The 64,587-nt window shown below is 38.0% G+C and overlaps 1 protein-coding gene across 1 annotated transcript; it reads left to right on the forward strand.

The window, feature by feature from the left end:
• The first annotated feature begins 31,332 nt into the window (after positions 1–31,332).
• Positions 31,333–56,120, forward strand: SYPL1 (synaptophysin like 1). The gene is made up of 5 exons (XM_011372510.2): positions 31,333–31,517; positions 47,371–47,492; positions 48,781–48,988; positions 53,090–53,275; positions 54,729–56,120. Exons 1-5 carry the CDS (start codon positions 31,449–31,451, stop codon positions 54,861–54,863), a joined length of 720 nt encoding a protein of 239 aa, XP_011370812.1. The 5' UTR covers positions 31,333–31,448; the 3' UTR covers positions 54,864–56,120.
• The last annotated feature ends 8,467 nt before the right edge of the window (positions 56,121–64,587 follow it).

Here is a 64,587-nt window from a genome sequence, read left to right on the forward strand (position 1 = left end):
GCCTGGAGATATCACCTCCCTGTGACTGGAGAATTTCCACTTTTACATATGTACATAGAGTTAGAGTGACAGTAACTTCAATTTATTAACTATGAACTTCAAACAATACCAGAATGTAGAATAAAGGGAGGAAAGAAAACTAGATTTCTCCCTGTCAGTCTGCACGTGCTCTAATCTCTAGACACACCTGACCACTCCCTTATTTCAAGGAAAATTCCCGTTCTTCTCCCAGATGGAGACCTCGTTCCTGTTGTTCCCTCATTGGAACACCCAGCACCTCCTTACAGCATAGCTGCATTTGCCGCTTTTCCGAGACCCCACTGATCTTTATCTGAATCTGAGCTCTTCCTTTTCTAAGCCCCATCACCATCTGGTACTCTCTTCATGGGATTTATCTTGATCTGTCTCATTTTACAATTACTTCCACTCCTCCTGGATGATACGATTATAAATTCACCGCAAATAGAAACTGTATAACTCATTCTATGGGTTCCTTTAAAGATGAGCACGATATCTTGGACATTATAGTAATCGATAAGCTTTTCTTTTTTAATTAATTAATTTATTTTTAATTCTTTAATGTCACCACATATTTGACCCCTTTTACCGCATCTACCTCCCAAGCTTTTTTTTTTTTTTAAGTAGAAGAAATTTGTCTTGTCTTTCTTGATTGATAATTAGGTTAACTGTTTGCATCATTGCTTTTTTAACAGTCATATTGCTCATTCTGTGATAACGGAACATTGATTTTACTTCATATTTAGTTATAAGTCATAAAAAGCTGTAATTTGTCAGCTTCTTTGTGATAGACCAAAAAGAAGTATCAAGAATTGGCCAAGTGCCCTAGAAAGCTTTGGCTTTGAGGATAAGCTCTGGTAGTGCTGGCAGCACCGTTCCAGCAGAGGGCAGCAGAGGGCCGAGGGAAGGGCCGCTACCTGCTGCAGGGCTCCAGGAGGCATTTATTTATGAGCTGTGTCAGGGGAGGTGGACCCAGGAAATCTTCCATGTCAATGCAGAAGGTTTCCAGAGTTAGAAAATAAACAGAGCCAGAATACTCCACATGCCTCGTGGATCTCAAAGCGACCATTTCCCTAATGGGATCTGCACTCGTTCAAAGTTCACACTGCGGGGGACAGGGGGTCTTGCGTGAGGGATTAGAGAGCTCCTTTTTTTTTTTTTTTTTTAATGTAATCTCCTGAAGCAACCTTCATTCTGACTTAAAATCAGCCTCCTAAGAAAACCACCTTCCTTCTGAATAGTGTTTCTCCCTAGGAATTCCTCCAGGAGCTTCCCCTCCATTCTCTGAAAGTAGGGCCAGTTTTTGAAGCAGTCTTCTGTTCTCTTCTGTAGACTGCCTTCCGTCTTACCTAATTCCAGTCAGTAGGTTCTTTCTTAGTTAAGGCTGACCCACCAGGTTTAGAAAGAGACCATCCTTATTTCAGATCCAGATAACATGCACAAATTTTATTCCAAACTTTAAGGAGCATGTGTTAAAAAGGAAATTCCATGACACCTTTACTCTAAACATTTGTCTACAAGAAGCCCAACTCTAGTTATTAAGAGTCTCTGGGTCTCACTGCTCCAGGACCTCCCCCCACCCCCACGAAGGGCACAGGGTTCCCTCTAAAAACTGCAATGCCAAACATGCCTGCAACGTTAGTAAACACCACTGTGCCCAACTGAATAGGAATAGAGAAAAACGGGGGATGACACATGAGAACCTTCTGCTCTGATGCTAGCTTTTCATGGGTCATCCGCATCAAGACCACTGGGCACCGGCCCGGCTGCGGGTGCTACACAGAGCCCTTAAGAGAACTGGAGATTATTCCTGCTGACCAACTGCAGCTAAAGAACCATCTTGTTGGAAAGACTCTTCCCATGGAACTATTTACAGCACCTTTGGTTTCCTGATTTTTCGAAAGTCCATCTTGTTCCTAAAATCTCTGGAGCACTTATAAATTATGGACTTTGCTGCAAAAAGCTGATCTTTTAGACTATACAATACTGCTTGCTGCTTGCCCAGGGTCTACTCTCTCTTTTAAAACAGAATTCTGGGCAATGTGCCAGATTTTTTGTTTATAAAAATAAGTATTTAAATATGTTAAAATATACTTAAATTTAAATATTTATTTATTTATAAATAAATTAACTAACTACAGTCCAAGCCTCTTAAAGGTGCAGATTGGGTGTCTCCAAATATTAGGGCAAGCTTTGGGATGAGGCCTCCCAGAAAGCACATCACCCCTCTTCACCCCCACTCCAGTCGCAGCTGAAACAGTGACACAATGGCTGAAGGTCCAGCTGTGGTCTTGCAAGCTCAGTGCCAGAAGCCACCTGCCAAGAATGGCAGGCCAGAGACAGGAGGAGCCTGGGCACTGATGACCCTTTGGAGCCAACATACCAACTCCAGACTCCTCTCTCCTTCTGGTACTTGAAAGAAAAACTCCCTATTTTTATTTTCTTTCTTTTAAAAAAATTTTTAATAATTTTTTATTTGTAAATAACAATTGGCACAATACTATGTTAGTTGCAGGTGTACAACATAGTGATTAGACACATATATAACATTTATATAACTTGAAAAGTGAGCACCATGATAAATCTAGGACCCATCTGACACCATACATAATTGTTACAACATTATTGACTATATTCTCTATGCTTTACACCCCCATGACTGTTTTGTAACTACCAATTTTTACTTCTTAATCCATCCTCTCCAAACCCCCTCCCATCTGGCAACCATCAAAATGCTCTCTGTGTCTATAGTTTGTTTCTGTTTGTTTGTTCATTTATTTCGTTTTTTAAGGTCCCACATGAGTGAAATCATATGGCATTTGTCTTTCTCTGTCTGACTTACTCCATTCAGTATAATACCCTCTAGGTCCATCCACGTTGTTGCAGATGGCAAGATTTCATTCTTTTTTATGACTAAGTAATATTCCATTGTATATATGTACCATTTCTTCTTTATCCATGCACCCATTGATAAACACCTAGGTTGACTCCATATCTTGGTTACTGTAAATAACGCTGCAGTGAACATATTGATACACATGTCCCTTCGAAGAAATGTTTTGGGTTTTTCAGATAAATACTCAGAAGTGGGATTACAGGTTTTTCTTTGCCACTTGTTATAGCCTTGGTTTTAAAGACTATTTTGTCTCCTCTAAGTATTGCTTCCTCAGCTTTTTTGTTCATTTGTTTCCATTTTTATGAAATATCTTTTTCCATCCCTTTACTTTCAGTTTGTGTGTCTTTCAATATGAAATGAGTCCCCTGGAGGTAGCATATGTAAGGGTCTTGTTTCCTTACCCATTCAGCCACGCTGTCTTTTGATTAGAGTATTTAATTAATTTACATTTAAAGAAAAAGTTAATTAATATGTAGTTATTACCATTTTATTATTCATATCTTTGATATTTTGTTTGATATTTTGTTTTCTTCTTCTTCTTAAAGAAATCCCGTTAGCATTTCATGTAATGCTGGTTTGGTGGTGATGAACTCCTTTAGCTTTTTCTTGTCTGGGAAGCTCTTTATCTTTCCTTCGATTCTAAATGAGAACTCTGCTGGGTAAAGTAATCTTAGTTGTAGGTCCTTGCTTTTCATCATTTTGAATATTTCATGCCAATCCCTTCTGGCCTGCATAGTTTCTGTTGAAAAATCAGCTGACAGTGTTATGGGAGCTCTTTTTAGGTAGCTGACAGCTTTTCTCTTGCTGCATTTAAAATTCTCTCTTCATCTTTAACCTTTGGCATTTTAATGATGATGTGTCTTGGTGTGGGCCTCTTTTTGTTCATCTTGTTTGGGACTCTACATGCTTCCTGGTCTTATATGTCTATTTCTATTGCTAGGCTAGCAAGGTTCTCTGTCATTATTTCTTCAAATAGGTTTTCAATCTCTTGCTCTCTTCTACTCCTATGATACTACGTTGGTACACTTGATGTTGTCCTAGAAGCCCCTAAATCCATTTTTTTTTAATTCTTTTTTCTTGTTGCTGTTCCAATGTGGTGTTTTCTGCTACTTAATCTTCCAGATTGCTGACTTGATCCTCTGCTTCATCTAATCTAATGTTGATTCTCGGTAATGTATTCTTCATTTCAGTTATAATATTCATTTCTGACTGACTCTTTTTTATGTTCTCTATCTTCATTTTTATGCTTTCTATCTCTTTGTTAATGTTCTTGCTGAGTTCATCTACTCTTCCCCTAAGTTCATGAGCATCCTTATAACCAGTGTTTTGAACTCTGCATCTGGTAGATTGTTTGTCTCCATTTTGTTTAGTTCTTTTTCTGAAGCTTGGTTCTGTTCTTTCATTTTGGGACATGTTTCTTTGTCTCTCTATTTTGGCTGCCTCCCTGTATTTGTTTCTATATAGCAAGGGTCCCCAACCCCTGGGCTGCAGACTGCTACTGGTCTGTGGCCTGTTAGGAACCAAGCTGCACAGCAGGAGGTAGGTGGTAGGTGAGCTAGTGAAGCTTCATCTGTATTTGCAGCCTCTCCCTAATACTAGCATCACCACCTCAGCTCCACCTCAGATTATCAGGTATTAGATTCTCACAGGAGCACTTGGTGCCAGAAAGGCTGGGGACCACTGCTATATAGTATGTAGGGATGCTATGTCTCCCAGTCTTAATAGAGTGGCCTTATGTAATAGGCATTCCGTGGGGCCCAGTTGCACAGTCTCCCTGGTCATCCCAGCCAGGTGCTCCAGATATGTCTCTTGTATGGGTTGTGTATTTCCTCCTGTTATAGCTGAGCCTTGGTTGACTATTTGCATGTCAGTGGGAAGGGTTGCCCCTCAGGCTGATTAGTTGTAAGGACTGGCCAGTGACTACAGTGGAGGAGCTGTTGTTCAGGGGCTGACCCTATGGAACAGGATTCATTTTAGCATGACTCCAGTGCCTGCCTAGTGTGCTCTTTTGTTGTGTCATCTATGGAGGTAGCCAGGTGATGTTCCAACTCAGTCTGAAGCTGGTCGCTGGGTGTGCTGGTCCTGAGGCCTCCCGGGACAGGCTATGATGCAGGCCTGTGCCCTGCCCAGGGCCACCTGCTGTGAGCCACAAAGCAATTTGCTGATGGCTGCCACCCACCCTGGGTTTGGAGGTGCCTGGAACAGGCCAAACCTCAAAGTGAGTCTGGCTGTCACCAATGCCAGGCTTTAGGCTGCTCAGCAAGAGATAGGGGGCACACCGAGGCTGGATGCTACTTGTTTGGAGTTTGTAAACCTTTGAAAGATTTTAGGAAAGTTTTCAGCATGTGCCAAGACAGGACTTTTGTATGGAAAAGCCACTGGAAATGACTTGGGTGGGCTCATAAGTTGGGTGGGGTGAGGTCTCAGGGAATCACCAGAGCAGGACCAGTGTTAGCCAGGTTAATAGAGACTCAGATATGATGCCTGCCTGCATCTGCACACTGAGCGAGGGGAGGGCTCAACAAGAGAACAATGGCTTCTGGGAGAAAGCTGCTCCTCCAGCCCTTGCCCCGAAGCCTGACAATTCAGTTCCTCCTCATAAGTCCCAGTGCCTTTCACAATGCTGCCCCAGTGCTGGAGCTCAGAGTAAGTGAGACTGCCAGCAAGTAAGTCCATGTGCAGGCCCTTTAAGAGGAATGCCTGGGACTCCAAGAGTCCTCTGTCTCACTCAGCCAGAATCTCTGCTGGTTTTCACAGCCAGAAGTTATGTAGATTTCTCCTCCCAGCACTGGAACCCTGGGCTCTGGAGCCTGTTGTGGGGCTGGGACCCCTTGATCCTCATGGGGGACTTTGCAGCTGAGATATTCTTTCTGATTTTTAACTGCCACATGTGAGTTGGGACCAGCTGTTCCACAACTCTGCCCATCCTACCAGTCTTGAGGTGGCTTCTTCTGCATATTCTTGGTTGTGGGATTCTTGTTCAGCTAGACTTCAGGTGATTCTCAATAACAGTTTTTCTATAGTTTGGTTGTAATTTTGATGTGGTCGTGAGAGGATGCAAGCAGAGCATTTACCTACTCCACCATCTTGATCATAAATCAACCCCTAATGTTCTTACGTCACTGGCCCCCACCATAAACTGCCTAAGGCAACGTAACACTGACTCCCACCATAAACTGCCTAAGACAACCCTGACCAATGCTATATGACCACCACTGCCAGATGCTGAGAAAAATCAGACAGAAGAAAGATGTCCCCTTGCCTTTCCCCAATCCAGATAAACACTTTTGGTTTTAATTTTTCTCATATTGCCATAGAAATAACTTTAGCTAGAACCTTTGAATGGGGGGTCAGGGGACTCTTTTGGCCCTAAGAAGCTTCACAAAATGTGAAGAAGAATGTGTTATAGTTGTATAAGTGTATGATACTTATTATGTGTATGATAGAAGTGGAACTTAATCTTAAATGCTGATTCTAATGGGAATCCACAAATCTACCTTCTTTCTTCCATCCCTGACTAGTTAAGTTAAAGGAAACATCTTAATGTTCCTTCTCTTTTTATTCTAACTACAAGAGTAATACAAAAACTCATTTAACCAGAAAACGCTGCAAATATATAATATAAATACAGAAAACAGAGGGACATAAAAAGCACTAATAATCCCACCCAGAGACAATTATATTAATGCCATGGAAATAACCTCTCAGATCCTTTTAGATATACATATACATATATATGCATTTATTATTAGATGGGATCATACTACAGGTACAATTGTGCAATTGTAATTGTGTAATTGCCACTCCTTTATAGTGCATGCAAACATCTTTCCATTTCAGTGTAACAACTGCTGCCTTCCCCTGCCCAGCTCTACCCAGGTACTGGACCTAGGACTGTTTCTTCCATACCACCACCTCCCCCTCTGTTTCTAGAAGGGCTTTCGAGGTGGTGGTGACCTTCGGAGAATGGCCTTGAGGTTAGGACAGCCAAAGCCGCTTCTCTGCATTGTTATCAACTGGCATGGCTTGGGGCAATAGCGAGCTAGCTGGCTGCCCCTGGGCATACGGATTTTTCTGACTGACACCAACTACCCTATGGGGTTCCCTCACCCCAGCCCCTTAACTTTCCCTGGATCGCATCTCTCCACTCCCCAGGCCTTCAGCCCACCCAGTGCATGCCCACTAGAGAGTGTACCTCTTTCTCTAGTTGCTTTCCAATATGTTAGAGGTATAATCTCATCACTTTACTACACTGGGCTCTTTCATTTTGGTTCCCCAATAAATTGAATATAAACTGTATGTTTCTCCCTGCCATATATAGCAGCCCTAACAACCCCAACCCTCCTTTAAGCCATGCATACATCCCTGACCTGGGAGAGGTCTTCCAGGCAGTAGATACCCACTACACCAGTAAGTAGGGAAGGGCTGATCTGAAACTGTTCTCAAACAGGTCTAGAACTGAGTCCTGGGCTGTGACTCTGCTTCTCTGCACTTGTAATTTTTATGACCAAATAACTGAAGGAGTTGAGTATATTAGGTAATTTCCAGCCAAGGACAGATATCAACTGTTTCCTCTTCATATTGCTGAGGGGCAGATGAAAACATTAGGACCTCCCTGCAGCTTCTACAGATAAAGCCCTTTGCACCTCCGAAATGCAAAAGTAATGTGTTCTTTTGCCATTCTCTTAGATGAGACTCAAAGCCCTTGTGGGGAAGAAGAATTCCTCTCAATAATGGCTAACATTTATCCAGCACTCATTATATTGTGCTTAATCTTCACAAACACCCATGTTGTAGATAGTATTATTATCCCATATTACTGATGAGGAAATTGAGGGTGGGGAGGTTAACTAATTTGCCCAGGGTCACATGACTAGTAGTTGATATAAGTGGGAATTGAACCACAAATATGACTCCAGACCTTATTCTCTCCCCAGGGTACAGCCCCCAGAGGAGGGCTGACCTCTCAGTCAGCCATCCATTTCCAAAGATTAGATGATTTGTCTTTAAAAGGTCACCAAGTAGTTCAGATTCAATTGCTATGCTTCAGCCTATTCCAAAAAGTAGAACTTAATAAATTTGGAGATTCCATCAGACTTGCATGGGCTAAATTCAGATCTTTATTTATGCCATGAATGGGAAAGTCCCTGGAAAGAACCAACTGGGAACTTAGGTAAGTCACTTCTGATAATGTATCCCAGGAAAGAATAATGATCCCACAATACTTATTCCAAAAGGAAGCTCCAGTTTGAGTCATTTCTTGTGTAAAATGTCAAAATCTTAGCCAAGTCATTCTTGTCATACAGAGGGAGAACTTGCACAGTTGGATGTCAAGTTGGATGTTGTTTTTTTTCACTCCACAAAGGCATTGAATGGGTTAGCAGCAGCCACGCCTACATGACACTCCTATTAGGTAGAGAATGTAAAAGGAAAAAAAAAGGAGAGTACAATAGATTCAAACTCTTCTAGGGCAGAGATGTCTTGTGAACATCCTGTACAGTGCAGGAGACTCTCCAGAGGGAGCCAGAGTTTGGATGCTGAATCATTAGCACAAACCTCTCAGAGTAAGGGCCCAGAGCTAATGATCTACCTTTAAACAGTCACCTCTGCTCATGACTGGAGGTGAAGAGACAGAGGGACAGAAGTTATTTCTTTCTCCAACCCAGCTGCTCTACCTTTCACACAGAGAAGAGGAGCTGGCAGAGGCAGTCAAAGCTGTGATGTCAACCCACACAGAAGCAAGTGATGAAGTACAATTCCTTTGAGACAAGAGCCACTTGTTGTCTTGTGGCTTCCCAGTACCCAGTCCCCTTTCTCATGGTAACAGCTCCCTACTTTCCCTGTGGGAAATAAGTTCTGCCTCATTGTGCCAAGTCTCTGGAATTGCCAAACAAAACACCCTGCCTTCTTCTGGCTAAAGAGATGATCACATGACTAAAGTTCAGCCACTCGTGCTCCCCCTCTCTCTCTCTGTGATGGTTAGTTTTATGTGTCAACTTGCCTAGGACACAGGGTATGCAGATTATTTGGTCAAACATTATTCTCAGTGTTTCTGCAAGAGTGCTTTGGATGAGATTAACATTTTAATCAATGGAGTAAAGCAGATTGCTCTCCAAAGTGGGTAGGTCTCCACCTGAATAGGACAGAATAGAACAAAAAGACCTTCCCCAAACTAAGAGAGAATTCTGCAGCAGATTGCCCTTGGGCTTCATCTTCAACATCGGTCTTTCCTGTCTGGCAGCTCTTGAACTAGAACATCAGCTCTCCTTGAGTCTCCAACTCCAACTCTGCAGATTGGGCTCGTCAGCCTCCATATTCATGTGAGCCAATTCCTTATAATAAATCAATATCATCAATATCTCTCTCTCTTTAGAGAGAGGGGGGAGGGAGAAGGAGAGAGCGGGCAGCTCTTACTGATTCTGTTCTTTTCTAGAGAACTCTAGTATACCAACTGGGAGGTAGCTAGGTAAGTCCAAGAATATAGCCCAGGAAAGAATAATAACCCCATGATACTTATTCCAAAAGGGAAGCCCCTCCCCTCGATGTTATGTATGAATATAGACACAAAAATATAAGAATAATTGAGAGCAGAGACATCCTGATGAGACTGTGGCACAGCAGAGGGTGTGGTGTCACCAGCTGGGTGTGAAGGCAGCACAGATTGAGGATTATAAGATCCTCTGGTTGGTTATAAATGTTCATTCCAGCATTGATGTCCTGATGAGACTCTCAGGAACCAAGTTCCTGCTACCTAAACCCCCTCCTCAGATATTCTCACTCTAACCCTTTTCTCAAACTGGTTCTCAGTCTTTCTAACAATTATTTGGTCTATCCTGTATCTTCTTTTAGTCTACAAACATTTACTGAGTGCCCATTATATTCAAGGTATTGTTCTACCTTGAATATAGGTAGGGAAACAGCAGTGAACAAGCTAGCACTGCTCTCATGGAACTTATTTTCTAAAAAGTCCTTTTCTTCTTAAGTAGGTTAACTCTTATGAAAGAGTTGATTTCTCTTGCTTGCCACCAAAGAGTCCTGATTGATATTAACATTCTCCTTTCAGAGACAACTAGCTCTGCCCTCTTCTCTTGGTCATCTCGGATAAGACAGATGCCAGTCCTCCAGAAGAAGTCAGAAGAAAAGATCCTGCACAATTATTGAAAGCTACTTCTCTATGATTACCCAAAAGAAAAAACCTGAGACCTCACTGGTGGACTTGTCTAATGTACTCGCTTTAGGAGAATGAATGGTGCAGCAGAAACACTTACATCAGAGTGGCTTCTCAACCGGATGCCCTCCATCTAAACCATCTTTACTCCTCTCCTGGGTAACCACCTGAGAGGATATATTACAATGAGCATTACATTGCTTTTCCGTCATTACAACTTGTGCAAGTTTAATCTTCATTGTTAGAAGCCTTTTTAAATGCCCTCCCCCAAGGCCTGCAGAATTTATTCTAGGATTACAAAGGAGATAAAATGAGAGAAGCTGATTCAAAGTGGCCAGACAGAGCTTTCTCATCAGGTAGCACCAGACAATTATTTAACACAATTGAAACTATCTTGCAGCAAGCAAGCATTCTGTTTGCTCACTGTGAGGTTTCAATGACTACAGCTGGGAATTGTCACAGTTTACTTTAGCACTCCTGGCAAACTTTGGAGCCAGCTTGCATAATGCAGTGTCTAAAGAACATAATTCCAGTTGAACAGAACATGTTTGCAGTTAAAAATAGAACTCGTCCGTGAGATGGGGGGAGAAACAAAATTAAATTACAGTCACTGGGGGTTCCTGAACACCTGCCCCGGTCACTCAGAGCCTGTGCTCTCCGGGAATTGCCAGCACACTGAAGCCAGCTCTGCCCTGAAATCAAATTATAAAAATAGACAACCAAACTAACCCACTTAAATCAATAAACATGATTTAAGCAGGCAGCAATTCAGGTAGCCTCTCCAGGCCAGGCCTCCTTGGGGATTTAGATCTGTGTTCTGAAAGAATTAACTGTTGTAGATCCAGTGACAGACATGCTGGGTTTAGAGCTAAATTGAAATCTGAGACCGAATTAGGCCTGAATTCCACCCCCACTGATGCCTTTTCACTGCAAGTGCACATGTCATGCTCTGTACAAAATGAATGAAACGTTGTCCCTGCCTCCTTCTAAATGGATGCAGGAGTCTCATTGCCCACCGCTCCAGCTTGCAAAGAGCTAAGAATTACCAAAGAAAGATTTGGGTTTCTATACCAGAAAACATTGAAACAATATTATAGATCAAATTTGAAAGTTTGCCCCAGATAAAGAGTAGAAATCTCATGTCTGAGTACACAAAAAGCTAAGCCATCAGCAGTATTGATCTGTAATATACTGCCAGCAAAAGGGACGTGGAAGAACATAAAGAAAAGAGGCTACCTCCTACCGCAACCCTGCCCTTACATGCCCTCTGGCCTGGCAAATTGCTTCAGTTCTCTGTGTGTCTGTTCTCCTCCTTAAAGTAGGTCTGCAATGCCTGTTTCCCTTCCAAACTCGCCAAAATGGTTGAAAGTCTAATCGAACGCTTGTATCAGTTCTCTGTTTCTGGTTCTGAAATTCTAGAGAAATAACACCCTCTGTGTTTCACAATTGCCTGAAGAGCTTATAAAGATCATGGTACCTGGGCCACACCCCCAGAGATTCTTGGGCAGTGGGTCCCAGGTAGGGGTAGATTTTAAAAGCCCCCAGGTAATTCTAAATGTACAACCAGAGCTGAGAACCATGAGCCATGACTGGGAGAAAAATCCCTCTACTGCCTCCCCAGGGAAGGGTGGCAGATGAAAGACACGTGGATTCTCCTACCCATCTTCAGAGGGTTTCCTTTCACGGGGATGAACAAATTGTCTAGTTCCCAGACCTTCTCCTCCACCCCTCTGCCCCCATCAGTCAGCACAGGAATGAGCTAAATATCTCAGAAAGGTGGCTAGGGACTTTTTAGTGTTTTTAATTGAAGCAAAACCTGAAGTAGCTCTTAAGTGTACTATGGTCTTCACCACAAAGAAGTTTATCTTTTAGGATTTACTCAGTAGTGGAGCATTTGTAACCAACCAGAGGGTCTTATAATCCTCAGTCTGTGCTGCCTTCACACCCAGCTGGTGACACTGCCCCCTCTGCTGTGCCATAGGTCATTATTAGTAAGGGATGCTTTGATGTTAACCACCCCATCCACCTATAAAATGTGAATGATTTAGACTAGAGGATCTGTAGTAAATCCTTTAGTGAAGAACTTACTGCCTCAGGTGGGTTGGTCAATCGCATTTTTTCCCATCTCACCAGTGGGCTCCCTGCTCCTCTGGACTAACGCATTATTTTGATCTGCAAGTCAGTTGTGTTTCCCACTGGAACAAATCCTGGAGGGCCCATCGTTCTTTCTCTGTGCTCCCACAGCCTGTAGTTTGGTTTTTGCCCTTGAAAGCACCCTGTTGCTTCTGCTGTTTTGAATCAGACATTCGAAAGGAGCTGGAAACCTTGAAAGAGAACCCAAAGGACACAGCAGGGTCATGGAGTGGTAAAGAGCTGAGAAACCAAACAGGCCTGAATTTGAATCATGTCTCCATCACTTACCAGCTATGCACCCTGGTAATATACGTAACCCCTCTGAAACTCAGTTTACTCAGCTGTAAAATAAGTTCAGTTATAAAGTCTATATCATGAGATTGGCATAAGGATTAAATGAGATGTGCCTGACATCATATGACTACCTTAAATTTCATCCATGATTACCACTGTTATTAATAAGGTTAAAATAAGGGGAGCATAGTGGACAATTGGCATCTTCTCAGAATCAATGTGAATTGTGGAGCAATAGGACTTAGGCAAGAAAACCTGAGTTTAGAGCCATTCCCTTTCCCTATGATTTTAGACAAGTCACCTCACGTCTTTAAATTTCAGTTTCTCTAGTTGCAGAATTGTGATAACAATAATATAGTAATAATAATGCCTACTTCACATGGTAATTGGAAGGACTAAATGCAATAATGCGTGTAACTGTACTTTGCAAACTATAAAGAGCTATATAATTTAGTAATTACTATTCACACCAAATTCTCGAAATTTCTGGTACTGGTCCTGAAAATTGATAAAAAGAATAAATGAGTTCTCTTTAGAGAATAGATATAGACTTTATAACTAAACTTATTTTACAGTTGAGTGAACAGAGGCTCAGAGAAGTTAGGTATGTTATCCCAGGGTGCCTTATAAATGGAAGGAAATTCAATTAAACTCTCATGCCTTTAATCCAGCAACTCAATAAAGTTCAGGTCAAAGGGTGGGTCCACAGACAGTGAGGAATCTGATCATAAGGGAACACTCATTCAGGGCTAATTGAAATCCTGAATGATCCCTTCCTTTTAGTCAGCAACCGCCTATTGTTTACTTACCATATTATCTCACATTGCCTCAAGAGATCTTCTAACATTAAAGTTATTGATTTTTATAAAAGATTACCTTCATAAAAGTAGGCCTAATATTACAGGGCCAAAAAAAATTAAGCGTAGGAGGCTGGAAAAAAATGGCATAGATGATAGAGGCTTTGTTCATCCCTCTCGTGACCAAATCAAAGTTGTGACAGAAACACAGAGCAAACAGCAAGCAAAGTCATCTGGGATCTAGACGAACAGAGCACTACAACTAGGGAGAGAAATAATTAATCAACCTGCAACAGTAAAAGGTAGAAGGGGGCAAAGACACAAGGCTGCCCAGTCCTTAGCGATGGAGTGGGACAGAGGCTATAGCAGTGGCAGCGGCAGCTGCAGACACCTCTTAAAAGGGCCCTGTCAGGAGCAAACTTTTGCGGTGACAGACCTGCTTGCTCTGAGCACCAGCACTGGATTGGCTCCACGGGGGCACCAGGGACTTACAGGGGGACACTGAGTTTTCAGAGTGAAGGCCGGAGATGAGGTTTTCTCCTATGCAAAGGTGCCAGCGATATTCATTGTTCCTCTGTTGAGCCATCCTCCCTCCCAGTGTGCAGACTCAGTACCGCCATAACTGAGAAGTCATTAACTAGATACAAAGGTCGTCCTGCCCAGAGGATTCCCTGAAACTCCACTTCCCCCAACTCGTGGCCCTACCCAAGCAACATCCACGTGTCCTTGCTTAGTCAGATGCCCCTTGCTGATGGCGCCAAGACACACTGGTGACAGCTGGCCTCGGCTTTTGGCATGGCCTCTTGAGGCAACTATAAGCACAGCATCTGTGGATTGCTTGCTGAGTCTTAACAGGTGGTCCCAACTAAACTTGGCCTGCAGCTGAACCCCTCTCAGGACTATGCTACTGGAGACCTACTACACAAAGCCACGTTAATAAGACCAGGAGACTTAGAAGCTTTGCTTAGTACATAGAAAAAGACACAGAAAGGCAGCCAAAATGGGAAGACAAAGAAGCAGAAGCCACTTGAGAGAACAGAACAGAGATCTAGAAATAATGGAGTCAAGCAATCTAACAGATGCAGAGTTCAAAACACTGGTTATAAAGATGCTCAATATACTTAGGAGAAGTGTAGATGAATTCACTGAGAACTTTAACAAAGAGATAAAAAAAAAACCCATAAAAATGGAAATGGAAATTATAAAAGAGAACCAGTCCGAAATGAAAAACACATTATTTGGGATGAGAAGTATATTAAATGGAATAAATAAAGTGAATAAAGAAGAGGATGAAATGACTTATATAGAGGATGGGGAAGCCAAGGATACTCAATAAAGTTCAGGGCAAGAAAAAAGAAGGCAAGACTATAATATTAATTAAGGAGCCTATGAGACATTATTAAAGGTAAAAATATCCATGTCATAAGGGTACCAGAAGGAAAACAAAACATTGAACAGCTATTTGAAAAAATAATGATGGAAAACCTCCCTCACCTGGTGAAGGAAATAGACATACAACCCCAGGAAGCTCAGAGAGTCCCAAAAACCAAGAACCCAAAGAGGCCTACACCAAGACACATTGTAATTAAAATGCCAAAGGTTAAATACAAAGAAAGAATCTTAAAAGCAGCAAAAGAAAAGCAGCTGGTTGACTACAAGGGAGCACCCATAAGATTGGCAGCTGATTTCTCAAAAGAAATTATGAGGACAGAAGGGTTTGGTACAAAATATTCGAAGTGATGAAAACCCAGGATCTACAACCAAGAATACTTTATCCAGCAAAGCTATCATTTAGAGTTGAAAGACAGGTAAAGAGCTTCCCAGACAGAAATAAGCTAAAGGAATTTATCTCCACCAAGGCAGTATCACAGGAAATGTTGGAGGGACTTCTTTAAGAAGAAAAAAATATGTATCAAAAACATGAATAAAGACTGGTAATAACTACACCCCCATCAACAAGTACCTCAAATGGAAAAGAATTAAGTGCATCAACCAAATGATAAAGTGCCTGAATGGATAAGAAAACAAGACCCCTACATAGAGACTCACTTCAGATTAAAAGACACACACAGACTTAAAGGAAGGGGATGGACAAAGATATTGCCTTGATGGACTTAGAGGGTATGACACTGAATGAAATAAGTCAGATAGAGAAAGACAAATATCGCATGATTTCACATACATGTGGAATCTAAAGAACAAAATAAACAACAACGGAAATAAACTCATAGATACAGAAAATATTTTGAGGGCTACTAGATGGGAGGGGAGTTGAGGGGTCTTTGAAAAAGGGCAAAGGGATTAAGAAGTACAAATGTATAGTTACAGAATAGACATGGAAATATAAGGTGTACCATAAAGAAAATAGTTAATAATGCTGTAATAAACATGTAAGGGGGAAGAGGGATACTACCATTAGTGGGGTGATCACTTTGTGAATTATGTAGATCTTAAATCACTATGCTGTACAACTGAAATGAATATATTATTGTATGCTAACTACGATTGAATTTGTACAATGTAAATATGAGCAACTAATTGTCTATTATATTTCAATAAAGTGGGGGAAAAAAGAGTAAAAAATATAGTGTATGTTTCGTCCCTTGAGGAGCTTTTCTTCTTGGGTCTTGGGTTTTTTTAATGTTTAACTTTTTTTAAACATTGAGTTTTGGGTGACATTTTTCTGCTATTTTATTTTTTATGGGTTCTCCAACTTCTGCTGACTTTGTTAACCTACACTATTTTCCATTACTACCATAAATAAACATTTCTAATTTGAAAGTTAAAGGCAGGAAGCAGCTATGCCAGCGAATGAGGGGGAGTTCAAGGTCAAAATGTTACTTGCCACCTATAAGCAGGCCCAGGTGGTTCCTAGCAAAGCAGAAGCTTTCTCTGGGTCCTGAGCTACCTAATTATCACAGCCTCTTCTCCTCCCAAATCCCACAGCTGTCCTCAGAGCCTCCACTGACCCAACCAGCTCACTGTTCACATTCAAGATATGGGTGACTTGGGACACCTTAAATGCTGGTCCTCCAGTACATTGATCTTTTAGGAACAATCAAAATTTAGCCAAAGGAAAGAAGTTCCAATAGCAGAATTCCAGGCTTTGCTCTTGGGGGCCCAAGAGGTATTATAGGGACAGGCAAAAAATCATTTCTCCATTAATACTCAAAGTCAGTGGTATGAAGTCTAAGTGACTTCCTGCTCCCATGCCCATTGCCTACTAGAAAGAAATTGGGGCCAACTGGATCCATGGACATAGGAAGTGAGCCAGAGGGAGAGGCCAAAGGAAATTTGCCAAGAGTGTGCGGGAGTGCCCCTCTTTCAGAATTTTTTACATGTTTGTGGAGGCCATGTGTTTAGCTCAAAGAGAGGCAACCTAGAGATTAGGAATGTTTTCTGTCCTCAAAAAGGCTCTGAGGAGGAGTGTCTTGGAGTTGGGCATGAGCAAAATATCCATCAATGATAAGGAGAGCAGTTTTTGAGTTTCTTCCAGCCCCCACGTAACTTCATTTTATGCCCCAATTAGAAAACAAATTAAGAACAAGAAAAGAATATTTTAAGTCACTCATCTAAATCTAAAAATTAAACCTGCACTTATACAATACTACATTTCACCAGCAAGATAGCAGCATGCATTTATTTTAGTCCCTGGCATGTATGCAAACACAAGAAACTATGAAGGTGTTATGAAAGGCACTGGCACTTAATTGTATAAGGCAGGCAAATCAGGAAATGGATACTTTTCTTTTTAAATTTTTATTTTATTATGAGATGCATCATACAGACAGCAGAAGGCATAAAAGAGTACAGTTTTCAAGAAAATTTTGAAAATAAAGACCTGTAAAATGCCGGTCTTTGAAAATAAAGACCTGTAAGTTAAAAGTAACATTGCCAGTCCCCCAAAAGCCCTCCAGTTGTCCCTTCTCAGTTACAAAGGAAATCGATATTCTTAAATGACCAAATAAAAGGGGGATCCTGAATTACAGTGATGTCTATCAGCTACCAAGAGGTCTGGCTGACCTAGTTGTCCTTTGAAGAGCTCTAGAAATATAAAAGAATGATCAAGTGGACAGGTGGCCAGAATAGCAAGTCATAAAGAGGCTAACATATCCTTGAAATGAATTGAAAATCTGCCATTGGTGATCTGATATCCCCATGCTCAACTCCCAACACATTGGTAAAAGGTGCCTTTGTCCTGCTGGAGCCAGCTGTGCCCCCAACCAAAGCAAATATTAGACAAATATTTGAAGAATATCGTTTGGAGGGGTTGGCAAATTATTTGCCTGCTTGAAACACCCATCTATGTTTGGGATGCTTTTAAGCCTAATAGCTTTTCAAACCAAGAGCACAGAGGAAAGCTACAGTCCAAAGGATATTCATGTTGGAAAGTGGGTAAAATTTATCTTTTCTCTTTCATCCGATAACACAGGTGCCAGTGCCCTTGGGCTGCCCATGGTCAGGAAGAGGGTGGGGTGAAATGAGTAGAAGAGAAGGGGAATGAAGCCAGGCCTGCTCCCCAATCTCAGTATTATCTCAATTATGCTTCATGGCATGGAGTAAGAGAAAAGAGAATACCATTTTCTGAGAACTGGTTAGATTCCAAAGACTGCATGTTGCATTAAATACATTATCACTTTTAAATTCTCATAACAACCTTTGGAGGTAGTTATCATTATTCCTATATTCCATATGAGGCTCAAGGGAAGTTAAGGAATTTATTCAAATTCACACAGGGATTCAAACCCAGGTCAGGCTACCAAGCCCCTGCTCATATGGGATACATCTTATGCACCTCTTAGGTTCTCTCAGTGCCATTCTGGCCTGGACCCTCGGCCACCAGCTCTGGCTCAGTTGCCTCACAGCCCAGAAACTTGCTCCACCTGGGGCCTACCAGAGTCTTGCCTGGGAGGGTGAGGACCTTCCCCTTGCTGACGTTGGGCAGCTGGCAGATGCCCTGAGACTGCGGCTTCTCCCACCATTCTGGACTTAGCTAAAACACTGGCTGTGAGATTTGGTTATGTCACCTAAAGGGGCCAGAGAAGAAACCAAGAAGTTGTGCCCAATGGGAAGTTACTTTCCATTGGAGAGACTCACTTCAAAATTTCCCTCTCCCTCCTCCCTCCCAAGAATTGTTCCAAGGCACAGCTTTCTGAACATCCTCCTTGAAAACTTCTCATGTAGCTGAACAGACAAAACTGCTGAATGACAACTGCTGTGTCTTCACAGCTCTTCATGAAGCAGTGTTAAGGTGTCCCTGGCATTGCTTCTCATCCTTCCATGCCTCCCTTATTTTCCTCACCATGATTGCTCTGAGATTGCACTTTCCAAATGAAGCACCAGCCTCCGGTTGTTTTCTAAGAAACATAGGCTTTTTGAGTTTGTTTTTATTTATTTTATTATTCTTAATAACGTGATGAGTTAAGTGTAAATGTATCATCCAAAACAAAAGCTAGAACCTCAACATAACCTTCATTTTACTGTCTGATTCTCCTACCCCATTTCCTACCTCTCCCCACACAATATAACCATCATCCAGAATTCCTTTGCTTTTTAAAATAGTGCATCTACATTTATTTCTAGAAAGTGTATTTTTATATTAGTTGTCTTCAACTCTATAAATATTATATCATATTGTATACATTATGGGCATTTACTTTGTTCACTGAATGTTTTGTTTCATTACTGGGATTTATCCACATTGCTGTGAATTGGTATAGTTCATTTGTTTTTATTGCCATAATATTCAGTCAAGTGAACATAATTCATCAATTTACTCTCCTGTTGATGGGCATTAGAGTTGTTTTCAGGTTTTTGCATTTGATCACTGCAACTATGAACATTGTTACACACCTCCTGTTGTATATCTGTAATATATCTGTACACATTTCCCTTGGGTCTATCTCTCAGAGTGAGTTGTTGGGTCATATATGGATGAATGTTCAATTAGGAGATAATGCCCAACTGTTTTTCAAATTAGTTACACAAATTTGTGCCCTTTGTATCACACTAAAAATGTTCTCTAAAATCCAATTTTTATAGTTCCCCTTTGTTTCGATAGCTGCGAAAAACAAGAATTGTTGGTTAACAAAAATACCTTATGTCTTCTCTGGGTATTTGCATTTTTTGAGGATGCTTGGAGAAGCAGTGCTTTAATCCAAAGTAATGAATTTCTCAGGCTGAATATTTCAGGGCCTCTATCTCTATATGCCATATCAGATTCACTCATTCAATGCTTCATTTAAATGCTTACTGAATTCTGGGGCTGTGTTAGGCACGAAAATCCAGTAGTTAGTAGAAGATACAGGACCTGCCTTCAGACATCTCAAAAGTCTGATGCATGAAAAAGAGAAGACTATACTGGACTTGGATGCTATCTTTGTCTTCCTATTTCTTCTTTACTCTCTTCCCCAAGCGAATTGGGCAATTCAGGTTGATATAAGGCAGCAGGGGACACAGGAAGGCTTCCAGGAGAGTGGGTTGGTATACACTAAGCTTGAAGTTACCCAAAGTCAAATAACTTCCACAAGTCCCGGCAGGGCTATTTGCTATCATTAGTTCCCTTCCACTGTGAATTTCCTGGGAGAGCTTGGCCCCTCCTAACAATGGCAACTGTTCTATGGTCACAGCCCTGAATATCCCATTCTCAGAGACTGGTAGAAATCTGTCCTTCTACTCAGCTTCAGCTACACAAGAATCTCTTAGAATGGATACAGTATCAGTTAGAACCTCTCTTCTCCCACTCCTTATCCATTGTTTGCCTCTGCTTGGCTTAATCTTCAAGTTGACTCCATGTGACAGCAAGATGGACTTTGGCTGCCTCAGACCTTTAGAATTCTTAGAGCCTATGATCCTAGAGAAAGGATATTTTTCTGGATAGGTGGTAAAATACCCAGAGAGACTTCTGACTGTTTAAACTTATATCATATGTTCTTTCATGAACGAATCACTCTGACTAGAAAGATAAGATACTCTGGTTGGCTGATCCTGGATTACATGCCCATCCTCGAGCCAAACCACCTGAATAGAAATACTTTGAAATGAGTATGGGGATGTGTTCTCCCAAAACAATGCTAGGCAGACACAAAGCCTCAAGGAGATAGTTTTACTTGATTGCTCTAGTTCATTTTTCTCATTATTACCTCTTTAACTAGTAGGTATGTGGAACAAGGCATAAATATATTTTACATTGTCTCTCAGTATTTTATCAAATATAGCACAATTATCTTGGTAATATAAAAATAACATAAGTCATCTACCTAACTTCCTACTTGTGATGGCTTTAAAATCACATGTATAAAAGAATGTTTAGGACTGTGCAAGTAGCCTATCACAGTGTATATTTATAGTCCCCCTCTAACAGCTGAGCAAGTAGGGACCTCAAGTGGCTCCCCACACTCTACCCTTAAGTTTAGGAGAAATTCTGTTTCCCACTCTCTCTCTTCTCTATACCTGGATTACTGATCTGGAACTGTTATGAATCCGCTCTCCTATGTGGAATTGTTTCAGTCAGTTTTCTTGTTAGTTTTTCTGAGGTTCCTTATTCGTCTCTCTCCTTGTCAACAGCAGTTCCACGATTGATCACCTTTTTCTGTTTTCTTCTCCGTAGGACATTATATTAGAATTATCAACCCTGGAATTTCTGGAAATGTAACAAAAGGATGGGCATGGTGTTGGATGAGGATAGCAAAAAGAAAGCAGGTCTTAAAATCAAACTTCGTAGGCAGTGGTCAACCTTACCTACTTATGAGAATTGGGTCTGAGGAGCCCCTCAGTGTTTAGGATGTTGAGTCTACAGAATTTCAAAGGGTTCTGAAAATGTTGATAGATTGTCCCTAGACACCCTACCTAGGATTTCTTACATAGAACCTAACTTACATAGGACCTAAGTCAACAGTATTTGGTTATGCAGGTTATGAAGACTGCAGTCATTACCAACTTGCCTCTGTTTTACCACAAGTTTTGCAGTGTAGAGAAGAAAACAAAAATACACAGAGCGTATGTGTAGTGTTCTTCATTGCACGTACCATAACTTGAAAATATATTTTCATTTCCTTTTTCTGGGCTATCTTCCCTTTTAGAATGTAAATTCTTTGAAGACAAGAATATCTTGTTCTACTTTGTATAATTAGCACTTAGCAAAGTACCTGGTCCATATGGGTGATCAACAAATACTGGAAGAAATAGGTCTCTATTCAAAGCTTTCTTCTCAAATGATTAGTGGCCATTGATTATGTTAAGAAGGTTCTGGTAAACATGATAGAGTAGGGAAACACTGCTTGCATCCTCCTATGACACATCAAAATTAGAACTAAACTACAGAACAACCATCATTAGAATTGCCTGAAGTCTAGCTGAACAGAAGTCCTATAACTAAGGATATACTGAAGAAGTCACGATGAGACTGGTGGGAGGGGCAGAGATACAAAACAGACTGTTTCCCCACACACACATGTGGCAGTTAAAAATTGGGAGTGATATCTCAGCTGCAGAGCTCTGCCTGGAGGAACAAGGAGTCCCAGACCCACACTGGGCACTCCAGCCCAGAGTTTCAGTGCTGGGAAGAGAAGTCCACATAACTCCTGGCTATGAAAACCAGCAGAGTTTGTGGCTGAGTGAGATGAAGGGCTGCTGCGAGTAACAGGCATTCCTCTTAAAAAACCAGCAAATAGTTGTTGATGGATTCACTTGCTCTGCTCTAGCATTGGGGCAGCAATGCAAAACGTGCCACAGACATACAGAGAGGAACTGAATTGTCAGGCTTCAAGGAGAGGGATGGAGGAGGAGCTTTCATCCAGAAAGAACTGCTGGCAGAAGCCATTGTTCGACCAACCCAGCCTTCCACCAGCCCAGCGTACAGACACATGCAGGCACCAATTCTGAGTCTCCATCAACCTGACTAAAACTGCCTGCCTTGGTTATTGAGACCTTGCTCCACCCAACTTGTGGGCCCACCCAAGCCAATTCCAGTGGCTTTTCCATACAAGTGGCCAATTCCAGTGGCTTTTCCATACAAGTGGTCTTGGCTCTTGCTGCAGAATTTCCTAAAATCTCTCAAAGGTTCATAAACCCCAAACAAGTAGCATCTGGCCTCAGCATGACCTGTACCTCTTGCTAAGCAGCACTAAGCCCAGCACTTGTGGCAGCCAGCCTCAGTTTTCAGCTTAGCCTCTCCCAGGCATCTCTAAGCCCAGCACAAGTGGCAACCATTCGCAGATTACTTTGTAGCTCATATGGCCCCAGGGCAGAGCACAGGCTGTGGCTCACCTTGGCCTGCAACAGAGGCCTTCCCAAGAGGTCCCAGAACCAAAGAACCTGGTGATTCAGACCACACCAGAGCATCACCCAATCACCTCCACAAAAGATGCACCCATAGGACACATTGGACAGGCACCAAAGCCCTGCTAAAGTGAATCCTGCTCCACAGGGTCAGCCCCTGCACAACAGCTCTTCCACTGTAGTCATGGTAATAGTCCTCACAACCAATAAATCAGCCCAAGAGTAAACCCCTCCATGCAAACAGCGACTAAGGCTCAACTACAACAGGAGGGTACACACAACCTATACAAGGGACACATTTGGTGCACCCAGCTAGGATGACCAGGAACTGTGCCACTGGGCCTCATAGGACACCTACTATATAAGCCACTCTACTGAGACTGGGAAATATAGCAGCTCTACCTAATACTTAGAAACACAGGGAGGCAGCCAAAATAGGGAGACAAACATGTCCCAGATGAAAGAACAGAACAAAGCTCCAGAAAAAGAACTAAACAAAATGGAGATAAGTGATCTACTAGATACAGGGTTCAAAACACTGGTTGTAAGAATGCTCAATGAACTTAGGGGAAGAGTAGATAAACTCAGTGAGAACGTTAACAAAGAGGTAGAAGATATAAAAATGGTAATAGACAAAAGAATCAGAAATAAAGAATAACTGAAATGAATAATACATTATAGAGAATCAACAGTACATTATATGAAGCAGAGGATCAAATCAGCAATCTGGAAGATAAAATAGCAGAAAACACCCCATCAGATCAGCAACAAGAAAAAAGAATCCCCTACCCACCCCAAAAATGAGGATAGTTTCAGGGGCCTCTGGGACATCAAGTATACCAACACTTGCATCATAGGGGAACCAGAAGAAGAGAGAGAGAACAAGGGATTAAAAACCCATTTGAAGAAATAATGATGGAAAACTTCCCTACCCTGGTGAAGGAAACAGACATGCAAGCCCAGGAAGCACAGAGAATCCAAACAAGATGAACCCAAAGAGGCCAAGACACATCATCATTAAAATACCAAAGTTTAAATACAAAGAGAGAATCTTAAATGCAGCAAGAGAAAAGCTGTTACCTACCTACAAGGTAACAGCTGTCAGCTGATTTTTCAACAGAAACTTTGCAGGCCCAGGAGGGATTGGCACAAAATATTAAAAATGATGAAAAGGACCTACAACCAAGATTATTCTACCCAGCAAAGCTATCATTTAGAATTGAAGGGCAGATAAAGAGCTTCCCAGACAAGAAAAAGCTAAAGGAGTTCATCATCACCAAACCAGCATTACATGAAATATTAAAGGGACTTCTTTAAGAAGAAAAAGAAAACGAAAGATAAAAAATATGAATAAAATAGCAATAACTACATATTTGTCAACAATTTCTTTAAATGTAAATGGATTAAATGCTCAAAAGACATAGGGTGGCTGAATGGGTAAGGAAACAAGACCCTTACATATGCTGCCTCTAAGAGATTCATTTCACATCGAAAGACATACATGGACTAAAAGTAAAGGGATGGAAAAAGGTATTTCATAAAAATGAAAACAAACAAACAAAAAAGCTGGGGTAGCAATACTTAGAGCAGACAAAATAGACTTTAAAACCAAGGCTATAACAAGTGGCAAAGAAAAACCTGTAATCTCACTTCTGAGTATTTATCTGAAGAAATCTAAAACATTTCTTCAAAAGGACATGTGCATCCATTTGTTCACTGCAGCATTACTTACAGTAGCCAAGATATGGAGGCAACCTGGGTGTTCATCAATGGATGCATGGATAAAGAGATAGCACATATATACAATGGGGTACTCAGCCATAAGAAAGAATGAAATCTTGCCATCTGCAACAACATGGATGGACCTAAAACGTACTGTGCTGAGTGGAGTAAGTCAGACAGGGAAAGACAAATGCCATATGATATCACTAATATGCAGAATCTAGAGAACACAATAAACAAACGAAATAGAAACAAATTCATAGAGAGTATTTTGATGACTGACAGATGGGAAGGGGGGATGAGTGAAAAGGGGGAAGGAATTAAAAAGTACAAATTGGTAGTTACAAAAGAAGTCATGGGGATGTAGTTACCATGGGGAATACAGCCAGTAGTATTATAATAATTATGTATGGTATCTGATGGGTACTGGATTTATTGGGTTGATCACTTCGTAAGTTATATAAGTGCCTAATCACTGAGTTGTACACCTGAAACCAATATAATATTGTATGTCAACTATAATTGAAAAATAGAAAATAAAAATATATATGCTAAGAAAATTGTCTTTCCTAAACTAAACTGTGCAAGAATCCAAGTTTGCCTTACTTCTTCCCATTTTCCTTTTCTTTAAACCTGAGCAGCTTCTCCACAATACTTCCTTATTCATTATCCCTACTATGACTTCTTGATAGATCAGAGCTTTTTCCTTTACTTAAGCCTATACTCCCAAGATGGTACCCTAAATTCCAAGATTACCTTCTTTCCTATACTCACATTAAAACTCTCATTTTTTTCTGCTAGCAGAAAAATAATCACACAATTTTCTGTTAAATATTATATTGTAATAAACCATTTAAGGTAATAATGCTCCAGCATGTTTGTACTTTAAATCACACAGCTGTTAACATAAAATAAAGAATGCATTATGATGGCATTTCAGGATCCACATAACAGTGCAGTATGATGAATGTATACTTCCATAGGCAGGTGGTGGGGTGATTGGGGCTTTCCTCACTCTCTCAGGGTTATACCTTGATAATAAAGTCAAAGTCAATAAATTCCTAGACTTCCAATCATTTGGTCATTCTAAGAAAGGAAAAAAAAGAGAGAAATAAGAAAGCAGAGGAGTTTAAATACAAATGAGCCAAAACAAAACAAAAAACTTGCTTTTCCCTCAAAGAAAATAACAACAATAATCAAAAACTGTTTCAGAAAGCAAAGACCAATTGATTTAGCTTGTAAAAAAAATTATAAATAATGTTGTAAAAAACAAATTGAGATGAGCGGAGAGTATAAAAAATCCAAACCTATGAAGCATAAAGAATGATCACAAAGAGATTTTTCAAAAGAATCCTTTAAATGAATGGCCAATTTCTGAAGTGTATTAAAGTGAAATTTGATTTGCAAAACTTATCTTTAAATTTCTAGAAACGAAGCTATCGTATAAAATATTTTCTTTTGCTTCCTGGAGAAATTTTAAACAAACTTCATTGCCATCATTTCATCAGCATCAGAATTTTTCTGGCCAGCTTCAACTCAGGCTTTTCTTTATTTCCTCTGATTTGCATTTTCGATAAGACTGTGAACTTCCTGTGCATGTGACTAGTCAACGTTAAAAGTGGTCATCCCTGGTGATCTATTTTCTCTTAATAAATACTACAATGTCATTCGGAAGATCAGGGCAGTCCTGACAAAATCTACAGGGCCAGAATCAGGAGGGAAGGGCTACCGTGCTTTTCTTTGGGTTTCCTACGTTAAATACAGGAAGTTCTGATCCTGGGGAGATTCTGCCCAATGTGCTAAAAACAAGACACCTCATCCACTCAGTTTAATGTCCCAGATCCATCACGCCCTGTTCTCTCCTTGGCAGGAAGTCAATTCTCTGTGCTGGCTAACAGAATAAACAAATCATCCATACAGAACTAGTGGACATTTTGTTTTGCTTCTCATCTGACTTCAAGAGAGAGCCCTGGGTATAATATAACATAAACTTGAAATCTCTATATAAATCTTTAGGGCATTCTACTTTGCCAGGAGACAAGAAAATGAGGAAGTCCTTGGAATAATTACTTATGATAGAAGTGGCTCAAAATTGGGTTCTAAAATCTCCATATCCACCCTTCTAAATAGCTTAGGCATCTTCCTAAACTGATATCTGATCCACCCCGGGATATGATTCTGGGACCAGGTTGTAACATCTTCACATTTGTCTTCATTCCCAAGTCCTGTTTTGTTGTCAGAAGTACTCCAGCAATGTTAATTAAGTAAAGTTGGTGCCACCCAAATACTCTCATTACTCAGAGGTAAGCCAAAGGAAATTAAGTGGTAATGCTCTAGGACAATTGTAGATCTGACAAAGCCAGACAGGAACTTGGGTTTCTGTGTCTGAATCTTGTGCTTTTGTTGCAGGCAGTATTGTGCTGCTAGTGCCGAACTGGCTTTCTCCTCTTGCTTATTGCTACCACATCTGGGACCTGAGATCTCATGACCAACAGGTTTTGAAAATATCAGCTATCTTAATCCTACCCACTAAAGATCTTTTGAGTTCACCTTCTATACTACTACCATAATGATCTTCCTAAACTGATATCTGATCATGTTACTCTTTCGCCTGAAAGTAACTCACTGCCAGATAATCAAATCCAAACTTCTAGCCTGGCATATAAATTCTTGTCTCTACATTGCTCCCCTTAATCAAAGCATCAGACATATTGATTTTGGTCCCACAAAATAACACCCCTTTTCTCTATCATCATGTCCTACTTTCTGCTGGGAACTCCCAACCCATCCGGGAAAACCCCTTCACATCTCTAGCTTCAGTGCTGTCACTTCTTCTATGAGGACTTTCCTGATATGCTTTCTTCCTACAGAGCTTCTCTCAGCAAAATGTGGATCAAATTCATACACCCTCTCTTAACTGAAGGGTCACGTGATAAAAATGACTATGAAAGGTCTCTGAAAAATGCCAAACACTACATACTCCAAGTTGTTATTATAAGTTATTATACAATAAGCCTTATTTCTTTAGAAACCTAAATATAGGACTTGTGATTACTATAAAATTAACCTCTACAAATTGGAACGTTTTCCGTTTATTCATTGCTTAAATGTGAGCTAAGCTTAAAATTGTGATGAGAACTATGCTCGTTTCAGCCACAGATTAAAATTGGACCCATACAGAGACTAGCATGACTTTTACCCCACATGATTTCAGTAGTGAAAAACTGCAGGTTGCTTCCTAGAATTCTGTTCCCAAGTTTCATTTCTTTCCTTTAATCAGATGGAATCATCTTCCTTAGCACTCTCATTCTCTTTTAGCCAATAAATAAAAGTTTGATTTCCTTAAGTGACTTTTGCTGTAGCATTGATTCTTTGTTGCTTCTTGACTACCCAATGTGGAGATAGAGCCACCTACTGTTTCTGGAACACAGTGATAAAAACAGGTAACTTTTATTAAGTGCTTAACTCTGTAACAGGCACTCCTCTATATAATCTCTGAAGATAAAATTTAAACGTCACTACAACTCTCATTTCCTCTCTGAAAAATGGGCATGAGAAAATGGAGACTTAAGGTTAAACCTCTTGCTGCAGGTCACAAAGTAGAGGAAGGATTTACCCAGAAGTCTGATAACACATCCCACTGTTACCCACTGAATTATACCACAGCTCCAAGGGGCTGTGGAGCAACAAACGAGAGGGCTCCGTTGCTCTTCTGAAACTTAACACTTAGTGCAGGTGGAAGGACCCCGGGGTTATGAGAGCAAATGGCAGGCTCTGGACATGCACCTGAAACAATCATTGCCACAGTAGGTCTCCGTCGCAAACTGGAACACTAAGACCTAAAGGAACGCAGGTGGGACAGGTGCTGACACTCAGGCATCAGCCACAGAGCAGGGGACTGGCTACTGGGGTCAAAGCGATTTGCCACATACTCAATCCTTTGCACACGTTTTGTTCGGTTTTTATCAGAATGGAAAATGATTTTGTCTTACTCATTTCCCTCCACTCCTAAACATCCCTTCAAAAAAGACCTCATTAGATCAAATGTGGTATCCTGGATTGGATTCTGAAGCAGTAAAATGACATTAGTGGGCAATTGGTGAGGTTTGAAAAATTCTGTAGTTTAATTAATAGTAATATAACAATGTTAATTTCTTTGTTTTGATCAATGTATCCTGGTTATTGAACATGTTAGCATTAGGGTAAACTAGGTTAAGTATAAACAGGAATTCTTCGTATTTTGCAACCTTCCTATAAATCTAAATCTAGAATAATTTTTAGATTTTTCTAAAATGATTGTTGAATTCATCAGTGAAAAAAAAAAAAAGGACTGTTTATAGGCAAAACTCCAGTTTTGAACTCATTGGTATTGAACATTATCTTTTGAGGGAATATTGGATGAGAATGCATTACAGTCTTATTTTCTCAATATGACTGCAACCTTGTATTACTATTAAGAAACACAAAAGAATGTTATAGTTAGCCAATGATATGATTACCCTATACAGTTTCCTTCTGACCTTTTGCACATCCTTAAATCCCAAGTATCATAACCTGGCACATATTTTGTAAACAGCAAAGAGAAAGTAAAACAACGACAAATCATGAAGGCAACTTTGTCATAATCATACTACCTTAGATAAGGCTCAATAGTATTACTTCAAACAGGATAATTTTGCATTACAAATATTTTCCATAACAGCCCTGGGAGAGAGTGGAACATTTTGTGTCCAGAGCTTCTGGCTCTTTCCTCATATTTGAAGAACAAGTCAAAGAATGACCAGTATTGTGGTCAATAGGAAGCAGTCATCTGAACATTCTTTTCAGATTTTGAACAGTGAGGCCTTCAATGAGATGCTATTGTTTAAACACTTTTTTTAGGATTAAAAAAATTCACAACCCCGTTTGCCTAATCAGATCTCAATTGCTCTGCCAGCCACTACCAGCTCCTTCTCAGGAAAGAAGGAGCTCCTCTGGACTCAGCTGACTGGCAGAAGCAGAGCTGGGCTATATGTAACTGAAGGTAACATCTTTAGCTCATTTCTGCTTTGTTTTGCCCAGTCAGATCCTGTAAATGATGCTAATCTTCTGCTCACAGTAAGTGGCCTCTATCTTTTAAAAACTATTGACACATGGTCACGGAAGAGAACTTCTTAAAGTTCAAGGTGTGTACTCTGGTAGAAAAGGTTTTCAACAGAGTAACAACCATGCTTTCCACTGGGTGGCATGAACAAGAAGCAGGGGAAAAAGAATCAGAAGAGAGGAAATAGAAAGTTATTCTTCTCAGAAGTTGAGAAAGGGCCTGGTCAATTACAATTTCTGAGATCTTCAAAAAATGCAAAAAAAAAGCCCCCAAAAAAACGGATAAATGCCAAAACTGGGTTACTAAATTACAGTATAATTTAACATTAGCATCTAATTTGCATCTTTTTAAATATGAACCAAACCCAAATAGCACTACTATCCACAATCCTCCTTCAGGTGCCCACCCCAAAAGCCTCAACAGAATGGGAGTAAAATTTTAGGAAAATGGACTAAAGAGAATACAAAGAGAGAAGTAACAAGGAAGTCAGTAAGGAGATCACTATCTTGGGACTCTGATAACTGGGTACTAGAAGAAATGGTGCAGGAACAAAGCAGAAAAGAAAGAAAAAGGGAAACTAGGAAGATCTGGAGTACCACTTATAGTAGTCTCGGGTGCACTGGGTATTAATGCTTGGTCACTTTCTACTGATACAGCTCTGAGGAACATCTCTGATGCGTTGTTTAGTAAAGGGAATCTGCAATCATCCACTAGGTGCCCAAAGAGCATAAGGGGCTATGCTGGGAACTGAGGAATGAGAGTCACGATAAAAAGAACTGTCTGTCGGCAAGGAAAGTGAAATATGTTCTTTGCACTCTCTGGGAAGCAAATAAGGAGGTAAACAGGTCTCAAAAGAGAAAGGGTTAGCTTCCTAGAAAGACCTTCAATAACAGTTGTCAAACTCTCCTAGAATAACTTCGATGGCAAGGAACCTAAGTTATAGGTAAGTGCTTAGAAAGTCAATATACATAGGCAAGTACTTGGAAGTTGGTATTGCGATTCCATTGTGCTAAATTCCTTTCTTTCTTATTTACTAAGCGTTAACGTGGTGTTAACTACCATACCATAGGCGCCAATAGCCACCATTCCAGCTAAGAACTTCCAAGATATTGGGGACGCCAGTAAGGAGATCACTGCCTCGTGCCTCTGATAACTGGGTGCCAGGAGGAAAGTGTCTCCTAAATTTAATCTTGAAGGAGAAGCAGGAATTAGCCTTCTAAAGAAAGACACTAATAGCGCCGCAAGTAGAGGACATGAACTATAGGAGAGGCGGGTAGATGGGTCAGGAGCAGCCTGTCTGGCCAAGGCTTTTTCTGTTTGGTATAACCCTTCTCCCACATCCTTCAACTCTGACTCCAATGATAACTGACAATAACCTTAAATTTCCGTAAGAATAATTGGTGAATCACGCTTCTGAGATACCTACACCATGGTCGCCCAAAGTCCGTTGCTCGGAAATAACTCTCCACCATTTTAATAAAAGGCATGTAACGCCAGCCTTGAAACGCGGCTTCACCTGTACCAATATTTTATAAATCCATCTAGAAGTTAGGAACTGCGAAAGGAAGCGGAGGACGAACGTCGCTCCACCGCAGGATGAGAGCCGAATAAAACCTGAGGGAAGGTTTTGCGCGGGGAAAAAAAGCCTTGCTGCGCAGACGCGGAGGTGGGCGCGCGCATGCGCAGCAAAAGACGGAGCGTCGGGGGCAGGACTTTGGGGAAGGGGGCGCGGCGCACCCAGCATGGCGTCCAACATCTATTTGTTTCGCCAGCGGATCAGCCGGTTCGGCCAGGTGCGGCCGGGGGAGGCTCCTCCCCTTCCCTGCCCCAGCTCGTCTCTGTCTTCTTGGGCTGCCCCTTTCCGTCTCCGCCCCAAAGCCTCGGCGAGCCGCTCAACCGCCGCCGCCCCGCCCCGCGGCCTCCCGGGTCCGCCTCCCGGGTCCGCCTCCCGGAGCCTGGCCCGCCTTCCCTTTCTCGCCGCCGGGCTGCTGTGTCTCGTCGGTCCCCCTCCTTCTCCGCCCCGCTGTCCTGATTGTCTTTCCCTCCTTCCCTCAGAGGATGTCCTCCTTCCAGCTCAACCTCAACCCGCTCAAGGAGCCGCTCGGCTTCATCAAAGTCCTCGAGTGGGTAAGTGCAGCCCGCGCCAGCGAGGCCGAGAATTGCGCTTCTGCTCCCTCTCCCGCTCCGGCCCGGCCAGCGCCCTCGGCGAGTAGGCGGGGAGCCCCGGGAGAGGAGGCGCGGCCCCGCTCGCACGGACCCAGAGGTCGGCGCCACCCCCGGGACGGGACGGGATAGGCGGGGAGGGCACGAGAGGCCGCAGCCTGGGCCCTGGCCGGCGCGGGGCAGGGACGCCGCGGTCGGCGTTGAATCACTAGTCCCTGGGCTGCGTGTGTCCCGGGCAGAGCCACTCTGCCGTAGCGAAGCTCACCTCCTGGTACCCCAGTGGGAGTGGGAGTTCAAATTTCTCTTTGGCTTCACTGCTTCCCGCAAGGGAAGAGAAAACTTCCTGTTGCGGTCTAACCGAAACCCCGGTTGGCGCTGCCGCTGCAGGTCCTGTGGAAAAGACGGCCTGTGCTTTTTTTTGCCTTATGCTGACTTGAGTGCGCTCCCTCGAAAGGTGATTGTGCCTTGTCAAAGTGACTTGACGTGCACTCACTTTTTAATTGCTTTTCAGATGGGCTCCAAGTTATAAATGGATAAAAATAAACTGGGTCTGGAAAGCGGGCGGGGATGGTGGCGGAGGAGCGGGATTCGGGAAGTGGAAAGGTTTTTTAACAAAACGCATCTAGCCAACCCAGTCCACCTAAACACATGCTAGGAATCGCCATCACGTTTAAATATTTCTAAGCAACAACCTACAATCAGCTTTCAGTCCTTTCCTGGGGAACATTCAGTCATTAACATCAAAAGAGACATTAATTCGACCTTGGCAATGATCAGTCACTTATAAGAGTTAGTGAATACACCAGGCCCTGCAGATTTCCTTCAGACTTCATGGCCTAGTACGTATTTTAATGCTCATTTTGAGGCGCGTATTAATAGGCAGCTGGCATCCTTCCAGCGTGTACAGGCAAGTTGTTTTTATAGCGAGCAAAATTTACATCCGTCCTCTTTAACCCTGTGTTTTAGTGATATAGTGTGAAGAGTTAAGAACTTCCCATTTCCTGTTTTACAACCTACCCAGGATGTTTTTTAAAGAACAGAAACTCAAATTCTCTTATGGGTACTCAATCTGATTTCCTACCTACACCCAGTTTCCTACCTTTTCCCCAAAGTTTCAGTTGTTTTCTGAAAACTGATTTCACACATTTACTTTAAAGACCCATACGTGTATGTACTTAGGGTTCTATAAACCTAGGTGCAGATTTAAATATAAAGAAAATTATTATTTGAGTATAAATTGCAGTAGAAAAATCACATTTAACTAAGCTAATCGAATATAAAGGTTAAGAAAAAGTCAGTAGATTTCATCTCATTGAAGATTATAATTAAATTTAGAATTTAAATTTTCACCTAAACGAAGAGGCAGTTTACATTTGTGCTTATATTATTTGTCCTTTTTTAAAAGACATAGACTTAACTTTTTTAATATTTCAAAACCAGTAAATTTATTAATGATCGTAGATCTGATATATTTTGAATAATATTTTTTAAGCTTTTTAAGGAAAAACTACTGTTAATTTGAATAAATGATTACACAGGAGAACCATTTATGAAAAGATCATTCATTGTTAATAGTGTAGTGAACATTCAACAAATATTTGAGTATGTATTATGTATAGTTGCTGCAGTAAGCACTAGCGTACAAACATGAATAAAACATGGTCTTTTTCTCATGAACTCCGGCCTGCTAGGTTTCAGTTAGATCATATAGTGGAGGTATCATATAAAAGCATTTAGATATATGAGTCTAGATTTTAAAAGACAAATGTGGGATAGAGATTCAACAGATAACAGCCAGCAGAGAAGGAATGGTTTGGAAGATGGAGAGAAAACACTTTGGCATCACTATTAGAATTTCAAGAAAAGAGTACATCAGATGCAATAGAGAGGTTAAGTAAAATGAGGACTAAAATGCATCCCTTAGTTTTGGTAATTAAAAGGTTCTTGGTGGCTTTTTTAAGAGCAGTTTTAGAAAAATCAGAAATAAGTATGGTGGTAGGCTGAACCAATGTATGGTCAGAAGAAGACAATAAACCACTATTTAACTGAAAATGGAAGAAATTTGGTGGTAACCCATCTTAAAGATGGAAAAGACTTAATGGGTTTGTGGGCTGTAGAGAAGAGACTTGTGAATACAGTTGTCAGAGATGTTAATGATTGAATTGAAAACAGAGGGGAAGCATGATATAACAAGGTCTTAGAGGAGAAAGGCCCATTGTAGGAATTTTTAAATGTGTTTTGAATGAATTGTTCAAGTTTCATGAGGCGTTGATTAAGGTGTGTTGGGGGAGAGGGGTTACCTCTAAAAATAGTCAATAAGTTCACAAACAATTCTAAAATCTAGATAAAGGCTGCTTACCATTCATATAACTAAAAAAAAAGATTCTCCAAATCAGCTTCTCTCTAGCAAGGTTCTCCATGATGTTAGACTAAGAGATATAACTTGATAATATGTAACAAATAGGTTGCAAATCTGAATATCTCACAGACATGAAGGGAAGATGCCTCTAAATATTTATTGACAGAATAAAAATGCAATTGCCGAAGTATATGCATTTTTCACTTTGCTTCTTAACTGCAGCCACCATATACCTTTTTTTTCCGTTTTTTTCCCAGTTTACTCCTGGCCCCTAATTAAGATGCCTAGTAGTGTCATTGCCTTCATTCTCTTTGTGTAATTCAGCAAAAGTTGAATTTTTGTTGCATTTATATGGGAATATCAATATTTGACAGGGCTGTTGGTACAATTAAGCTAATACATAAATACGCGAATGATGATAACATACTTGAACAGTTCTTGGTTGGTTCTTCAGGACTGAGATGCTGTTTTTCTAGAAGACTAGACCCAGAGGGTGGATAGACTTAAGCCCTATATAGCTGACATACGTATCTCCTTCAAGATCAGTATGACCAACATCCATGTCTCCTTCAAGATCATTGAGTTCTCTATTAGATATTTTAAACTTTAGAAATGATATATTTATGCTTTTCATTTGTCTGCATGTTCTGCTTTTAGCAGCCTCTCAAGGTGACAATATAAAATTTACATGCCTTCTTGTGTAGGGGTTAAACATGGAAGTAAAAGTCTAGGATTAATTTTTATCAAAGCAGCTTTTTAAAGTATTTCTCTGGCAAATTTTACTTTGGTTCTTCATAGTCAGTTATCCCTACTATTTAGATCAAAGTTTTTCATTAAAATAATTTTATCTCTTTTTAATATTGAACACTGTACTGTGTTTTGAACTTCTTGCTGCTATCGTGCATAGGGTAGACACTGAACAAATGTTTAGCTCTTAATGAATTTAAATAATATCCTTTTCTAATTCCACACACAAAAAAATTATGGAAGAATTTTTAACCATCTGAATATTTTTGTCTGTGCTGATCAAGTTTATTCTAGTATTAACAAGAGATATTTATTGAGTGCAATATATGTGCTACAGCTTTACCTGTATTTTTTCATTTAATCCTCTGACAACCTGTGAGAGTTGTTGTTCTCCATGTTACTGAAGTTTATAGAAATTAAGTAATTTACCCAATATCCTATGATTATTACTTCATCCAGGATTGTTTAACAGTTTCTTCTTAGTCATTGTGATAATTCACCTTTGTGTTTCTAATTGTTTTTTTAATAAATTATTGAAAAGATTACCAAACATTTCAGGCTTTAAATAAAAACATAAAGTATCCAAAGTAATTTTTTCTCGTTTGTTAGATGCATGTTTGTAAAATCTTAAGAGTTAAAAACAAGTAAGTCTTCTTGAATCATTTATCAAGTTTGAATTTTTTTCTGATTTTATACTTATAGCTTTAAAAACATTACTAAGGAGTAAGTTATTATCCAGGAAAACTAATGTGAAAAACAGTAAGAAAACTGATAACCATTTGAGCATTACATATATCAATTTCTTAAACTCAAACTTTCAGAAATATTTAATAGTTTATATAATATACGTAATGTTTAGCTATCCCAAGTAGATCATAAGATTTTTGCAAACAGGGACCATGTTTTATCTTAATTTTGTGGTTTACAGTATAGCACAGAGAACACCCCAGAAGACAGAAATCGTATTGTGGAATGTAAGGAATGGGCCATATACATACAGATGTTTGTCTCGTCCATTTGCTTAATTTTTATATTTTGAGGTTATTGGTATGTAACACAGACTACTTTTCGGGAAACTTACCTTCCTCTTTAACCCTGCCATTTGGGTTCATTTTCCCCTACTATTATAGAAAGGGAAAAAGGATTTCAAATAGCATTTTGTGCCTGCCAGGACTCAAGCTGTTAATAGACTTATTGACTCACTCCTATACCTTTAACTCTTTTATTTCTACCAGGAATCTTCTCAGTATTTACCATGAACACTCTCGTGGGATAGATCAGATGTAATTTCCATAGACAAAATATATGTGTTGTCAGTGCTTTCAAAACACATAAATGCATAAACACTCACCCCTGCACATACTAATAGCAATACTTGATAAAATATAAAAGGGAAAATTAAGATAACAGAGCAATGCTCTAATATAATGGTTATCACACACTTTGGTCTCAGAAATGCATTATATTCTTAAATATTGAGGACTTCAGGGAGCTTTTGTTTATGTGGGTTGTATATTCATATTTGCCATATTAAAAATCTAAGTTGGTGACATTTTAAAAACATTCATTTATTTTAAAATAACGATAATAAATCACTTGAAGGCTTGAATTCTATCACTGGCAACAAATCCTGCATGTTTTCCTTGAAGTAGAAGGCTCACCTCATTTGTTTTTGAGAAAAGTATGCCAGATATCGAAATAGGAATAATATTTTTTTGTCTATGAGTTGTTCTTTCAAGTAAAAGTGGTGTTCCAGGAAAAAAGCAGCTAGTTCAGCATACAGTTCAATTGTGTAAATCAGGGGTCCCCATCCCTAGGCCATGGACTGGTACCGGACTGTGGCCTGTTAGGAACTGGGCCGCACAGCAGGTGGTGAGCAGCAGATGAACCAGCCAAACTTCATCTGTATTTTCAGCCACTCCCCAGTGCTAGCATCACTGCTTCGGCTCCACCTGAGATTGTCAGGCATTAGATTCTTATAGGAGCACCAACCTCTGGTGCCAAAAAGGTTGGGGACTGCTGGTTTAAATGCTTTCCCTGGAGAAGATGAAGTTAATTGGGTCAAGATGGTGGAGTAGGTAAACACCGCTTGCCTCTTCTCACAACATCAGAATTACAACTAAACTACAGAACAGCCATCGTTGGGAGTCACCTAAAATCTACCTGAACAGAAATCTTACAAGTGGGGCATACAGAAGAGACCACTTCAGAACTGCTAGGAGGGGCGAAGAGGCAGAACAGTCTGGTCCAATGCCCTCATCTGGCAGTTTAGTATTAGGAGGGATATCTCCTCTGTGGAGGTCACCTGGAAGAGTGAGTGACGGGTCCCAGCCCCAAACCAGGCTCCCCAGCCCAGGGTTCCAGTGCCAGAAAGAGAAGTTCACACAACTTCTGACTATGAAAAACAGCAGAGACTGTAGATGACTGAGACAGAGGGCTGCTGGAGTCTCAGGCATTCCCCTTAAAGGGCCCACACACTGACTTACACAGTGACAAACTCACTCACTCTGAGCTCCTGCGCTGGGGGAGTAGTGCAAAAGGCTCCAGGGACTTATGGGAGAGGAACTGAAATGTGAGGCTTGAGGGTGAGGACTGGAGGGTCAGCTTTCTCCCAGACAGAAGTGCTGACAAAAGCCATCTTTCCTTTGTTAGGCCCTCCCCCTGCCCAGCAGGTCCCATATCTGAGTCTCCATCAACCTGGCTAATACCACTTGCCCTGCCTTAGTGACTCCCTCATACCCCACCCCACCCAACTTTTGGGCCCACCCAGGTAATTTCCAATGGCTTTTCCATGCAAATGGCCTGTGTTGGCTCATGTAGCAGACTTTCATAAAATCTCTCAAAGGTTCATAAAATCAAGCAGCATCTGGTCTCAGTATGCCCTGTACCTCTTGCTGAGCAGCTCCAAGCCCAGTGCGATGGCAGCCATCTGCAGACTGCTTGATGACTTGTGCCGTTGGTCCTGGGCAGGGTACAGCCTGCAGGTGAACTTGACCTACAGTGGGGCCCTTCACAGGAGGACCCAGGACTGACACACCCAGTGGCCAGTTTTGGACCAAACCGAAGCATCACCTGGGGTCGCGTCTGAGGATGACAAATCCAAAGGGCAGACTGAGCAGGCAACAGAGCCCTACTAATGCAGATCTTGCTCCATAGAGCCAGCGCTTCACCGGCCAGTCTTTACAACCAATCAGCAATGAGGGTCACTCTCTTCCATTGACATGCAAACAACAACCAAGGCTGGCACAACAGCCAAGGCTGGCACAACAACAACAGGAGGGCACACACAACTCATACAAGGGACACACTTAGAAGACCTGGCTAGGATAACCAGGACAACTGTACCACTGGGCCCCACAGGACACCTACTACATAAGGCCACTCTGCTAAAACCAGGAGCTATAGCAGCACTATCTAAAACTTAGAAACGCAGGGAGGCAGCCAAAATGGGGAGACAAAGAAACGTCCCAAATGAAAGAACAGAACAAAGTTCCAGAAAAGAACAAAACAAAAAAGAGACAAGCGATCTACCAGATGCAGAGTTCAAAACTCTGGTTGTAAGGGTGCTCAATGAATGTAGGGGAAGAGTAGATGAACTCAGCGAGAACTTTAACAGAGGTAGAAAACATAAAAATGGAGAGAGAAAACAAAAATGAACCAGTCAGAACTGAAGAATATAGTAAATGAATATATTACAGGGAATCAACACTACATTAGATGAAGCAAAGACTCAAATCAGCAATCTGGAAGATAAAGTAGCAGAAAACACCCAATCAGAACAGCAACAAGAAAAAATAATCCAAAAACATAAAGATAGTTTTAGGAGCCTCTGGGACAACATCAAGTGTACCAACATTTGCATCATAGGGATACCAGAAGAAGAGAACAAGGGATTAAAAACCCACTTGAAGAAATAGTGATAGAAAACTCCCCTTCTGGCAAAGGAAATAGATATGAAGCCTAGGAAGCATCGGGGGTCCCAAACAAGATGAACAAAAAGAGGCCTACACCAAGACGCATCATTAAAATGCCAAAGGTTAAAGACAAAAAATAAATGCAGCAAGAGAAAAGCTGTTAGTTACCTACAAGGGAGCTCCCATAAGACTGTCAGCTGATTTTTCAACAGAAACTTTACAAGCCCAGAAGGCATTAGCACGAAATATTGAAAGTGATAAAAAGCAAGGACCTACAACCAAGATTACTTCACCCAGCAGAGTTCTCGTTTAGAATCCAAGGAAAGATAAAGAGCTTCCCAGACAAGAAAAAGCTAAAGGAGTTCATCACCACCAAACCAGCATTACTTGAAATATTAAAGGGACTTATTTAAGAAGAAAAAAGAAAACAAAAGAAAAAATATGAATAATAAAACGATAATAACGACATATCTATCAACAATTATTTTAAATGTAAATGGATTAAATGCTCAAATCAAAGACATAAGGTGGCTGAATGGATAAGAAAAGACCCTTACATATGCTTCCTCCAAGACATTCATTTCACATCGAAAGACACACAGACTGAAGTAAAGGGATAGAAAAAGATAATTGATAAAAACGGAAACAAAAAAGCTGGGGTAGCAACACTTAGAGTAGTCAAAATAGACTTTAAAACCAAGGTTATCTCAGAAGACGAAGGACCCAGTAATCCCGCTTTTGGGAATTTATCCAAAGAAACCCAAAATCCTACTTCGAAGAGACATGAATTTATATGTTCATATGAATTTACATGTAGAATTATTTACAGTAGCCAAGATATTCAGGCATCCTGGCTGTCCATCAATAGTTGAATGGATAAAGAAGAGGTGGTACATATATACAATGGAAAATTAGTTGGCCATAAGGAAGAATAAAATCTTGCCATTTGCAACAATATGATGGACCCTAGAGGGTATTGTGCTGCATGGAGTAAGTTAGACAGGGAATGACCTATGCCATATGATTTCAGTTACACGTGGAATCTAAAGAACAGAGTAAACGAAGCTAATTTATAGACAGGATTTTGTTGGTTGCCAGATGGGAGGAGTGTTGGGGGGATGAGTGAAAAAGGGGAGGTGGATAAAAGAGGGGAAGAGGTTAAGATCAAATCTAAGGTTACAAAATAGTCAGGATATAAAGTATAACAGAGAATATAGTCAGTAATATTATAGTGACTATGTATGATCTCAGATGGGCACTAAATTTATTGGAGTGATCACTTTGTCAGTTATATAAATGTCTAATGTACACCTGAAACAAATATAATGTATGCCAACTGTAATTGAAAAATAAAAAAATATTAAAAAATAAAATGAATTTCATTAAACCTAAAAAAGATAATAAATAAATTCTTTTCCTGGAGACAACCATTATGCTTGGTATGCAGTGAAAATGTTTATTTGTACATCCTATTTCATCATAGAATATTAACATTCAAAGGTCAGAATTTAATAAAATAATCTTTACTGTTTCATCAAATACATTCTTAATTAAAACTGGCTTTTTTTTTAACTGCAAGTGCTTGACAGTTTGATGTTTTCACTGATTTTTAGAAAAACCCAGCAGTTTTACCCATGAATGCTTTTGCTCAAATCAGTGCAAATGTCAGTAAAGTGTAGAAGGTAAATAATGTCTTAGTAATATTATGAGAATATTTTTGACCCTATGGACTCCTGAAAGAGTCTTGGGTACTCTCAGGTCCATAGACGACAAAGTGAGAATTGCTGTTCTCATATAAGGTAAACATCATTGGGGACCAGCAGTGGAACAGAAAATATGGGTGAGAGAAGGACTGGTACCAGCTCCTGGAAATAAATCTGGAGAAAAAGTTTCAACCTATTGTCTGGATTTATGACTTAAATAGAGCTGAGTACTTGAAGAAGTAGAGAGATTTAGCTTCCGAACTAAGACCTGAATCAGTCTACCTGCTTATTTAAGGACTGGATTTGTGATAAATATTCTCATATGTTGGTAGTTTGGGGGTCCCAGCCGAAGGTGTGGTGTTTGTGAGCTAGGGGACTCTGAAGGCCAGGTAGAAATGGCCATAAAACTACCAGACAGGGATAGAAAAGGGGGGGAAATTTTTATACCAGAGAGGGCTATAAAACCACTAGACAGGGATAGAAAAGGGGGGGAAATTTTTTTCACTTAAAGACTCAAATTCTATCAGTGGTAACAAATGACAGACTCACTTCAAGATAGCCAGCTAAGCAATCAGGATATTGAATCACTTCAGGACATTAAATAAATAAATGAAGGCGGTCTGAAATGACTTTAAAATAAGTACATTTAGGTTCCTGGGAGATTTGTAGTTCCATACTCTAGTTCCATGGCTTAACAATTAAGAATAAAAGTAACATAAAGATGTTTTCAACATAATAATAATTAGCAAAAGATTTAGCTGTTTATTTCAGCAGGAAGTCAAGTTTACTTATGATATAAATTATTCTTCAGGATTGTGGAACTGTACTAGCAGGCTATTAGAATTTTCTATGGTTGTGTTTTTTGAGCAGAGTGAGTAGAAAGGTGAAACTGAAGCACTTTGTAACTGACTTCATTGCTCAGTGGGAATAAACAGATATCAGCATCAATAACAAAATGTTTTTTAAAATGAGTATCTTTAGTAAATACTTCAGACTGACTCATAAAAATACCTTTGCTCTAGGCTCTAATCTTAGGGATTTTAAAGGCAAACACTGTGATAGTTCATTTTAAATACTAAATGATCATTTGATTTAGTAAAGAGCATATATTTTGCACATAAACAATATACTTTTAATTCTGTTTCTGGAGATTTCAGTTATACATTTCATTTTCCTAAACTAAATCTTAAAAAGAAATTTAAGTAGATGATATCAGATTAATGATGAAACTAAATAGCAGTGAAGACCCTGCAACTAGAAACATGTAAAAGACACCCATAAAACATGTAAAACTCACCCACAGATAAGTACCAGTGTTCCCAGTATAACCCTCAAAGAGCTGAGCAAGGTCTGGGAATAGGAGCTAGGACTGGGGTGCTGGCTGTAAGATAAATAACTCCTTGAAAATATTAGGAGTCCTCAAACTTTTTTTTTATCATGAATCCCTGTCAGTGTAAAATTTTATGCACAGAGCCCCAATATGCATCTATAATTTAGATGCATATTTTACTATGTCAGTATCTTAAGGCATAATATACACGGAGGGTAAATTTCATATTTTTAAATTTTATTCAGATACTCATCTGATAAATTTCTAATTATTCCTCCTCCCACTTTCTTTTGATCTGATTAAGTAGAATCTTTTTACCTTGTAATGTAGCTGATGAATATAGTTCATATAAGGTGTTAATGCTTCTATTTTCTCTTGTACATGAGCTTATATATTTATCAATCTAGTTTTCTCTAAAGATATTTTTATAATATAAGTTCATTGATTACTTGTAAACCCTAACATACATCCTGGCAGTTGTTGAGACACTAGAGCAGGGTTCCCCAACCCCCAGGCCATGGACCGGTACTGGTCCATTGCATGTTAGGAACCAGGCTGCAAAGCAGGAGGTGTGCGGTGGGGCCAGTGAGCAAAGTTTCATCTGTATTTGCAGCCACACCCCAGCGCTAGCATTACTGCCTCAGCTCCACCTCAGACCATCAGGTATTAGATTCTCATAGGAACACTGGTCCCTGGTGCCAAAAAGGTTGGGGACAGCTACACTAGAGAATGGTGACAATCTGGAAAGCACATGCCCTATCTTAAGTTTCTTCTGTCTCTCAATTCCATGTGATTGTTGCTTTATGGAATACTAGGAAGACCACACAAATAAATCCGCAGGCCAGGTTTCACCCATGGGCTGCCAGTAAATGTAACTTCTAATCTAAATCAGAATAGCAATAGAATGAGAAAAGTGAGATGGTTGGATAATTTACATCCAGACTGTTTTGTACTCCATTTAGTAAAAGTGTGTAACTTGGTCCTTTTTTTCCATAAGATAAAGACCAGAATCACAAACATAACATTTATTTATCCTCATGACAAAAAAGCAACTTTGAAATGATAGTTATGTAAGACTCTTAATATGGTTTTGTTTGTAGATTGGAAATTGGTATTTTTTTCTTCAATTAAACAAGTAGTGCCAGTTTGCTATGAGCCAGGCCTTCTGCTAGAAAGTACTAAAAATCCCGTCTAAGACCAAGTACAAAGACAAGACAGTCTGCCAAGAAAGAGATAAAGGCATAGTCTAAAAAGTTACTAATTTTTGTATTAAGTGGGAAACTAGTTTTTATTCTTTTTGTGTTTTGGTTGAAGGATGAGCTTGTTAGAGAATGAGGGTAGGAGGTGGGGCAATTCCTGGCAGAAGAAACATATATAGCCAAAACATAAATACTGGGTGTGTTTCAGAAACAGTAAGTAATACAGTGTGACAGAGTCCTACAGTACTTGGCAGGGAGTAGTGCACATGAATATGTAATGCACATAAATCTAGAAAGATAAAATTAAGGCTATCTCGGCCATGCCTCTTATGCCAAATTAAGAAGTTTGGGGGTTTTTTGTTTTTTTTTTCCCTAAATTTAGGTCCAGAAATCTTTGAGGAAATCCCTTTTAACGGGGATCACATGACCAGATTTTTATTTCAAATCGGTGTGACATTACTAAAGTAGCTCTGTCCGATAGAAACAGTACAAACTACAAATGAAAACAACATAGTAATTTTAAGTATTCTACTAGCCACACTAAAAAAGTGAAAAGAAATGGGTGAGATTAATTTTAATAATATATTTTACTTGATTCAGTATATCCAAAATATTGTTTCAACAGGTAATCGATATAAACAATTATTGATGAGATATTTTACATTTGTTAGGTGACATCTTTATAATCTATTGCATATTTTACATTGACAGCCATCTCAATTCAGACTCGGCATTTTTACAGTGCTCTTGTTAGCCACATGTGGCTTTTGACTACCTTACTGGACATTGCAGCTTTAGAGCCCACACTATAGAACATGAATGTTGATGGGAATGAGAATAGAAATGAGAGGAAGAGTATGTTGAGTTAGTCACAGTGAAAAATGGTGAGGGCCTAAACAAAAATAATGACAGGATTGATGTAGACAAGTAAACAGCTTTTAAAAGAATGGCATCATAATGCAATCTTAGGCAACTTTTTTTCACTCATTAATTCATGTTGACTTGAGTAGCTATAGTTTATATATCTTTATTGTTCTATAACTTACCATAGTAAGTATATACTACCATATTTTATCTATTTTTTATTGCTTCTCCCATATTTTAATATTATAAATAGTAGAACTATGAGCATTCTTGTGCTTGCCCTGTAGTACACATGAGCAAGAGTTTCTCTTAGATCTGAATACTAGTAGACACTAATTCTTTGTAACGTTACTGTAGATACTTTCACCTGGATTGTAGCTTGTTTTAAGTTCAAAAGCTGACTTTGGATTTTAAAAAATTCTTTCTGTAGTTGAATTTAACAATCTTGTGTGGTAGATTTTTTTTTAAATCTCAAGAGATTCTTCCTTTATCGTCACAGATTTTCTTTTATATTGTCTTTAAATTTTTTAAAGACTCACTTTTTACATTTACGTATTTAGCCCATCTAGACCATTTGTTAAACAGTCCTTGTATTCATTATCTACTACTACATAACAAATTACCTCGCACTTAGCATTTAAAATAATATACATTATCTCACAGTTTCCATGGGTCAGGAATCTGGGAGCAGCTTAGGTGAATGGTTCTGACTCAGGGTCTCCCATGAGATGCAGTCAAGTTGTTGACTGGGGTTGCATTCATCTCAAGCCCCCTAGCCATGTGTTGGCAAGCCTCAGACTTTACACTTCCAAGGTCACTCACATGATTACTGGTAGTAATGTGTGCCTCAACATGTGAGTATCTTTATAAATTGCCTGAGTATCCTCCCAATGTGGCAGCTGGCTTCCCTTGGAGCCGGTGGTTCAAAAAAGTGAGAAAAGAAGACGGAAGTTGTGATATCTCTATTACCTACTCTCAGAAAGGACATCCCATTCCTTCTACCATATTCTCTATTCGCTAGAAGCAAGTCATTGTGTCCAGCCCACACTTAATGGGAGAAAAATTAATCTCTACCTCTTGAGGGGAAGAGTATAAGAGTTTGTGGACATGTCTTTAAAACCACCACACTCCTTTCCTTGGCCATCTGCAGTGCCTGCTCTGTTAGATCTGTTTTGTCTATACACACAAACCTACTTCTGGCCTTTTCTCTTCCATTGGTTCAATTTGTGTATTTCTTCTGGCCTTTTCTGTTCCATTGGTTCAATTCGTTCATTTCTCTTTTCTAATCCTAAATGTGGGTACATGCCCAAGATTTATTTCCTTGCCTTCTATTTTCACTCTGTGTATTCATGCACATTTATGCTGAGTATACATTCTTTTATCTTTACCTATTAACTTAACTGAAGACTTCAAAGGTGCTATATTACTTATGTGCCAGACATTACTTCAGACTCTTCATATCTGTTACCAGATTCCATTTCATGTATCTCTTCTTCATGGGGAAAAAAGAATTCCTTGGTAATTATAATCCTGATTATGGCTGGGTTCAAGGTCCTGGATTAATCTATAGGAGGCATTATACCACTGTTCAACAGTATAGGCTTCTGGTATCAGATTTGCACTGAATTTTATCAGCTGAATATGTGTGACCTTGAGCAAAACAAAGTCTCTGCCCTCTTCAAGTTTATTTTACATCCTAGGGAAAAACAGACAAATATTTAAGTACAGGCATTGGTAATTACAATAGAGGAAAAATAGAGCAGTATAAAGAGAATAAGTAGTGTGGGGTTGAGGACACTATTATTCAATATAGTGTGGTTAGGGAATGGCCTCTCTGGTAGGGTCATATTGTGACAAGGAGCTGTGAAGTAGGAAGTGAACCATGTACTGTCCTCCCTTATCCTCAGAGAAAACATTCCAAGACACCCAGCGGATGCTGTGAAAGCATAGATAGTATGGAACCTTATATATACTATATTTTAAATATAGTAAGAGATTAACAATAAAATAAAACAATTATAACTATGATGTAAATGTGGTTTCTGTCTCTCAAAATATATTATTGTATTGTACTTACCCTTGTGATGGTGTAAGATGGTACAATGCCAGTGTGAACTGAGGTGAACTGAGGTAAATGACGTAGGCTACTATTGACCTTCTGACTATATGTAACAAGCTCTTTAAGGATTCTCTTTGGCATATCTGAATTGTCAACATTACCACTCTTGAGGGCCATTTAAGAAGGAATGAGTCACATCCCAGGTAGAGTAGTATGGTGCAAAATTTCATCGCACTACTCAGAATGGCTTCAATTTAAAACTTATGAATTGTTTATTTCTGGAATTTTCCACTTAATATTTTCAGACCACAGTTAACTGTGTATAACCGAAAGCACAGATAAGGGCGGACTACTTTATTCCAGGCAGAGGGAATAGCCATTGCAAAGGCTCCGAAGGGGGTTATTCGTGTCTTTGAGGAATAGCAAGGAGACTGTTTCATGTAAAGAGATTTGGCAAGGGAAAAGGAACATCATGAGGTCAGATAAGGGAGGGATGAACTTTTGTTTTTATTCAAAGAGAACTAAGAAGGTATTGCAGAGTTTTGAGCAGGGGATAAAATTTTCCGTCATATTTTTAAAAGATGACGCTAGCTAATATATTGATAGTAGACTGAAGTAGGGGCAAGGACAGAAAGAAGCAGGAGAATCACTTTTGAAGGCTGTTAGAATATAGGTCAGGCAGGAGGTAATGGTTTAGATTAGAATGTTGTGATGATGGTAAGAAGTGATCAGAATCCAAATATATTTTTAAATAGAGCCATCAGCATTTTCTGAAGGATTGAGCTCTTAGTCACTATATCATATCTGAGTTTTTTTAGTTTTATTATGTAGAAAATTTAGAATATATGAATAGAAAAAGGGATTATCTTTTGTATTCTATTCAGAGGTGACCACTTAAAATTTCGATGTATAACCTTTCTAGTTTTTGTTGTGTGAATGCATAAATATAGACACATACACAATACAGTGTTCAAACAAACTTTATATGCAATGAACACTTTTCTGTATCATTATATATTCTCCAACATTTTAATGACTGAGTAATGTTTCATCATATGAATGAATTGTAGTTAATTTGGTTGCCTGTCAACATTTAGGGTGCTTCCAGTTTTTTTTCCTGTTTATAGATAGCATTAGAGTATCATTACATTTTTAAAGCATATGTATGGTTAGGAAAACAAAATGGCATACCCACAATGAGCTTATTATAAGGCTGAGGCCTTATAATAAGCTCATAAAATAGCATCTCTTTGTATACAGTGTCTTGGCTTTACAGTTACCCTTGGATTCCAAGTAACCGCCAATTCACCCCTTTTTATTTTAATACTAATAAATAAGACTTCCTCTGAATTTCATACTAATATTTAGTAGATACTTTGAGCAAATGTATTTTTATATGGGTTGGTATACTAATTGTTATATTCAGGGGAAAACAAAACCACATTTGTTGAGAGTTGCAAATTTTTAAATGTTTTTCACTATCTATGTTTAATTTGTAATTAAGAATTTCTGTACTTTCTATAATGTTATATATTTCTGTGTTAGCCAGTTTTTAATAACCAATAATTTAAGGTTTGAATGATTCGTGTTTGAGGTATAGTAATACTTCTTCCTTTTTTTTTTTTGGTCTCACTTTGTGTAGATTGCTTCTATCTTTGCTTTTGCCACCTGTGGAGGTTTTAAGGGCAAAACAGAAATTCTAGTGACTTGTCCTCAAGCTTCTGACAATAGAACAATTATAGCTACTTTTGGTTATCCATTCAGGTGAGTTATGTTTGTTTTTATGGTTTAATTGACTCTTTTTACTTTCATATCGACTCATTAAGATTTCTAGCAATTTATTAATCTTGGGGGGTTGAAAATTTTTAATCGCATCTTCATTTGTATATGGTGATCATTGCTACTCAAACTGTGCTACATAGACCAGTGCTTGTATGCAAACTGTTTTCCTGGTCTGTGATAAAATAAGTGTAGAATATGAGAGTAAGCATTTAGAAACTTTTATATGACATTGCCTTGATATTTTTATTCTGTTATCCCACAATGGATTAAAAGTGTAAAAACAAAACAGAGACTGCTTCATCACTGTAGTGTGAGAAGCCATGATGTGGAAGCAAATGAAACTTAGGAAAAATCCAAATTTCTCATGTATTTGCCATTACTAAAGAACAGTTTTATATAGTTTTAGGACGACATGTATTTATACGAAGTGAAGAGTTCCTGTGCTTATTTCACTAGCATAAAACTTTATTTTCTTACTCTCAAATTAAAATTAAAATTTTGTTTCTGAATTCTTCTATTTGACTTTAATATTCGTTGAACAATTTATTGAATGTGTCCAGTGGTTAAGCCAAGGTATGAATCTTCTACTTAACTACTTATTTGACCTCCCTAGGACTCAATTTTTCTGTCCAATAAATTAGAAATAGTACTTTCTGAGGTTGTTTTGATGATTACGTAAAATCTTACATTAAAGATATGTCAGATAGCAGGTGCTTGGTATCATTGCCTCTCCATCTCCCAACCTTTCTCTTATAAAGTTCCTGTAACAAGAAACTATTACTGCATCTTTAGTGATAAGTACTCTAGGGATTTATGAATAGGGAAAATTAAAGACTATGTGAAGTTAGCAGCTATTTAATCCAAAGTTAAAATGTGAATCATTATAATTGGCTCTCCTGGTGCTAGTACATAGCCTCTGTCTCTTAGAATGGAATATCATGTCTCGAATACTAAACTATTTTGTATCAGCCCTTTTAATCTGCTAATTTTTTATTGTAGAAAAATAGTATTGGGTTTGAAAGTGTTTAATTCAGTCTATATTCAATTTATCACAAATTAGTTACCAAGTATATTTTATAATTCATGTATATATCTTATGAATATTCTCATTTTCTTAAATATTTGTGTTCCCTTTTTCTTCCAAAAGTAAAATGTTTTCAGTATATTTAGGGAGTGTTTTTTGAAATATCATTTCAATATTCTGCCTATGTATATCTCTGTTGGAAGAGTTGAGGTAATTCATAAATTAACTTGAGCCTTTTTTTAATAGGTTGAATCAAGCATCATTTCAGGCATTTTCACATGTTAATGTGTGTGATGTAAATTGGAAAAGTTATGTCCTTATTGGAGATTACTCTTCTTCTGCACAATTCTATGTTACATTTGCAGTCTTTGTCTTCCTTTACTGCATTGCTGCTCTTCTGCTCTATGTTGGTTACACAAACCTGTATCGGGATAGTCGAAAACTTCCCATGATTGTAAGTAATAATTTTCTTTTTATACAAAAATTATTGGTATAAGTATGCATTATATTTGAAGTTAAGTATAGATTTTCTTACATGGGAAATAAAAATTATTGACATAAGCCAGTTCAACATATTTTGACCGATGTTTGCTATGAGGTTGATCTTTCTCCTATTGTCATGTTTAAGCCGATTCTTTTAGCTTGTTTGCAGCATTTTTTTCTGCTCTCTAGGGAATGCAGAGGTTTGTTTCTAACTGTATTTTCACCTGTGATAGAGCATATTAAGTTGCAGGTAACAGAGGAATTTAGTAGAAATTAATGCCTTTGATTTGAAGAATTGCTGACTCTACTAGTGCTTTCATAACTTTGTTCTTACCTTTTCTCTCTTGACCCCTTTTATACCTCTACAATGTCATATTGAGCTTAATAGTCTATATCGGGAATCAGCAAACTGTAGCCTACAAGCCAAATCTAATTCATTGGGTTTTTTGTTTTTTTTAATTATGTTTTATTTTGGAACACCATACCCAATCATTTACATATTGTCTGTGACTGCTTTCAGGCTACAGTGGCAGAGTTAAGTAGTTGTGACAGAGATCAAAAATATTTACCATTTGGCCCTTTCCAGGAAAAGTTTGCCCACTCCTGGTCTAAATTCCTTAGTTCCTTAATCTAAAACCTGACTTAGATAATTCTATAAGAATTATAGAATTCAGCATTAGTGGCAATCATGAGCTGATTTTGAAACTTTGAAATAGCAACAAAGGATTTTGATTTGAAGTCCTAATACTTTTCTTGGCTTCAAAGTCTGCCGAGCTAAAAATAAAAATAATCTCTGATATTTAGTTAGTAGAATCTGCCCTGGATTCTGGGTGGCAGATCCAAAGGTAACTCATGGTTTCAAGCTGGATCTTTACTACAAAAGAGTAAGTACAAAGTCAGTAGTAATGTTACTGACTCGAAGTGAGACCAGGGGTGTTTTTGTGATACTAGTCATTAATATCTTGAGAAAATACTGACATATGCTAATTATTCATGATTTTTAAAGGGAGGGCTATTTAAATATGAAGAAATTATCAAATAAGAACAGGTTATATTTACTTATTTATTTTTAATTTTTGCTGCCAGGATCATAAGAATGCAGATGGTAAGAAATAAAACAATCTTTTATCATTTATATTTATTTTGTTTCTTATATCTGAGAAAAGATTCTTAAACCTGACATTTTCATAAAGTATTTCTTGGTTGTTAGGTGCCTTTCAAAAAAGCAGACATCAACTATTTAATTTGCAATGCTTAATCAGCAGAAATTACATATTAGGAATCTGTAACTTCTTTAGACTTTTCAAGCCTTATTTTAAAAGGAGCTATAATGTCAGATACTACATTTTGTTAAAATTATTTATAATTTAAATTCTAAATGAAGACATTTCTTGCCATTTTGTCATTATCCCAACAAAGTTTTAAGTTAAATTTAGCAGTGAGCCTTTTTTCTCATATTTTGTTTAGTAAGCTTTAAAATTACCATGCTTTAAAAGCAGCATTTAAAAAATAAATAAAAAATAAAAATAATAAAAGCAGTATTTAAGTCTATTTTTTGTAGAGGGTTTTTTTGTCAATAGAACTTAAAACTGATCTAGTTACATTATTCAGGAAGTCAAAGTGATTTTTCACCTCAATGATCAAGTAATGGTCATTTAGAAAACACAAAATTAATTCCTTAAGTGATTTTTTATTGATATAATATATAATGGATGCTTCTTGTTTATAAAAGTCCAGCTTCTAAATTTTGAATTCTTTTAATTTATCCATATAAATGTAATAAAAAGGTTTTTTGAGATACCCAAATTTTAAAATATAGCCAAATATGACATTGATTTTTTTTTCTTTTTTTTTTTTAAGTACTCTTCATTAATGAGGACATGCTTTTATTTTAGCAGTGTTCTCAATTCTCTGGTAAAGTATTTCTAGGAACATTGCAATTTTGACATTTTAAATCAACTCTAGTTCTCTTTTTTAAGTAAAGGTAGCACTTTTTTGTATTGTGTAACAGGAGCTTAAGGATACTAGGCTATGTAGATAATCAGAAGTACCATAAACGAACCAAAGATAGGGTATCCCAAGTCATAATAATCTATTATGAATCATATCCTGATTATTGGTAGGACTGGAGCTGCCACAGGCAGCTGCAGGTTTTACACTGCAGAGCTCCAGGTGTTCATGGTACATCTTAACTAAAGTCCTGAGTAGGACAAACGCTATCCTCAGAGGCTCACATTTCCCCCACCTTTCCTCATCCCAGGGTTACTTTGTGCATCATTTTCAGAAAAGTACCTGCTTTTGAAATATAAGAATGTCATGCTTTAAGCCATCAGCAAAGTAGATTTAAAGGGAAGAGAAAAAACAGCACGTTGTTTAATCAGAAATTGGAAGGAAGAAACCTGAAAATTAAGAGGATTTGCCATATATTGGTCAAAGCTATGAACTTCAACCCAGAGAGAACTTGTTTAACATGTGATAACCTCAAATTATTTATTAGTTCTCCAAAAGGCCTTGTATTTCTAGCAAGTGTTTAGGAAATGTTTACCTGTAGCAAAAAAGTGAAGAAGAGTACAGCAGCAAAAAGGGGGAGTACCCTTTCAGTGCAGAAATTTAAGCTATACTGTTTCTCTCCTTTTCTCTTTGATGTACGGACCAGTAACAGTAGAGAAATGAAATGCAAAATGCAAATACCTCTATGTTTATAAAATTAGTCATATTGTTTTTGGTTCTCTAATCAAAAGACATTTATTCAATTCCATCTTCACCAGGTGAACAAGCTATATATAGTAGTTTCTATATCTTATAAGTGGTCACTGCCGTTTATCCTAAATAAATAACTAAAAGCTGGTTGGCAAAAGTAATTAAAAACTAATCAAATTTATTTTAAAAACAAAATGCTTCTGTGATAGTTACAGAACCCATATTTGAGCTTGGAGAGAGTTTTTCTGCTGTTGTGTACAAACTCATAGCCTTAGGTGTACCCAAATGGTCAGAATATGTAATATTAAAGGATACAAATTTTACATTTTTCTCACTTTGGTCATTAATTTAAAGGAAGACCAAACAAGCTGGTACTTATACTTTATATTATACAAATGTATAACTTAAAAAGTGTTATTTAGATCTTTGTAACAATACTAGTTGACAGAATTTTTGTTTCCCAGTAGAATAAGAAGAATAAATATTTTTTTCTTTATTTTACTAGTTCAATAAGAAACCATCCAAAATATTAAAAAATTCAGTCCTATTCTTGGAAATGTAATAAGTAGTAATGACTTTAGTAGAAAATTACTACTAATAAAGCATCTTCAGAGAGATTTCTCTTTTGTTCTTATTATAAGCATTCTTAAAATTCAGTGGTCATGAATTTAAAAAGACAAATCTTCCTGGTGGATGTGTGCTTTCCACTGTTTCATTATCCATATCATGGAGAATTAGGTTTGACTAAAGTTAGAGTTTTGCCAGAACAATAATGACAAAGCAGGGGAAGGGAGTTGAGAGTGTATGCAAGGGATTATAATGAAGGACCTTAGAATATAAATTAAAGAGGGAAATGAAAGCACCAGTGAGGTTGAGAGACTGTAAAAAAGTGGTAAGATCAGATTGTAGGTCTTGATAGGGTTAGATGGATATAGTCAATGGAGATTTTTGAGGTTGGGGTTCCAGAGGGGGCTGGAAAGAGAAGTGATATTGGGGTGTGGGATGATTGAAATAGAGTTTATGGAGGGATACAGTTATTGGTGATAGTGGGGTCTAACGTATGATCTTGGGAGTGGATGGCATGGGTATGATGATCGTGGTGAGGGCTAAGTAAAACTTTGATTGTTAGTACAAATATCTTTGACTCCTAAAGAGATGATTGAGTCTAGTGTTGTAGCTCAGGCACTGGGCTAGTAATAATAAACACCAATGTTTGCTCTGTTGACTGTGGCCTTTTTTATAAAGTACACCATGAAGGCCATTTCGTAGTACCATAGGTTTCAATATGATCTCAATTCCTTCATCATGGATTTAAAATTTAGTGTTTTTAACTTAACTGTTCATTATTAACTCTTACTTATTTTCGCTTTAGGACTTCGTTGTTACTCTTGTTGCCACTTTTTTGTGGTTGGTCAGCACTTCGGCTTGGGCTAAAGCTCTTACGGACATTAAAATAGCTACCGGTCACAGAATTATCCAAGAACTTGTGCCCTGTAATCAAGAAGTGAAGTGTTATTTTGGCTCTGTGACTAGTATGGGATCCCTAAACGTATCTGTGGTATGTATGTAGTATTTATAAAATGTTTTATTTCACTTATTAGAAAAACTTTACTAGTAATTTAAGAAAACAATAGCTTTTAATAATCTCTGGGTGAATATGTCAGAATCCTACATAACATACAGTTTTTATAACAAAGAAAAGTTTGTTAAGAAATTAGGAAACAGATTATAATTCTTTTCTTTTCATTAAAATTGAATAGGCAAGACTTCTACCTGAAAGGCACTAATAGTAGCCACTAACATTTATTAAGACTGTATGCCAGGCGTTACTAAAGATATTACCCTCATATATTAAGTTATTCAACAATCCTAAGAGAATTGTGGGAGGTGGTATTATTATCTTTATTTTACAACTGGGAAAAATGTAGTTCATGTTACTTCGCCCAAGTTGACACAACTAGTAAGTTGGCAAGCCAGAGTTTGAACCAGATCTGACTTTGGAGCCCATTCTCTAATCTGACTTCCTCTGAGGCTATGAAAGTAATACTTTTATGGTTTGTTAAGTAATCTAAGAAATTAGGTCTCTATAAATTTATGTATTATTTCATCTACTGTTTTACCAAAATACAGATAAGTATATTGTTAAGTATAATACTAATATACTAAGTATATTATGTTTAGGGGGGTCGTGTGTCTTTTTCAAGAAAATATTTTTCCAATGGATGAAGTCAGCACAGCCTTTTAAAGCAATTTGGCCAAATTTCTGCTTTATAACTTTGTAATTTAAAAGTCACTCTTTTTGCATTTATATTAACTATCTGAGATGGACAGTATGAGAAATGTTGTTTTTGTATGCAGATATATGAAAAGATACAAAGCATGTGGCCTTCAGTAATATAGTACTCAAAGCTTCTTATCCCACTCTTCATTGTCACTATCATTTTTATATTTATAAAATATAAAAATATATTTATATTTCTCATAAAAAACTATAAAAATAGGATAGCTTCAGTTTATTCATCTCTGAGACTTTCATCTTGTCAGATTTATACCTGGGAAGACTTATTTCTTTTTAGTTGACCAATGCAAGATGTGAAATAAAGTTCTTCTGACTCCTTTTCTCTTCTGGCTGCAGCTGTTGGAATAGTATGATAGTAGGGGGCATAAAGTAGAGAAATAGGAAAAGATACACAAAAGCAGTTTAAAAGGAAGGTTTTAGTTACTTTTCTAAAATTTAAGTCCATCTTTCGTTAGTAATGAGTAAGCAAAAATAAGATTTCTTTAGGTGTGATTTTATATGTTTCAGATTTAGAGGTTTCACTTTATTTCATTGAGAATAAGTCATATATCCAAATTTGTCTTTGAACTATAAAGTCTTCCTTTTTTATTCTTCATCTGTAGTTTAAACTTTAAATGAAACCTGGAAATGTTAAATGTTTAAAGGAAAAATAAGATGGGTCTGAATTTTTAAGTAAATATTAGATTTTCATGTTTATTTTTCTCTTTCTTAGATCTTCGGCTTTCTGAATATGATACTTTGGGGAGGAAATGCATGGTTTGTGTATAAGGAGACCACCTTACACAGTCCATCAAATACTTCTGCTTCCCATGGCCAAGGAGGTATTCCACCTCCTACTGGAATATAATTAAAGGGTGAAGTACACTGTTGAAATATATATCTATACTATGACCTGTTGCCAACATCTTGAGAAGCATTATTTGTTTCCAATAAAAGTAATGGCTTTTTCAACAAATTGGTGGGTTTAAAATTTTGCTGCTTTTTTACATAAAGCTTGTGTCTTTCCTAGAAATTTAAGATGTAAATGTATTCTCACTTGTAAATTCGAAAATTCAGGGGCCTATTATGAGATGATACACATTTTTAAATGAACAGTAATTTTTTCACTAAGTTGTTTGCCTTCCAAAGTGTTTACACCTTAAGCCTTAACATATATCTTCACTCAGAAGAGTTATATTGTCATATCATAATAGAAAATCTTTATTTGGAATATACACTACTGTAAGTTTGTACAGATTGTATACCTAAGACCTGTCTTTGTTTAAGAAAGCCTTGATTACATAAATCATATTTAGAAAAAACATTTTAGTTCAGAATTTATATCTGAACATTGTTTGTATGTTATGAAAATTTTTTAATTACAAAGACTAGGTGTATGTTTTATTTCTGTTTTTCTAAACAATCTACAGTACTTAATAGGTGTGCTAACATTGTTTTGGGAGCGGAGTTAAAAATTTCTGATAGATGTATAGTTATTTTAGTAATTCTGTCTCATGAGGTGTAAGCCTCCATTATGCTGGTTGTTTAATAGACTTGCTGTATAAGTAGAAAGAACATAGTTCAATAAGATATTTTGATATGTACAGGCATTACTCCTAGTGATATTTGTTTCCTGTCTTGATGCTCATGCCACTTAAGTGCAGGCTGAGATCTAGTCTCCTTGTAAGTAGGGCTAAAAAAAATTAAGATTGCCTTTTACTTTTGAAACATTTAACACTTAGATTCAATGAAGTTGCTATTTTGAGTTTGATATTGTGACAATAAGTGCGATTTGGATTTCATGTTTCTTAATGTTCGTTCTTACTTCACAAATTAAGGAATTATGCATCATAAACAAGGAGCCTGAGTGAGCTGTACTGTGGGTGTACTGTCTTTGCACACATATATTTAGGAATATTCTGAATACAGGGCTTATTCGCAATTTGCTTACTAATGTTTTTGTTCTACAAGGCCAGATTTCCTATTCTTAAACCACATGATTGTTTATATGTGAAGCATATATCTTGATATTGCCTTGTTTTTGTTGATTTTGTTCATGACAAGAATTGTCAATATGAGAATGTATATCTTTTATGCAACCAACTTAATAAAGAAGTTAAAAGGAGTGCACTGATTGTTATATTACAAAGAAACCTTCATCTTAAAGTCATGAGCAATGCAAAATGGAATTCCCAAAGCAAGAAATAGAATATCATAATAATTCTTTTAAATGTTTGGCAAGGAATAAAAGAGACAAAATGCTTTGGAGATCCCTTTTTTTCTTTAATCTCATTTTAAAAATGCTTATTTATAACTTTCAGGTTAAGTTTTCCTGATAAACCTTTTCTAATTGACTGCCCATTCAATTAGGCACAAGTTTCTTGATTAAGTGTGTATGCTCTAGAGCCAAACGCTCTGAATAAATCTTGGCTTCACTACTTAGTAAATTAACTTTAGGCAAATTACTTGCCCTCTATGTGCCTCAAGTTGCTAATCTGAAAAATGAGAGTTAGAGTACAACTGACCTCAAAGAGTATTTATGAGGATGAAATGAATTAAAAACATAAAGTCCTTAGAAGCAATGTTCGGCATATAGTAGGTATTTTGTAAATGTTGACTATGATTACTAACTTGATAGCATCTAATAGAGAGAGACAACCTGGGTGGAAGGGGGAAAGATAGTGGTCTTAGGCAGAGAAGCAGGATAAGCTTTAGGATTACATGGGTCTCCCTTTATATTCCTCAGCGTCCAGGATGTTTTGGTATCTATTTTCCTGGTGGTGGATAGATGTACATAAAATTAATGACATTAAAAGTTAATAACTAATGAAGATTACAGTAGATCTAGAAAAGAGTCCATGTTTGTTGCCTTTTCACTCCCTGATTTTGGGTCAACATTATAGGGTTAAGCAATTTATAGGATAATTTCCAGCATGGAAGCAATCAAAGCTTTGAACTTACTAAGTGACAGGTTACAGAGAATTATTTGTAAACATCATCATTACTCATGTTTTTGTGAATTGAAGTCACTTGGATAAAGATACTTAAAGTAATTATTAACCTATTATAAATGTTATGGACAGTATTGCTCATTATGTACTTCATGTTTCACACTTCATTTTTATAATTTTAGTTACGTGGTATTTCAGATGAGTATAAGCAATAATATATCACCAAGTCCACACTACTAGGTTGAGCAGACGTGAACTTTTTGTTTTCTTTGTGTCATATTTGCTTTGGTTTTGTCTTTTTAAGGAAATAAAACAAAGATACAGCCTTTTCCTTACTAAAGTACAGCTAGATTTCTTTCACCTTTCGCTATTACAAATAGCACTGAAATAAGTATTTTTGTGAAATATGTGAATGTACTTCTCTAGGACATATTGCTAGAAGTGGAAATGTTGGAATGTGAGATATTCACTTTCACTTGTAACTTAGGTATTAGAAAATTGTTCAGTAAAGCGCTTGTACCAATTTAGCCTCCCGCCAGTAATATGTAAGAGTCCCTGTTGCACCATATCCTTGCCAATACTTGATGTTACTGGACTATTGCCAATCTAATGAGTTCGAAATAGTGTTTTGATGTTTTTTAACTTTTATTTCTCTGATTGCTATTGAGGTTGGTGATCTTTTTCTGTATTTATAGGACACTTACATTTCTTGTACTCTGTAATGCCTATTCATCTTCCTTCATGGTTTGTGCTTTTTGTGTCTTAAGAAATCCATCTCTTCTCCATGTCGTAAAGATAGGCATCTCTGTTTTCTTCTGAATATGTTAGTTTTGTTTTTCACTTTTTGGTCTTTAAGCCAGTTAATGTAATAACAGAGAAAACAGAATGATCTGTGGTTCAGCTTCTGCTAGGCAAGGAAATACAGAATATTGTCATGAGAGCAGATTAGCTAGGTAGGGAAGAAAGTGAAACCAGAAGAGATGGGGAGAAAGAAAGGAGACTGACCAGTAGTCTTGGTAAATTCAAAGAACAAGTGCATTGGAAATTATCAGAATGACGAAAGTGAAAAAGATGGCCGATTGTGGTCAGAGAGAATTCAGAGCGACAGTTAGGGTAAAAAGGCATAGGGTGTGGTTATGAAGGTGAGTGAGTAAAATATAATGGCGACAAGGAAAAGGAGAATACTCTTCAAGTTCTTGAGAACGATATCGTCATTGAGTCCCTATTCATTTATCTGAGATCTCTACTAGGGTCATATAACCTCCTTCTCAGTTCTGATGATAGGTCAACACGTCCTATAAAAAGGCAAACTTATGCAAATCAATTTCTCTATTTTTTGAAAAAAAAATTAGTAATGGTTAGAAAAGCCTTTTTATTCCTCATGTAGGATAACGGCTTCAAATTCCTTTCTGTTGTAGACAAAGCTAGTATTTCAGGTCTATCTAGAAGTAAAGGATCTACATGGTACTTTTTGTCAATAGGAAGCAATGCTACTCAAACTTTAATATGCATACAAATCACCTGAGGAACTTGTTAAAATGTGGATTCTAGTTCATTAGGTTTGGAGTGAGGCCTAAAATGCATCTATTCTGGCTCCAAAGTGATGCCGATGGCTGCTAATCAGTGGATGAATCAGATTAAATATTTTCCTCTCTAAAATCATGATCCTTAAAAGCACAGCCCATTTGGAAGTGATCTTATCAAGGAAATGAAGCTTCAGCAGAACCAATGATGAATTTGTCATATTAATGTCCTGAGATTATAATGGTGATGGCTAATGGTATATGGTAAATATTCAAAGATGGTAGGATGTGACAGATTCAAACTCTACCTTGAAATGGAAACATATGAGGAGATTCTCATCTACTAGAATAAATGAATTTAGAAAGGTTATAGCATTCAAGATCAATATACAAAAATAAATTGTGTTTCTACATAAAAATATTGTTACAATGGCATAAAAAAATATTACTTAGGGATAAATATGACAAAACACTGAAAACTACAAAACACTGGTGAGAGAATTTAAACCTATATAAACCTATATAAGTTGTACCATGTTCACAAGTCAGAAGACTCAGTATTAAGATGTCAATTGATCTGTTGATTCAACACAACTCTAATAAAAAACCCAGTAGTCTTTTTTTAAATTGACAAGCTGATTCTAAAATTCATATGGAAACGCCAGACCTCAGCCAAAACAACTTGAAAAAGTTTCAGGGCTAACTACCTGATTTTCAGGTATTATAAAACTACAGTAATCAAGGCAATGTGGTATCAGCATCAAGACAGACAAATAGGTCAATGGAACAAAATACTGTGTAAAAATTGACACACGTGGATAATATTTTTTTTACAAAGATACATAGTTCAGTGGAGAAAGGACAGCTTTTCAACAAATGTTGCTAGAACCATTGGTTATCCATATGCAAAAAACAAAAACAAAAAAAACCTTTGATCAGTATCTTGGCACCACATATAAAAGTCAACTCAAAATGGAACATAATCCAAAATGTAAAACCTACAAAACTAGAGAAAAAAATAGAAGATACTTATGACCTTCGCTTATACAAAGATTTCACAGATATAATACTGAAAGCACAATTCCTAAGGAAAATTTGATAAATTTGAATTCATAAAAATTTAAAATGTCTGCTCTTTGAAAGACTGAAAATAAAATATTAAGTCCAATAGTGGACTTATATCTAGAATACCTAAAGAACTCAAAACAAAAAATAAAAGCAGGCAAAAGTTTTGACCAGATACTTCACTAAAAGTGTGCACATTTGCACGGTGAAGTAAGCACATGAAAAGATGCTCCACGTGATTAACCATTACAGAAATGCAAATTAGAACCACAATGAAATGCACAACCATTAGAAAGGCTAAAATTAAAAAAAAAGACTGACCATACCAACTGGTTTTTTTATTTTTATATTCCCATCCTTCTAAACCCTCCCCTTTGACAACCATCAGCTTGTTCTCTATTTGTGCATCTGTTTCAGTTTTGTTTATTCACTTATTTTGGTTTTTTAGATTCCATATATATGTGAGATCATATGATATTTGTCTATTTCTGACTTATTTCATTTAGCCTAACATGCTCTAGGCCCATCTATTTTGTCGCAAATATCAAAATTTTGTTCTTTTTATTGCTGAATAATATTTCATTGTATATATTTGTACCACCTCATCTTTATCCATTCATCTATTGATGAACATCTAGATTGCTTCATATCTTGGCATTATTGCAGTGAACATAGAGGTGCATATATCTTTTTAAATTAATGTTTTTGTTTTCTTTGCATAAATACCCAAAAGTAGAATTGATGGATCATATGACAACTCTCTTTTAATTGTTTGAGGAATCTCCATACTGTTTTCTGTAGTGCCTGCACCAATTTGCAATCCCACCAACAGTATATGAGAGTTCCATTTTCTCCACATCCTCACCAACACTTGTTTGTTGATTTATTGATGATAGCCTCTCTGATAGTTGAGAGGTTAGCTCTCATTGTGGTTTTAATTTGCATTTCCCTGATGATTAGTAATGTTGAGCATTTTTTCATATGTCTCTTGGCCATCTGTATGTCCTCTTGGGAGAAATGTCTATTTAGGTCCTCTGCCCATTTTTTAAATGAATTGTTTGGGGGTTGTGTGTGTGTGTGTGTGTGTGTGCGCGCGTGTGTGTTGCTTTTGTTTGGTGTGGAGTTATTTAGCTATTTTGAATATTAACCCCTTACCAGATGTATCATTGGCAAATATTCTCTCCCATTCAGTAGGCTGTCTTTTTATTTTCTTGATGGTTTCCTTTGCTGTGCAGAAACTTTTTAGTTTGACACAGTCCCATTTGTTTATTTTTTTCCTTTGTTTTTCTTGCTTGAGGATATATATCAAAAAAGATATTGCTAAGAGTGATGTAAGGGAGTTTACTGCCTGTATATTTTTCTAGGAGTTTTATGATCAGGTCTAAATCTTTAATCCATTTTGAGTTTATTTTTGTTTATGGTGTAAGAAAATGATCCAATTTTATTTTTTGCATGTATCTGTCCAGTTTTGCCAGCACCAATATTGAAGAAATTATCTTTACTCCATTGTATATCCTTGCCTCCTTTGTCACAGATTAACTGAAGGAAAGAAACAGAAACTTTATTTAAAGAAACAATGGCTGAAAACTTTCCTAATCTGGGAAAGGAAGCACAGTTTCAAACAAGATGACCTTAAAGAGACGCACACCAAGACACATTGTAGCTAGAAGTTAAAGACAAAACCACAATCTTGAAGAGAGCAAGAGAAAAATGAATTACACAAAGGAAATCCTATAAGACTATTAGCTGATTTCTCATCAGCATCTTTACAGGCCAGAAAGAGGAATAGTGGCAGAACATCTTTATGCTGAAGGAAAGGGACCAACAACCTAGAATAATTTATCCAGCAAGGTTATCATTCAGAATTGAAGGTGAGGTAAAGAGTCTCCTGGACAAGCCAAAACTAAAGGTCATCACCATTAAACCAGGTTTACAAAAAAAAATGTTGAACGGTCTTTTTTAAAGCAGAAAAGGAAAGTCCATTACTAGAATTAGAAAATACGAAAAAGGGAAAAATCTAACAGGTAAAGCCAAATAGTCAATAAACACATTCAAATATTTAAATCATACATTTAAAAAACTACTACAAAGGTTAAAAGAAAAAATATCAAACTCAACTGAAACTACAATAATAGGAGATACACAGCACAAAAAGATCTAAAACATGACATCAATAAAGTGTTGAAGGTGAAGTAAAAATTTAGAATATATTCAAACTTATGCCTATCAGCTTAAAATAGACTGCTATAGATATAGAATGATATACATAAACCTCATGGTGACAAATCAAAAACCTAGAAAAGAACGAAGAGCAAGGAACTCAATACACTAAAGAAAAACAAGAGAAGGGATCAAGAGGAGAAGAAAGGAACAGAACACAACTGTAAAACAACCTAAAAACAACCAAAAGGCAATAAGTACCTGTTTACCAATAATTACTTTAAATGAAAATGGATTAAATCCTCCAATAAAAAGACATAGGATGGCTGAATAGATTTAAAAAATATGACCTATCTCTATGCTGCTCTCAGCAGACTCATTTCAAATCGAAAGACACATAGCCGTTTTGTTTGTTCATTTATATTGTTCTTTAGATTCCACATATAGGTGAAATCATACGGTATTTGTCTTTTCTTGTTTTACTTAGAATAATACCCTCCAGGTCCATCTAGGTCATTGCAAATGGTAAGATTTCATTCTTTTTTATATTGCCAAGTAATACTCTATCGTGTATATGTACTATATCTTCTTTATCTAGTTTATGGAAGGACACTTAGATTGCTTCCATATCTTGGCTTTTGTAAATAATGCTGCAATTAATATAGGGATGCTATTTCTTTTCAAATTAGTGTTTTGGATTTTTTCGGATAAATACCCAAAATTGCTGGGTCATAAGGTAGTTCTATTTTTAATTTTTTGAGAAACCTCCATACTGTTTTCTATAACGGCTACACCAATTTGCAGTCCTACCAAAAGTACACAAGGGTTCCCTTTTCTCCTTGCCAACACTTGTTGTTTATTGATTTATTGATGATAGTCATTCTGACAGGTACGCAACTTTGTTGGATTTTGTTTTGTTTTGTTTTGTTTGTCTGTACCTATTGGTGTTTCCAGATTGCCATTTTCTTTAGCTCCAAGTCTGAGATTTATAAGGTAAAAAGTAAATCCACAGAACTTACCACCATGTCGTGTGTCCCTTAGGTCCCAAAGTCCCTAGCCTGTCTTTCCTCATCTCTGCACCGTTCAGAAACTCCTTATGTTTGTTTTATATATACTATCCCAGGTTTTTGTTGCACTTAACAAGAGAAATAGAGATAAGTACATCTATTCCATCTTTTATGAAGCAGAATTCCTCCTTCTTTTCTTATTTCCCAAACTACATTTTCAGTCAATGAGGGAAGGGAAGACTTAGTAGAGAAAATGTACATTCTAGAAGGAGAGACAGACAAAGAATAATTAAAGGAAGCGAGGCTGTTGGTCATGATATAGTCTGAGAGAAGAGCCTCCAAGCAGAGGGAATAGCCAGGACAAAGACGCTGAAGAAGGAACGTGTCTCTTGCGTATGAGTGTATCATACATAGTTCAGTCAGGAAAGCAGAACCACGATGAATGATATGAAATAAAGGATTTATTCAAAGGTTTGGGCCTCTTGCAGTCTCGGGAGCTAGTGAAAAAGCCTGTAGGAGGAGGTTGCCTCTGTGTCTCGTGGTAGATATGAAGTCATGGTAGACCAGCAGGACCAGCAGTCAGGAAGAAAAGCTGAATATGAAACAGGGAGATAAGAAACAGGAGAACAACTGGAAACTGTAAAGCCAAACTAGAACCCCTGTGCATCTCCACCCATCTTCCTCTGCTTCCCACCTTAGCTGCACAGCTAAACTGCTGAAGCAGTCTTGCCCTTCACAGCAGAGCTGCACACACCTGACTCAGGACTCAGAGAAGATGAAGAAGATCTGGTGGAAGAGCAGGCCCACATCAACAAAGTGAGCCAGCAGATCAGCAACAACATGCATGAGCTGCAGCAGCACTTACACCCTACACCTGCCTTCACAGCATCCTGGTTGCTATTTCACTGCTGCCTTCCAAATATCACACCAGGTTCTCTTAAGGCTATTGCCTAGAGGAAGAGAAGGGAATTCTGGGACATGTAGTTCAAATTTTACTAAGATGACGATAAAGAAGATCAAGAAAGCCAATGTGGCCAGACTGGGGCAAGCATGGGGAAAAGTAGTAAGGGTTGAAGTCAGAGACGTGTATTGGGGTCCATGTCATAAAGAGTCTTATAGACCATTGTAAGAACTTGGGCTTTTACTCAGTGACATGAGGACCTTTTGCAGGGTTTTGAGCTGAGGAGTAATTGTTACTTTAAAAAGGAATAACTTAAGTTTAATTAATGACATATCAGTACAACAGATAGCCCTGAAATATACATCTTATAAATAATGACTTAGAAGAAAAAGAAATGTCAGAAATCAATGGATAGTGGAAGCATCATTCAATAACTGGTATTAAGAAAACTGGACATTTAAGGGAAAAGAAAGTAGATTCTCATATAATTTTCCCAATGAATTTCCAAATGAATTTCAAGTTTATTAACTAAATGCATAACACTTAAAGTAAAAACAAATGGCTGCTAACATTTCTGGAAAACAATTTTATCCAACAAACTTTGATTAAATATCTGCTAAGTGCTAGGCACTCTGCTAGATGCAGGGAATACAACTATGATGAATGCGCTGTTCTGCTGTTGAGTCCATATTCTTCTGGGCTATTTTACAATATATACCTGGAGTCTTGAAATTGCAAAAAGTATAATATCTCCTCACTATACAGTCAAGTATATAAATATGTAACTTCCTGCTTATTTTCTATAACATATCCATTTTGAGGCTTCATTAATATAATCTTAATTGTTTCAAATTATACTCAATAAATTCAATTTTTTTTAAAATTTCCCCTTCCTCTTCTCTAATGTGGCATATAGGTTCTATGGAGCTTACATTTCATCATAGCCCTGAGAGGTGCCATCTGTCCCTGATGGGCATCATCCCCC

Source organism: Pteropus vampyrus, unplaced genomic scaffold (assembly GCF_000151845.1).
Source record: "Pteropus vampyrus isolate Shadow unplaced genomic scaffold, Pvam_2.0 Scaffold208, whole genome shotgun sequence".
NCBI classification, from domain to species: domain Eukaryota; kingdom Metazoa; phylum Chordata; class Mammalia; order Chiroptera; family Pteropodidae; genus Pteropus; species Pteropus vampyrus.

Coding starts and splice junctions, on each gene's coding strand:
- SYPL1 (XM_011372510.2), top strand. CDS start 31,449: ATGTCCTCCTTCCAGCTCAACCTCAACCCGCTCAAGGAGCCGCTCGGC. Junction 48,989..53,089: donor GTCGAAAACTTCCCATGATT/GTAAGTAATAAT, acceptor TTTTCGCTTTAG/GACTTCGTTGTTACTCTTGT. Junction 53,276..54,728: donor GATCCCTAAACGTATCTGTG/GTATGTATGTAG, acceptor TCTCTTTCTTAG/ATCTTCGGCTTTCTGAATAT.